Source organism: Osmerus mordax, chromosome 4, assembly GCF_038355195.1.
Source record: "Osmerus mordax isolate fOsmMor3 chromosome 4, fOsmMor3.pri, whole genome shotgun sequence".
NCBI lineage: Eukaryota > Metazoa > Chordata > Actinopteri > Osmeriformes > Osmeridae > Osmerus > Osmerus mordax.
The window spans coordinates 4075717-4142573 of NC_090053.1; the positions used below are offsets into that span (position 1 = coordinate 4075717).

Below are 66857 nucleotides of genomic sequence, written 5' to 3' on the forward strand. Positions count from 1 at the left end.
GTCTCTATCATATTAATAACAAACCCTGTTTATGTACAAAAAAAGGCAGACATCATTTGCTTATAAATAATTGACTTCTCCCATGTTAAGATCTCTTGAGAGCCTTTCAGTTTATTCATGAGAGGCCTGTGCAGCATGCTCTGCAAATTGGCCTTTCAGCATCCCCTCGTCAGCCTTGCCACTGAACAATACAGCGAGAGGCTCTTCTCCTCGCCTGTCCTCTCCAGTAATAACCTTCAACTAACCTTTAAACCTCAGCGAATCATTTAAATCCCATTTTCATATCAATGGAGGAGTCAAGCCAGGCAATTATCTTTTATCCGTATATTTTGGTGTTAGAGCAGAGAATAATAAGTTCTCCCTGGCGAGGAGATGAGGCAGGAGGAATAGAGAGTGGGAGAGGACTGCGCAAGCTAGATACTGGAGATGCTATCTAAAGACATTAATGCTGCGATGAATTATTCAGTAATGACTACGAGATCTGTCATAAAAAACGCTGCTAACATCTGCACTGTGTTCTGAGGGGGCTGAGCAGAGTAGGGCACTGACGCCAGGAAGAGCTGAAGATAAACATGACAAATTGGCAGATCATCTGTTCAATTAGGACAGCAGAGCAGGTGTGCCGGTGAGGCGCCGATGCCACAGGATGACACAGTTATCAGCCAAACCAGAGGCATGATGGGAAAAACATCCTTTGTGTGACAGTGATTTAGAGCGATGCACCATAAGGCTCCTGAGAGCGAAGGAGAAAAAAAAAAAAAAGGAAGAGAAAAAAAAATAGGGAAAAAATGGATATTCCCCTTGGTACTCATTAAAATTCGACTGCAGAAGGCATCGTCTCTCTCTCTCTCTTCCCTTCTCTCATTCCATCATTCTGATCTCGGCTCCTCAACTGCCTTGTTGGACCGTCCAGGATCATTCCTTATTAATTCATAAAACATACGGCACCAGCGAATAGACTGAGGGAGCACTGAAGCAGCAAAACATGAGATATGGTAAAATATCACACATCTCTGCTAGCAGGCTGGGAGAGAGCAGAGGAGAACAGAGTAAGTGGTGAACAGGGAACGAAGTGTGTGTTTGTGTGTGTGTGTGTGTGTGTAAGAAGGTGTTGGGGCAGAGGAGGGAGGTGTGTATGTGTCTGCGTATGTGTGTTTGCGCACGTGTGTGTGCGGAGGGGTCGGGTGGGGGTGGGCGGGTGGGGAGCGGGGTGGGTGGGGGGGGCGAGTGGGGGGCGGGTGGTGCGAGTGGGAAAGAAACATGTTGTGAAATATTAATCCATAGTTCTGGCCGTGGGCAGATGCACAAAGATGAAATAAGCCTTTGAAGCGAGGGAATGTTCTCTGCTGTCCTCTCATACAGGCAAAGTCAGCCATGTTGGGGGAGAACAACGGGGACAGGCTGGGCAGAGACATTTCCTTACAGGTGTTCGGTGTTTCCTTCCCTGGGCCCCCCGTCTTCACAGGAGTCTCCACAGGACTCTACACCTCACTGTTGGCAGTTATTTTGAGTGTTACGTTTTTCTTCTGTGATGAGTGCAGTATCCTAATCCCCAGGGCCTTGTAAAGTCTCTGAAACGCATACTTAATGCGGGATAAACTATCCCTCACTGTCTCCAAGCATCTCCCTGGCACTCTGGATAGATAACTTCCTGTGCACAGCGTACACGATAGTCTGTATCAGCGGATTTCACTCAAGAGGGAGAGTGGACAACAGGATATCATGGAATGATATTGAACCCTAATGACCTGCAAAACTAGCAAGGGTCTAATGGACTCCTAATCCATTCAGCTCTGCTGCTATGACGATCTTGTCTGGCCAATGTAAATACAAAAGGTCTGCCTCCTCACAGCTCTATGTCGGTAAGTGGTTCTATAAAAGCATCCACATCACCTCTCAGCCATCTCTCACTGGCCCTACACACTCAACTCAATAAAATACACCTAACACTAGAGCTCCAGCGTCTCTGAACCCTCCTCTGCACAATAATCATCGCCATATGAAAGCTGAACCACACAGCAGGACGAGCCGGACAAAAGCAACAATGAAACCTACAACACATAATTTATCTCCGTACATAAGACGCAACACACTCCACGGCAGATCGTCTGAGAGAAATAGTGCTTTAAAACACTTTCAGAAATGTAATGATCATTACAGCCGGGTACTCGAGCAAAGTATCCGAGCAAATGAGTAGCTAAGTTCCTAGCATCAAAAGCCAGGAAACAGCACTGAGAGGGCGTCCTTCCTCGACATTCTCTGACAGACCCCTGCTGGGAAACTCAGAATTACCCTCTGTCTGACTACTCTCCACTAATAATAATGATAACATTTTTTTTCTTCTAATTATGCAAATAACTCTCAATTAGCATAACTTGTCCTCTGTGTCATGACAAACAGTAGAACACCCAGCGGGCCCGTGATGTTTCATTCCGAGGCTGTTGTGGGTTCTTTTCGTTCCACCCTCCCTATGTGCTGATAAAGATGTGTGTTAATGAAGACATGCCTGCGGTGGCGCGGCTGTGCAGGTGGATGGGACTGGGAGGCAACGCTCTCATCGTCACGCTGCCCCCTGCAGGCCCTCCAGGGGCAGGACTTGTGACAGACCTGGATAATTCCGTCGCGGTTGAAGCTCTGTGACCCACTCTCAGAGCCTGCAGCTAAGATTAAAGATGTATGTTTAGGGCAGATCAAATGGAATGGCGAAGCACACAGCCATGCAGAGAAAACAACACGTTCAAGAATTCAAATAAAACCATGTGAATCCCTCCAGGCTCTGTCTGTGGCACTTGTCTGTTAACAAACGTACCCACCGAGTACACTGGCATCAAAAGAGACAGACAACACACACACACACACGTGTTCACATGTGCACTTATGCACGCACACACACACACACACACACAGACACATCCTAGTGTGCTAACTTTATTCAACTAGGCTAGGGTGCTTAAAGGACAAAGATCTCCTGAGGGGTTAGCCATGCTCGTGGCTGTGGCCAGACCAAGTCACATAGCTAACAGAAGACACATTGCATGGCGCTGGACTGTTCCCCAGCAAGGGTTTGTACTGAAGGGGAAGGAGAGCAGAAAGCAGCAGAGAACAAAGTGGGAGTGGTGCCGCCTGTAGCTCTGTAGGCCTTCTCAGAGCTGATGAAAGAGCTGCCAGGCCTTGAGGGTTCTCGCAGTAAACACTACAAACAGACAACCCGCAGAGTCGCACATGCACCTCCTCCCTCTACACCTCCCTCCTTCTGAAGCGCTGCACTCTGGGAGCGAGGAGGAGCACTTCGAAGGCCAGGCATCCCCAATGAGTTTCCCTCTGCGTTTAATTACAGACAGACTGCTTTCGCTGATGCCTGCACTCCTCCCTCCAGTGTCCCCAACAGCCTTTGCCAAAAATAAGTCGCAGCTAGGCAGTGTGAAGTGGACACCTCGCCACCACGTGACCCGCCCATATCAATCACCGAACAACGTTTTGACACATCAGCAGCACTCCAGAGAGCCCGTCTACTCAAGTGTCTGCATTCCTGGCTCAGACACACATATGTATACACACACACACACACAAATGCAGTGGGGCACTTCCTGTGAGGAGATGAAAGGTCACATTACAGTGCTGGATAAGACAGGGCTTTGAGTCCATCCTATCAGAGCCCGGCTCCACACATTAGAGAGGCATGTTTTTTCCCTCTTTGCCTCATTTGAGGTGAGCTTGTGAGCATCCTGAAACCTTCCTCTCCTCCCTCTACTAACATTCCATTTCCACCGCCCCAGGCAGTCACATACAGAATAAGAGAGAGAGAGAGAGAGAGAGAGAGAGAGAGAGAGCGTGGGGGTTGGTGGGTGAACAGAGTAAAAGAGGAAGGTGGTGGGGGGGGGGGGGGGGTGAAGAGAAAACCAGAAAGACAGAAAGAGAGAGGAAGGGGGGTGGAGGATTCATGAATGCCTTCATCATTTAAACGGAGCCGCTGTCGCTGGAACACAGCATGAATTATTCAGTGAGACCGCTCCTTCTTCAAACAGACAAATAGAACAGGATTAAGCCTCCACAAAGCTAACGGTAAACACGACAATCAAAACAACAGAATTAATTAGGTAATTAGAGAGACAAAATAAATGTGAATGATAAACTCTACTGAGACTGCAGCTGCAGCCCCGTTACTGTATGCAAATATGCAGATTCAGGAGTTCATAACCGGCCTACATTATGTACTCCATCCATGCACTGTTTGGAATGGTTGATATCTTCCATTGTTTAAATGGCGGGATTTATAAAGTAATCCAAATCGTAGCAGGCTGTTGAAGGGAATAATTGTGCGTACGTGTGTTTACATTTTACCCTACAAGTGATATAGGTCAACGACCCAACAGTTCCCTCATCCACACGAGCAAGCAAACAAACATCAACAACACATTTAAAACACGCCAATAGGGTGTCGTCGGCCCTTCATTGAAACACAAGCAAGATGGATTTAATGCTTTAATCGTTCAGGTTTGAACAGCAGATTACAAACTTCACACTAAAAGCCGGTTCGAGCCCTTCCCTCGTTAAAATTGGCCAATTAAAAGTGCCTACCCATGAAAGCTTTTTTTCATCTCGGACAACCCACTCAGACATGACGTAGCTATCTCTGACAAAAAACGTCGAACAGCCCAAGCAGGCAAGCACTACTACATCTAAATGTGTTTGCTTCCGTGACGATGGAAAGGTCAGGGTAAAGCCACGCGCCGCAAGCAATTAACGTCTGCTCGGGCTGTGGGCAACTAGAAGTACAGTGATCATCCTGCCTGTCACGGCTTAGGTGAATATGAACCATCCGTTTAAGGCAATGTTTAAATCACATTTCCAATTTGCAACCCTTGAACGGCAGTTTAGTGTGTGTCGGGAAAGCCATGACTGCTTCTATAGGGCTTATTGAAAGTGGTGGTGGGGGGGGGGGGGGGGGGGGGGGGACATATTCTTCGATAATGGTTTCATCCCAGACTGTTGTTTTATCAGCCCTTTCATAACTAGCGGACTATGAGAAAACTATTTTCTTCAGACACGGTGTAATCCATCTGCTCTCTGGCCCCTCTTAAATATCACGGTGAATGGAACAGAGCAACAACCTCCACCAAGGCAGCAGGGGTCACTAAGCGAGGATTGATCAGTACAGATAGGTGAGCTAAACTTCAAAGCTTGACTCTTCAGATTCCCCACCACCCCACCACCCCATTAGACGCAAAGGGAAGAATACGAGAAGAAGAAAAGAAAAGAAAAAAGTATCACTAATAATTGAACACTAGATGTAAAACAGATGAGAAAATCTGAAAAGAATAGCAACGGCTGGGTTGTGCGAATCTTTGACTCAAATGGAATAAAAAATGAAGTGTGAGGGTGTGTGTGTGTGTGTGTGTGTGAGGGGGTACTGTCCTACAGGAACACGGCTGTTTTTCCACCACGAGCTGCACATCGCCCCAACCTCCGCCGGCGCTCATTTAGAGATCTCATTAATATCCCTGCTCTCAGGACGATCAAGGAAGCAGCCATGAAACACTACCTCCCTCATCTCCTCCCATCCCCTCCTCTCCTCCTCTCACTCTCTTCATCCGTGGTGCACTGGGTCCCCCCTCGCTCTCCTCTCATCTCCGCCTCTCTGTAGTTCAGTAATTGGGCTCGGCTCATTGTTATTCAAAACCCTGTAGAACCAATTAGCTACAGACCTCCTGACCCTGGGTTGCTATGTAATGGTGGTAGCTAAAGACTCTAAGTGAGGAAGCCGAGAGCAAAGGTTTTGAAATTCCTTTAGTTCCTGATTAATAATCCTGTCAGGGCGATCACAGACATTAAAGAGAGACTCTGTTTCTGCTCCTGCTTTTACGGCTTCTCCCTCATTTCTGTGCTCTCCATTAAAGCTTAATGATGCCGGGGTCGCTCGCTCTCCTCTGCCTTGTCAGATAAATGTACAGTTAACAGGATAATGAGGATTCCTGATCCTCCGGCAATATGGGACCGAGCAGACCTGTGACCCGGATGGGGGAGGGTGGCTGAGGTGGAGGAGGTGTGCACTGATAGGAAAGGACAGGGGCCAGCCAGAAGGGTGGAAGCAGGAGAGGAGCAGTTGTCCAGGAGCTGGGGAGGAGGGGGGTGGAAGAGAAGAGATGGATAGACTCGAGGGAGGACTAAGATGAGAGATGTGCAAAGAGATAGTACAGTACATCACGTAGGACTGATAAGGTTGTGTAGTCAGTGAGGTGAGAAGAGTAAGGCTGGTGGCTGAACAAGTACAGTTGAACCGATAAGAAAGTCAAAAATGTACAGTTTATAGACAGCCTCTGTTCATCTTCCTGGGAAACAGGTCCTTTCTGTTTGCATTAAGCGTAGGTTCATAAATTCCACTTATACCCAGGTCTGCTCAATCAACCTAACAAAATGTGTTGCAGCTACATTTCCTAGACAAATAGCATTGCTCTTCCAGCTCCCCACAGCTGGTCTACCTTCATAGTAAATCGGTTCGTAGATACTCCTTTTCAGAACAACGTTGCATCTATCCCTTACAAGCAGTTCAACCCTCTTCCTGGCTGTCAATTGCAGTTTATAGAGCACATAATTGTATGCTCATGACGTGTAACAACAAAGACTACATACTCTGTCCATATTTGGTTCCAAAGTTGTCTTGTTTGCAAATCTTCTCTGCAAGCAATTATGATTTGATCTGGGAAGGTTGAGAGATTTGACACACACCTGTTTTCTGAAACCTGTTTGGAATGGTGGATGATGTTTGCGTTCCTCACATTGAAGTGCTTATTTGGTTCATTTTCCCTGCTTGGCCCAGGGATGTGGGAGGATACAGCAGTCTGCGATGTACTAAACATTGCTCCAAGCCCTCTGACATTGCTGGATGGCCTCGGAGTCCACTATAAATCCTTTTACAACAAACTCCATAAACCTCTTTGGTGCCTAAATATTTATGGGTGCTTGTGGTTCCCTGAGGGCTGTTTTCTGTCAGAGACTCAACTCGGCACTAAGTCATCTGGAGCGGCTCCAGACCTCTTATCTCTGATTCTCTCCTCGGAGGCCTGGTGGTCTGATTCTCTCAGCCACACCATCTCCAGGACAGGAGGAACACACACAGGGAAGACAACATAAAGAGTGGGCTTCTTCCTTCGTTCTCCTCCCTCCTTCTTTACCAGAGCTCCCAGACCTCCTAATGTGCTGAACTAGCTAAAAAAAAAAAAAAACTAGGCCGGAACTCCACAGACCAAACACACACACAAACAAACAAAAGATATTCCTTATGACAAATGTAACGGTGGCCAGTCGTATACTCTCAGGAGAAGAAAGGACCTCATTACCAGGAGAGGGAAATGTCAATACCCAGAGGATGATATTGGTTTTCACATTTTTTCAAAGTAACCTGCTCACCGAGAGTTCAAAGTTGAGCCAGAGTGAACAGCCCTCTTATTTAAAAAAACATGCTGCGGTAGCCGGTCAATCCTCATGTGGATCTCACTGCTGTCCGGAGGTGATAAAGATACTACCAGGATGAATCTGACAACAGGCCCACAGTCTCCCTACTCTGCCCTGTCACAGGAGGGCTGTCAGCTGCTAAACGAGGTGGCTCCTTCAAATGAGCATCTCTAAAAGCAGAGGCAGCGAGCCTGATGAGTCCTTGAGCATCCTCCCAGTGCTGTGATTACTGACGTTTACCCTCTTTAATATGTGTAATTCACATTTTCTGTGATTCATGAGTGAGAGCCCTCAGGGGAAACACACTCAGTGGCAGGCTGCCAAGGCCCTCCTGTAGAAGAGCCTTTAAGCCTAAGTCATTCTCCCTCGGCAGTTAGAGAGAGCGTGACAGGTACAGGTTGTCTGCCTCTGCGATTGTTATAATTGCATCTTAGAGACACAGTGACGGCTTGATTATATGACACTCGTTGCTAGGAGTTTCAATATATCCATCATGGTGCCATTTTCCGAGAACGAAGGCTGTTGTGACAGGCGACGTTGTCTCGTTAGCGCACTGCCTAATGTCATCATTCACACTGAACGCATTATAAAGTCTACGAAGTGGGTTTCAAATTCCAGGAACAGATTGTTTGGCTCTGCTTTTATTGACTGGATACCCTTCGATCACAAATGGTAATGCAATGCCAGTGTATTCTAGGTAGTATACTAGTTCCGTGTGGATGTGGCATAAAGCCTTCACAGTGAAGAGAGCTTGATCCTTGTTGGGCGGGGGCTACTGCTCTTCATGGCTGGGGGTCCGATGGCTGAGCGGTTAGGGAGTCGGGCTATTAATCAGAAGGTTGCTGGTTCGACTCCTGGCCATGCAAAATGACGTTTTGTCCTTGGGCAAGGCACTTCACCCTACTTGTCTCGGGGGGGAATGTCCCTGTACTTACTGTAAGTTGCTCTGGATAAGAGCGTCTGCTAAATGACTACATGTAAATGATTGGTTGACAGACAATGATGGAGAGTCCGGGTACAGTAAGATATCAGAACATCCAGATAATAATACTTAACCCTACACTATTTATTCATCCAACTCTTTGGATTATCGTAACAGTAAACATGATGGCACTAGTGGTGTTGTGAGATTTTTTTGTCATGTGTAGACTTGTTGTGTATCAAATGGATAAACCAAATATACATAGAACTTGCAAACAACCAACCAAAAAAAATAAAAATAAGTGTAAATAAACAAATTTTCTCACTGTCATTTTGCCATAAAATGTACATAACTGTCAGATATCATCATAATCTCTTCATCTCTGTTATACAGCACAGTACCCAGTCGAGACATACACAATGCCTACTGCTGGAGACCAACTACATGATGACAGACCCACCAAGAATGTTGCCTTTACCGCCATATGTAATACACACCGGAGTTCCTTATTAAGGAGTGAAATAATTTCCACCAAAGCGGTCGGAGGTGATGACAGCTCAGATTAATGTTCTCTGTAAAACAGCCAGAATAACAACTGCTCCTGCACGCATCATGAAAACCAGTGCGTTTGGCTGAGGGAAGTGTGCCAGATCCACAAATTCATGCATATTTGGGTCTGTGAACATCTGCCAGCGCAAATAATTCATGCTGTTCTCTCTGCTAAGGGGCAATGAATCCCTACTGAAAAGTTAGTTCCAAGTTCTATGGGTGAGCCTGTGCCCCTCCCTCTCCTCTCCTTCTCCCCCCCCCCCACCCCCCCTCCCTCCTCGGCTTGGAGCGGTGCAGAGACACGCTCCAGCAGCAGACCACAGTGAGAGGGGAAGATCCTTAAGCATGTGGGAAAGTCCCAGGCACCACTTCACCCCTTCGAGGGCCAACTGTTTCCTGTCCTGCTACTGCCTGCCGACTCCAGGGTTAGCAGAGCCTTTGTAGGTCAGATCCATAGAGCAGAGGGAGGAAACGGAGCGCTGCCCACAGGGATCCACCCAGCCACAGCCCTAGCCACAGCTCCAGTCCTAGCCCTATCCCCCCAGTCCTAGCCCCAGGCACAGTCCCAGTCCTATGCCCAACCATAACCCCAGTCCTAGCCCCAGCCAAAGCCCTTGTCTCAGCCTTAGCGCCAACCCATGTCCCTGACGTGTAGCAGATCTAGCAGCTGAGCTCCACAGAGGTGAATCATAACACATGAGCTTTATAAGCAACCCTTTTGCTCCCTTTTCCAAAACAAGGGTATCAGGTGATTAAACATCCGGCGGGAAAGGTATTGATATTCAAAACACCATCCCCAGCAGATGGTCTATGAATCATTAATTTCGTCTCAGACATTTTTGTTTGATCTGGAGTTCTATATGTGAGGGTAAATGAGTTCCTCTGTGCTGTTGGGCGCTGTTAGCTGAATGTGAAGCTAGACAGGAGAACCTCCTCAGTCTGTTCCTTCTGTTCTCTCAAACGGACTAATGTCAAAGTTGAACCACAGTTCTTAGATAGTGTGTTGGGTTAGAGGTTAAACTGCATGCCAGTGGCCCTAAAAGCTATCCTCATAATTAACATAATCAACCAGAGACTGAGCTAACGCCCGTTATTGAAAACATCTGGATCACTAATAACATGGGAGATTTCAAAGCAATGAATAATGCACATACCACAAGAGTAATGGAGGCTAACCGCTGGGAAGATATTTTTTACTGTCTACTCCATGTCACTCCAGATTTAAGACTCATGTTAAATACAGCACCAGAAGCAATTATAATCCTTGTTATCATAACAGATCAGAAACAATTTACAGCAGTAAGTGTATCATCTTATGACACAATAAATTAAGATTAAACATCAGTTAGAAAATATAAAATCAAGATATATGTAGACATAATTTATTCTTGATATTGATTAGATATCACCGGTAGGCCTTCTGTTACATTAATTTGAGTTGTCATGACACAGATTTAGGCATTTCCTTCATACCATGAATGTGTTTTATGTTAATTGTTATTAATGTCATCATCAAATCCCAGCTGTAACCTTTGACTCTTAGTGGAAATCTGTGGGGGTAACCCAAAACCTCAAACATCTTTTGCCAAATGTTTTGTGTAGGTGTGTATGTGTGTGTGTGCGTATGTGCGTATGTGTGTGTGTGTGTGCCCCTAAAGTCACTCCTAAACTCCTCATCTCTCTTAGGACCCACTGGCAAGTGGTCAACATCATGTTACTCACCAACACCAAACCCTGGGGGAAGCAGGATGTCAGAATAGATCCCAACAACACTGGACAAGCAGGAAACACTGGGGTGCAAGACAAGGTCGTGTGGATCGGAGAATCATTCAACCTTCTGCAGACCAAAAGTGCTGGTTCATTTCTCAGTCAAGTCTGCCCTCTGCTGGTTTAAAACATGAATGGGTGATGTTAATTTCATTTAAAACACAGTATCAAACAATGTCTATTATTAATGTCTGGCCAGATACACTTAAATCCAAATGTTTCTTTTTATTCATGAAATTATTAAATGAATAATTGTATTCATTTATACTGTTTGTAGTTTTTTTATTATCCGTGTGCAATAATTAGCAGAGGAAAGGATTCTCCAATGCACTCAACTCGGAACAAAGGATATGTGTCTTCGTTGAGAGGTGTGAATGGTTACATGATACTGCCACCCACCATTGATTTGTGTGAGAGTTTCAGGCGAGATACTTATCAGGGCTATCTACATTTCCATTGAAAGACAAATCTGGAACACAAAGGGGCAATCATTCCCTGGTCGGATCAAAGCTGTGAAAAACCTCACGACAAGACCGAGATGAAAGATGTTTTTGAAGGCGACGTTAGAAGGTCTCTTAGCTCCGTATTCAGACAGATGAAGGAGGGAGAGTGAAGCGGGGTTAGCTCAACAAATATTCAGTCACCAGTTCACAGACTCCCATACCTCCTGCACATCAAAAGAGATAATCTCCAGAGAACTGACTATTTATTACCTGGGCTGATCATTCGAATATTTACCTCTTGTTTGTCCATGGTATTTGATGATGACCATGGCACCTCTCATTTTTTTGGTGAGTGCGCAGATGCATGAACAGACCACGCTGACCCTGGAATTCTCTATGGCACATTGGACAGGTCAGGGAGAAAGTGAAGCTCTGAGATGCAACCTCAAGTCCTTCCTTGGCAGATTTGCACTTCTATCTCTTCAACAGAACACAGGCGCTTCTTCTGGTGTCATAGTGGACTGCACCTTCCTGGACTTTACTTTTCCGTCCAGATTGGACCTAAGCTGAAGGTTCCCTGCTTTTCAGGTCAAAAACCACAGCTCTTCAAGGAGGATGTTCTTTCTGAGTATCCTTGAAGCGTCTTTAGGAGCCACCTTGCGCTAGCAGTCTTGTGGCGCGGCATTCTCATATAGCCTCTGCAGAGTGGGGCATGCTAGACGTCGAAAGGTTCCACTGACCTTGACAATCCTGAAGTTATCTTCATCCTCTATGTCCACGGCAAGAGACAGAGCACTTCCAGGGTAAGTCAACTTGTCAACGGTTGAAAGCTTTACGATGGTGTTCAGTTTAGGGTTACATTTATATAGCCTGGGTCATGGTCAACTGAACAGGGCTTTGATAAATACTTGTATAGTGATAAATAATATACACACTGCAGTCGAGAGCATGACAGTATTGTGGTAGGTTAATAGAGCCTTCATGCCCATAGTGAGATGTTGTAGTACATTCACATTTACATTTAGTCATTTAGCAGACGCTCTTATCCAGAGCGACTTACAGTAAGTACAGGGACATTCCCCCGAGGCAAGTAGGGTGAAGTGCCTTGCCCAAGGACACAACGTCAGTTGGCACGGCCGGGAATAGAACTGGCAACCTTCGGATTACTAGCCCGATTCCCTCACCGCTCAGCCACCTGACTCCCTGAGGCCTGAGGCTGATGGTGTTGCTGATGGACACAAGTGTGTTGACAGGGGCCCCATGCTGCTTTGATCCATCATGCTCAGATCAACACTAAACAAGGACACAAATACAGCGCCACAGTTTCGAGCTTGAGAAAAACCGTCCACAGGGAAAATAAGCCAATACTTGTAAATTAAGTCAAGACCTCAAAATACTCTGAAGCCTCCGCAAGTTCTCACTCTCCCACTGTGCAGACATCCTCTGCTCCAAACCACTACTGCATTACATTGAAAACAGATGGATGAAACAGGCCTTTTTTCTTTTTTTCAACGATACTCCGTTATTGGAAAGAATTTCAGTAAGGATTACCAAATGTGGCCGTCTTTCAGGAAAACAAATGGACACAGATGTAGTTTTCCATTTTACAGGCTGTTTATGTCTCGCGAATTCCTTCTCCAGAAGAGCGGGGTATGTTCTTTCATGTTTTAATGGGTTAGAATGACCGCAGTCCTTTTGTGGTGAACGCATTTTCCAATACTAATGATCAACAGACACACACTGCTCTGGCATCAGTGCAGAGCTAGGGCTCTGAGCCCACTATGTAATTAGTACACCACTAACTTCTACTCTGGGGAAACATTCACAACCACATTAAACCCTAACGTTTTTCACCCCAGAGAGACCAAACAGCTGGCTTTCTTCCGTAGGAATCATAAAGAGGAAGTACAAACGGCCTCTATCAGCGAACGTGTTCAACAGTTGGACTCAAATGTAAAATCTTTCTTTTCTAAGAATAGTGGTGTCTCAAATGACCCTCACGTGAGTTTGGTTTGGATAACTGTGATTATCTGGTAAATCCGGGGGGAGACAAACAGGGATAGGATGTCTGCTCTTTTACTGGCAATAACGTCCTTGTTCCCTGGGGAAGTGTGAAATCGGCTGCTGCACAAAATATATACTTTCTAGAAGTGTCTGGAGGTTGAAATAACAGTCATTAAAAGCTTTGGTAAAACCGGTTTGTCAAATAATGTAAGTCTAATAGTTTACAACATAATGCCAAGCATGGTATAGTACTGGTTGTACTTTATTAAGCAGTATGTGTATTCTCTGGTCAGCATGAAAAACAGCTATATCAAAGTATACTAGACTTTCCGAAATAGTGTTGTCATCATACCCACAACAGAGACCACGTATGAGATCATCAGCACGTAGCTTCTCTGTTCACTTGCAGTCACACACCATGCTGGATCCACATGGAAAACTGACCAGGCAAGAGATATAACTGATGTATAGGTACTGTTCTGACATGAACTCCAATTCTGTCATTCTAAGGTCCATGCAGGCCACCCTGATGAAAAACACGAGAAGAGGCCTCTGGCTGACCCAGCTGCTAATGCTGTGTGTAATGTGTTTCTAATTTTCGAGGAGGTGGGGTCAGCCTTGTAAAACCAGGATCTGAGTAGAGCGGTGGGGAGAGGCGGGGCCAGAGGTCTCAGTGAGGTAACTGGTCAGATGGCTGAGCGGTTAGGGAGTCGGGCTATTAATCAGAAGGTTGTTGGTTCGATTCCCGGCCATGCAAAATGACGTTGTGTCCTTGGGCAAGGCACTTCACCCTACTTGCCTCGGGGAGAATGTCCCTGTACTTACTGTAAGTCGCTCTGGATAAGAGCGTCTGCTAAATGTAACAAATGTAATGATTCTCCAGGGAGGACGCGTAGCCTTTGACCGTCACTTTCTGGTGTGCCATTAAAACAGCCCCAGATCACTGTGATCTTTAAGCTCGCTGAGGAAAACAAGACTACCCCTCGAACAGACAGATGGTCCTGGTTAGGGCTCTGGAAATGGGATTAAAAGACATTCTACTAAACAAAACAGTGAATTTGCCGTAACCACTGAGAACAGTTGACATTGATCAAACCCCAAATTAACCGAATGTGAAACTGTTAAGATTCCTCTTGTTTCAAGTGAGTCACAATGATGGTCAAGACTAGGAAGTTAAACAAATGGAAAGTGGAAAAGATGACAGTTGCGAAATGGATGGCAGCCAGGCATCAAAGTAAACGGTCTATTAAGTTTCTGGCCTGTCCAAAATACCATGGGCACACTGGGTTTCATAAGTAAAATATATAAAATGGAACCACCAATGGGATGACACTTTCACAACCACATTCTTTTGTGGAACCATGGGAAGAAAAACAGACCCAAATCATCCTGGCGATCAGAAGTCCATCAAATAGAAAACATGGGGGGGGGGGGGGGGGGATTACACAGGTGTCTATGTAATCCAAGGACCTGGCCCCATCCAGTACTTGGCTGAAAATAAATCTTATTAGCTTGCATTAATAAACGCTTTGAGGTGAAACTCTGGTACCGGGCCCACATTCCTCCAACGACAGTGTTTAAATTAAAACCATATGTTCCATTTATGTGTGAGCAATAACTCAAGTGTGTTTGAATAACACAAGCATAACTGAAGAGAACTATTCTTAATAAACCTTTTAGAGTGATGGCACTCCAAACCAAACATGGCTTTCCACCCAACACAGCCCATCTTTCTCCTCTTGCTGGGATTTGAAAAGAGTGTGCCTGTTCTAATAAACCCATCACACATACCCTCTCATCTCCCTGCCATCCTATCCTTACTCATTGTTTGGAACAGGCCCATTCTAACATAATCTGTCAGTAACTAACATTGCAGCATTAGTCAAACACAAAGGACATAAAATGAGAATGTAAACCAAACATTACTACTAACTCGAGAAAACTTTTATTAAAAAAAAGAAAAAAAAAGAAAAGAAAAAAGCTAATTCGGTCAGCATTGGAAGCATATTGTATGATTAAACTTCCTTAAAAAGGCCATTGTAAACACAGAACAAGTATTATATAAACTAAAGTGGTACTCAAGAACATACCAATACAGGAAAAGTTCCTTCGCAGCTTTCAAAAAGAAAGTAAATAACTTTGTCCAAGGAAATCTCACTGATGCTTAAATATACACCATTTTGATCCGTTGCCACAAACAATCTGTCCTCCACAAGTGACAAAGGTCACCTCCTTATAACGGGAACTTCATATGCCGACTAAAGAGACAACACCTGGTCTTGTTGGATGACCCCCATCAAACAGCTTTGCGGTGATACTCGGGTGGTGCTACTTCATAGTCAGTCGAGCTGAAGAGAGTGGTGGAATTCTTCACAAGGTACCTGACAGCCAAACACCAGGGAACAGATTTCTATTAATCAAGATTTGATGACACAATACAACCTTTACAGATGGGTGAGGTTGGTGAGAGCTTACTTGAGGAAGTCTTGTAGGTAGCTGAGCAGCAACGCCAAGCTCTTCTCATCCAGGGGAGTGTAGGCCAGCATTGCTCCAATCCTCACTGCCAAATACAAACACAGGGAGAATGTATTTATCCAAGCCTCCACTACTGTCACTATCTCCAGACAGGGGAGAGATGGCACACAGACAGACACAAAAACAAAGTACCAAAGAGCCGGAGCAGGTGTGGCGCCCCGTAGATCTGAGACATGGAGGAGTCGGGATAGTTGGCCAGGATATCTGCGTACTGCGGCCTTTCAAACTTGTAGAGAAGTTGTGTTCCCAGCATGACATTAAAGTACTCGCGGACACCGGCAACCACCTCGTTCACAGCATATTCCCTGAAAAGACACAGGTAATGTCATCTACATAGATCTTGACTTTGACACAATGCGAAGAGGGTTTACTATAGGCTTTCACAGGGACTTAAGATGACAAATCGCTTGTATTGGGTATCATTCTGATGTTTTTACTTGTTGTCAGAGTTTCCTCTTGATTTTTTGTAGCTTGCATAATCTTCTAGGACAGCCTCTACATTCTTCTTGGCTGGCAGGTGATAAAGCTGAAAACAAATCAATAATTATTATGAAGTGTGTCGATTTTCTAAGTTTGAAGAAATACCCTTAATTTGTTCCCTCTCTCTTGTCATGTCAGACTAAATGTGTTCCACATGAAGCCCACTGACCTGTTTCTGCCTGGTGATCAGGTCCCAGTCATCTACCAGCCATGGTTTTAACTCCTCTGGGATCTTTACTTTTACCTCCACTCGGTTTATAAAAGTCTCATCCTGAAACATGACAGTTGCAGATTCAGCACCGATTCAAAATAAGCAAAACAAACTTATACAAATGAACTAACTCCGTTTTGCTAATACCCTGACTACAGAAAATCAAATGGACATACACTTTCCACAGTTGGGTCAACGCGTGCCCTCTTCTTTCGGGGGGGATAAGGTAATTCACCACCTGCACTGGTCCCCTCTCCTGCCCCTGGGGCTACATCAATAGAGATGAACAGAGACACACATGAGGAGAACCACAATCATTATCAAGACCATTACTGTGGTGCAGGATTTGGTGCACTTGTTGTCTGAAAGACATGCGCCCCCTGGAGTAATTTCAATAGTGTTGCAGTGTTAGCAATGCAAACTGCTGCTGCTGCTATGGCAACTCAACAGAATGTGCCATTTGAATTGTACTTACTCTTCTGTTTGTTCTTTTTTGCTTTCCTGGAGTGAAAAAACAAAAACATTACACTGGAGATCACCGACAGGTAGAATTTGTAACTATTAAAATAGGAATAATTCAGATTTTAAAGTAAAAACTACACTCTTGTAAAACTAGGGTCTTGTGAGTGGAGACTGTTGAAGCTGAAAGTTCTCAACTCACACATCAATGCCTTTTGGCGGAGGAGGAGGAGGAATCTTCTTGCTTGGTGCTACTCCCCTCATCCTTCCCTCTACATAATGGTCTCTGAAGAACAATGGAGAAAAAACCACAATAAAAACATCAGGATAAAGATGGTTCTTCAAAACCATGACGACCAGTCAGACCAACCACAAGGCACTCACTGATTAGCCTTCTGAAGCTCCTTCTGTTTCTGCAGGTTGCTGTCCACATACTTCAGTACTCTGCTTTCAGGAACCCATTCATCCCAGCTAAAAAATAAAAAGATTTAGTTAGACTAACCGAATTACAAGTTGAATTTGTGAATACCAAAAGTATACATTGCCAGAACACCATCTCAAATCGATGTGCAGGGAATAAACAATGAATACAATCTAATGTGCAATCTATGTCTTGTTACTTACTTCTTATTCCATCCACTGTAATGAATAAAGTACTTGATTTGCTTCTCCTTGATGTTTGTCCTAACACACTGAAACAAATCATATCATCTTCCAATACACTCAACATACAGATATCAACCCAGAAGTAACATTAACTAAACAGCATACCTTTGCTTCGTAAAGTAATGGCCCATGAAAACACAGCACCCGTTCACCTGAATAGGCAGACAAGTTCACCAAACATAAGTCAGATAATCATTTTACATCGTTTAGAGTCTGCACATTGATGTAGAGCTAAAACAGTGTTACATTTTGACATAGGATGGCGTCCAAATACCTCTGAATTGGTTTAGTTTAACTAGGCCGCCGTGCGGTGTAGCAAGTCAACACTTGCCTAGCTACTTAATACGTGGGATGTTTGCTCATGTGACGAGCCACAGTTTGGTTGATCACAATATGAACATACCTTCATAGAGCCTTACTAAGCTATGGAACTGGCTGAGTTAGCAGTCGCCTGTGTGTGCATATTCTTCGGCTACAGTCAGAGCATGTGTCAGCAAAATGCATTTCATGTTGTGGGTTTACATAGTTTTATCATGATTGTTTAATTGTAAATTCATGGCGGCTCCTCCTTATACAGCGACAATCAGTGAACGCGCCAAAGCTTAGCTAACTAGCGAGCTAGCTACGAGCAGCAGACTCAAAGTCCTACCCTGGCAGCACCAACAATGCACAATGATCAGTAATACTCGAAGGTGTTCCTTACCTTCTTGAAATTTAGGTTTAGGGTCCTGTTTTGGCGCCATTCACAGATTAAACAATAAAAATATCTGAAAAATCAAATGCAGGCATTGCCAGTTCCCCTTCCATTCAGAAACAGTGAAGGCGCTGCACAATTACGTCACGTCCGTGGTGTACGTTCACAATTTCAAATCTAGAAAAAGAAGTGTTGCAAAATTGCATTTAGGAAAGCTGTCATACATTTACTGTATGTTTTATCTTCTGTATTTTATTGACGTAACCCTAGCATAACCATTTGTTGTCTACTTTTATGAAATATTGTAACAAATACGCAAGGTTTTGTTTTTCTTATTACATTGAATTAAACGTTGTACATTCCATTGTTTTCGGTTAAAGTTCTGCCAACAGTCCATCATTTAATAACATGTTTCAAATAATAATTATTACAGGTTTAGACTATTTATTAGATGTTAAGATAAGGTGCTAGGTATTGTCAAGAGAAGCAGGGCCAAAAAAAACATGTACCTGAACTGTACAAATCACAATAACCTTAAAACTTGAAAGATGGTCATTGTCTTATATCTGTTTATTCATACAATTATCAAACAGCACAGTAGACCCTAGAGACGGTCACAATGCTCAAAGCCTCTATTGTGTTACTGACATCATTTGATAGTAAAACAGACAAAGAAAATGAAACAAAAATGTTTGTTACAATGCATCTCAAGCAACAATGATCTCTTTAAATAGCATTAATCATATAATTACAAAAGAAATATCATATACAATGACAGCAATGCATAATTAAGAATCAACCAAATGCAAAAAATATATATATAGATGAAATAAATAATACTAATTGTACGCACAAGAATATGAGGGGCCATCAGAACTTGAACAGCAACAAACTTTGGGGCGAAGCACATTGTGATGCACTCATGAGCTCATCGGTCACAATTATAAACCAGAAAATCATTGAGCTTTAGCAGACACTGAGCAAAATCAACAGCCCGTATGACACTATGATGGAACAGTAGGGTAGTTGTAGATCCACTGAACTATGAGGTGAATCACCAAGAGACAAACAGCAACAAAGAACAGGCATGCAAAGTTAAGCATTCTATGCCTCCATTGTGAATACCTTCTTGGTTAAAGTTACCTCTGCATCAAACAATAAGCACTGAAATCAAATATAAAGGCACCATATTACTCCCTAAATCAAACTGCATCTTGTTTAGAAATAGGTGGACTAAAGCCTGAAATAAATGCAATCTGAGAACAACTAACTTCTCAGTGGCATTTAGATTAGGTGAATAAACCATTTAGTAAAGTCAAATATGTCCTGCAGTATTTATCTTGTTTATCTACAGACAAATGGACAATCTGGATGACAAACCTATAAAGAAATAATGTCTAGGCTATCCACCCCCCAACAAAAAATCATTTGGTTTGTGGAAAAAAATTGACCACAATGCAAAAGGAAAGTGGTATCAAACTATTCTGAAAAACACAATTGAATAAAATGCTTTATTTCATATGAAAGGAAAAGTCTAAATTGGTAATCTGATATCAGCTTGTAAAAGAAATACAATTCTGTTTTGAAATTAGTCCTAGTCCTACAACAATGACTGTAATGACTATTTGATTTCACTGAATACAATCTTATTAGATTATATTTGAGATAATCTTATAGAAAGTGCTTTGATGTAACTAAAACTGGATTTGATGAACAATGAGAAATTCTGCAGAAAAATATGGGAGAGCGCAGTATAGAGAAACAGAACCTTGGGCATTCCTAGTGGCAACAGTTTAGGGACACAGGGAATGCTTTTAAACAGCATACATACAACATAACATACAAGCATCATAAATAATACCTTGAAAATAATTAAATACAATATTGACCACAGCATGAATGTTTGAAACAGTGATGATAAAAAATGGACAGATCTCTCTGCAGGTGACATCTTTTGACAGAAATAATGCCATTGAACAAAATGGAGTAAAAACGAAGTACAAAAAGTACAATATAATCAAGGGACCACATGAAGGTGTGGAAAAATCTTCAGTATCCACAGAAAAATATCAACTGAAGTTACTCACTGGACAGGCAGCGTCCTAAGTTTATATACATAAGTAAAATTGAAAATAGATTTTCCTCTCTGTACATAGCATTGTTTTCTCTATTCTTCTTCCTCTTCTTTTCTATTTACAAATACCTCCGTTTAAATGTTCTTCCTCAAGCTGATCTCTCAGTTCCACGTGTGTGTCGTCCGTCCCCCGTCCCCGTCCCCCGTGTTCAGTCGAGCGAGATGACGTCCGAGATGGAACCGTAAATGGCCGCCGCCGCTGCGGCATCCTCCCTGGACCTGGAAGCACCCGAGTGAGAGTGGCTGTCCCTGTCTCTGTCTCGGTCCCTGTCTCTGTCACGCAGGCTGCTGGAGGACACCAGGCTGCTGCTGCTGCCGCTGTTGCTGCCTCCGTTGGCGGCTGCTAGGTTGCTGCTGCCCGGCGTGCCCGGCTGCTCCAGGAATATCTGGGAGGAGCTGTAGGGCAGGAAGCGGTTGAGCAGCAGGTCGTGGTCGTCTGTGGCCGAGGCCGAGGCGGCGGCCGCCGCAGCCATCATCATGTTGTAATGCTGGAAGAGAGGGGACAGTCACATCAAAGATTAAAAACGCTTGTTCGTTTCCCTACATTACGTTTTTTTTAAACCCCTAACTTGTAGTGTCAGATGGGGGTCAGATGGCTGAGCGGTTAGGGAGTCGGGCTATTAATCAGAAGGTTTCTGGTTCGATTCCCGGCCGTGCCAAATGACATTGTGTCCTTGGGCAAGGCACTTCACCCTACTTGCCTCGGGGGGAATGTCCCTGTACTTACTGTAAGTCGCTCTGGATAAGAGCGTCTGCTAAATGACTAAATGTAAATGTAGTGGGTGGAGTTCCATTTACCTGATGATTGTCACCCTGGAGGAAGGAGAAGAAATTTAAATCTGAAAGAAAAGGAAAAAAAAGGTTCTGTTAGTTTGCTTTGGGCAATGAAGACCAGATCATCCTGGAGTAGCCATGTGTAGAGCTGCAGCAGCCGAGGCCAGACCGTACCTGGCAGGTCACTGGGTGTGTGGTAGTAGTGGCGGTAGTCCTGGATAAGGGGCGGAGGAGGGGGAATGTAGCTTGTCTCCACAGGAGGCATGCTGGGAGCCCTGGTTAACGGTGACGCCTGGCTGTGTAGATTCAGCACCCTGTATGGGAAGAACACTGCGTCAGGGAGAGGAAGTGACAATGACAAGCTGGGAGTCCAACCCAGAACGTGACAATGACATGACCTGTCCGTGACGGCCTTACCCCTTGTTCATCGGTGGAGAGGCAGGAGACAACGAGGGACACATCCTTTTTGGTGGAGGCTCGTCATCCAAGTCGTCATCTGAGGAGCTATCCAGTGTCAGGTCGATCACTTCCACCTTCTTGCTGTTGTCGCTCGAGTGGTTCCTTAGTTCCGGCATCACAGTTCGACAGGAATCTAGAAGGACAGAGTTTCAATAAATCTACAGTGTACTCTGTACTCTAGGACAGAAAGGCATGCTGTGACAGCCTGGTGAGACTGGACGGGCCGTACCGTCCACACCATTGTATGAGGCCGACACCTCCTGGACCTCCTTCTTTGATCTCATAGGGGACCAGTTTCCATCCTCCTTGAACTGGATCTCATCACAGTCCAAACAGCTGTTCAGGATCTCCATGAACAATCTGCAGAGTTGGGAAGAGACTTAGCTACGCACACTCACCCAGACAGACTACACTGCATTCTCGGTTTGGTTAGCCAGATATGAAACAATATTTTGTCTTATTAAATCCATGTTTGTAGCAGACATATATCAATCTCCTAATTCTTTCTGAAGAGGGGCAGGGGGGTACCGACCCGTCGATGATGAGGTGCTCGTAAGGGGCCTTCTTGTCGCAGACAGGACACACCCAGGTGGGCTTCTTCTCGTTCATCTGGATGTAGAGCGTGGCATCAAAGCACTGGAGGTGGGAACACGTCAACGCTCGGCACGGGATCATCAGACGCATTTTCCCAAGCTGAAAACACACACACACAGAATGAGCTTTGCACAACTTGAAAGTTGATCACGATGATTTATGAGCATTGATCACACGACTGATGAAGTATATCTTGTGAACAATTAAAAGACTATTGGGAGAAATGTGTGTACCGGGCAAAGCAGAGAGACTCTTAGACTGGTGGTGGCGATCTCGCTGTCAGGGTCAGCTGTCAACTTCTCTTTGACTGTTGAAAAGAACAAGCAGACAAAGAGAATAATGAGCTCGGTGAAACACACACAGACCTTCTCCATCACACCCTGTATCAATCCATCAGTACGTACTGAGGGCTCTGGAGTGGTCTGGGTTCCTGATGCCTTTGGCCCGTAGTCTCTGCAACAACACCGTGGACGACTGCTGTCTCACCAAATACACGGCCATGGAAAAGCTCTGAGGAGATGGCAACAAAACACAAATATAAAGTTCAGGCAAATGCTACCCATGCCTCAAAAAAAGCAGAAATGAAATAGGTCACAGCTCAAAAAGGCTTGACTATCGTCAGCAAATTCGTTAGGTTTATTCCATACCCTGCCGATTTCCGAGGTCCATGACACCACAATTGTGTTGGGGACTGTGGTGGACAATCTGACCAGGGATGTGATGTTGATAGGACGACTGGGCCTTTTTGGTTCAACTCCGTTTTTGGTTGGAGGAAGATACCCCTTCGATTGAAGAACAGCAGACATTGTACAAATCATTCCCATGCTGTTGATGAGCTCTGAGGCCCACTGTAAAGGTACTGAATTTGTGTGGGTATTTGTGTATGTCACTTAGTTTTGAGCTGCATGGTCAGTATGCAGGCAGGTTGTATAGACTTACTGGAAGAGTACACGGCTTGCCGTTCACTTTCACACACAGATTTGGAGGGAAATGATCCTCTTGGGGACAGCTCGTCTCAGAGAGACAAAATCTGCAAAATGATCATTAGGTTCAAAATGGTCCAAGGGGGAACCAGTCACCAGGCAAAGATATTATACTTCTGTATTGATGGATAAATTTGAAACTTGAACCCACTGAACGGGATCAACCATATAAGGTGACATTACCTTAGCTGAACTTGGACTGCAAAGTCACACTTGGTCCCCGAAATATCCCTGAGAAAAGATGAAAGACACATACTGAAATTGTTCACATCCTGTTTCAGAAAATCTCACCCACTGTGGTAGCAACTGTGATGATGGTTTTGCGGTTAACCAATAAGGAACAGAATACATTCTTCTCCTACTTACATCGAGCTGCTGATTTGTTGAACTTGTTGTGGTGTCAAAGCAAAAGCATAACACGTTTCCTGGAACCGCTGACTACTGTCTGAGGCTGTGTGAAGAGACAACGCACAAGACACAAACATCACAAGTCATGCACGACGAGCCACTCCAAAAGAAGGGTTTCAAATGTGATGAATTACACATACTTCCAACTACTCAGAGGTAGAACACTACATTTCCCAGGGGTGGCAAACCTAGAGTCATCTCAGACTTGGAATCGCTAAACACTGGCACCATTTTTTAGGAGACCAAGACCATAAATTCAGGTCTTAGAATATATGGTCACGTGACTCCACGATGGCATAGTTGTTGGCCAAACAGATGGCCAAGCAGCATGCTCTTACCCAGACTTGTGGGCTTGATAAGCTCATCCAACATGTCGTAGAAAGGCAGTCTCTGGAGCTTGACGTCAGGGTGCACAGGATGCAGGGCAGAGGGCAGGTGAGGCAGCCCCAGCTCATGCTTGGGACCCAGTAAGGAGACAGGTAGAAGGGGTGAGGGGGCACCGTGACTGTCAAAGCCCAGCTGAGTCAGGCCTGCAGGCAGGCTGGAGGTGGAATGAACACTTGGCAGTGCTAGGTCTACCGGCGACACCATTTTGGTGGGGAAGCGTCGCCGATAGAGTTCCTTGATCTTCATTTGCACTGCAGGGCTGCAGCCAGCCTTCAGTAGATGGAGAGCTTTGGTTAAGAGTTCGTGCTTCCTTCCGTGCTTATTCCGTCCAGCGTACCCCAGTAATACTTGGAGCTCCGAAACACGAAGGCTCATCACCATTTGCTGTAGTAAAATTCAAGCATGAGGTTGACTTTTTGTCATTTTCAACTTAAATGTATGACAAGCTCTGGCACTGAACAGGTGCATTACAGGTTGGTATATCATTATAAGAGCTGTCAAGTTGTAATCCCCCAATCTGAGTGATAAAGAAATGGATTAATGATAGGTGCAATTATGCACAGTAGGGGCCAAAATAATTTCTGATTGGACAATTCAGCTAACCATATTAATGTGTATCAAGCAACTGTACAGCTTTGACTAAGATTGTTTCCATTGCCAAAAAACGTACGATGATTGTACTGTCACACACAACTGTACAAATATAACATGTATCAATGGTAGAACAAAATAGGGCATTAGAGTAAACCCCAGTATTTTAGTTAGCAATGCATCGCTGTTTCACATGGCGGGTAGGTAGCTAGCTAGCTAAGGTTGGCTATTTCAGGCCAAAGACAGCATTATGTTGTACGAGGGTTAGCTAGTTAGCTGCTAAGGCAGACTAGCTAATCGAAAAAACTAGTACTAGTATGGATTGTGAGCATAATCTATTAATTTGTCCACTCACTGGTAGCCAGCCTAGTAGTCTAACTGAAAGCCTGATCCAGTTTTGAGATATCCAACATTACACGTAAGCGTAGCAGCCAAGGGAGCTAATAGCAAGATAGCTTACCGATGGCAGACAAGCAAGCCCCCCTAACCAAGCCCAACATCGGCAACAAAAACAATGCTAGCTCTTGATAGCATTGGTAGCTAGCTACCACACTGTTTCGAGGTACATCAAATATATATAAAGCTTGTATCGTGTAAGTACTAAAAGGCACCACATATCAACATAAGCAATCCACATATTTCGTTTATTGCGTAAAATGCAAATTTTGTCAAATGTAATAAGCTATGGGCTAGCGAAGCTTTTACCTTCAGTTCCGCACTCTCCGCCATCTTGTAATTTTGAGCGCAGGCGTGAATGAGAGGAAAAGTCTCGGACTACAATTTCCGAAAAACACGGATCTGGGATCTGCTTAAATTTGAACATTTCGAGAAAATAACTTAAGGTTTAGAGTGCTAACAGATCCCAGACCAGTGTTCCACCCTGCAACTCGAAAAAAATGTACACTCAAACCTGTTAATTGTATCCCCACTATAGGAATAATACCATATATTCTTTGACTATTTTTTCATTGCCTTGTTGGCTTTGTTGCGAAGTTGTAAAGTGGACAACTAGGCTACATAAACAAGATACGCAAGGTGAATCAACCCAACTAAATAAATCCAGTAGATGGCAGTCTCATCGCAGTCTACACCACAAAGTATAGACACTCGGTTTGTGAGATAACAGCCCCACCAAAAGGTCAACCATTAAATCCATTCCCTTATGAGACAAGCATACTTGATAATGAGGCTAAGAAAGTATTGATAAGCAATTGTTGGAATGCATCCAAATAAAATGGCACCACGTTTTCCTTTTTAACCTCACATCATAATCAATGCTAGTAATTGAAGAAACCTATAGACTATGCTACAGTTTTAAATGCTGTGAAACTATCATTTGACGAATTGACAGTAGTTTAGGGACTGGAAACTGCATCCATACCCAGTCAGGTAGAGTATTTATTAAAGAATATAATGTAGTTTTACAAATGGGTCTTGATTTGAACACTAGAGGACACTCATGTTTGCGTTGGGGAAAGCACTGCAGCCCCTGTGGATCCCAAATATATAATTTCTAAATGCAGGTGGATATTCCAAAACTAATCTAAAAGTTAAATTATGATCAAATGTGTTCTTCAAATGGAGTGTCAATGTATCATTCCAGGCATATGCCTGATGGTATAAGGCTACAGCAGACAGATATATTTCTTTGATAATTTTCTTTTTTATTGAATAATATTATCAAACCAAATGTACATTTAGCTATTAAAGTCTGACACCATGTCCATCAAATAAAACTACTATTAATTACAAATGAATGGATGTTCTTATTATTGTCTGATAGTAAATACAGTTTGGAGAATTGTCTGGATCTAATTATTACTCAGAAGTAAATCACCCCACTCGATGCCCTTGATCTTGTCTTTCTTATTGTCACTTGCTTTACAGTGCATTCATTCATTGTATTAAATATTTTGTGAAACCTTCATAAATTACAACAAATTTATTTCAAACCACATATTTTAATACACATAAGCTATATAAGTTATCCCAGGTGCTAGTTTAAAGTGCATAACATCAAAAGTATATACAACGTTGCAGATGAAGACGGCGAAACAGCGATAATTCACAACACAGTTGATAAAACTGTAAACTATGTACTGTAACATTCTGAACATAATAACATAATATTCAAATAACTACATCCAACTATCACAGGGTACATATATCTAGTCATTGCACTTTGCCACTAAATAAATATTGAGTATTTCTAAAGATGATGGTCATATTTCCATTTTGAAACAAAAAAGCATGGTTTCCACAGACTATGTTAGAACTTTATAAATTATATATTGAGCCTTAAGATTTTTGGCTCTGACTGAAAAGTACATACAGTTATCTTACAGAGGCCGATGACAACAAAAGCACATGTTTTTCAGCACCAAAGTATCATTCCTAATGTGGCCATTCAGTGGGGTGGGGTGGTTAGTGGTGTGTGTGTGTTGGGGGATGGGGGGGGGGGGGGTAGGGGACTTTAAGGGGGTAAGAGAGGAGATTTGAAGGAGCAGGTTCCATTGCAGTGACGGGGGGTCAACATCTTGCATGAAAAATGATGTAGTGCGTCGTGAGCTTCTAGGAAGAAAGATAATTATTATAAATGATAAATAGACAAATAAAATGGTGTCTCTTTGTGTGTGTGTGTGTGTGTGTGTGTGTGTGTGTGTTTCTGTGTGCGTGTGTGTGTGTGTGCGTGCGTGCGTGCATGTGTCTGTACCAGCGCAGTGCATTTTGTGGAAAACTTCATTTTTTATAAGCATGTGCTTAAACACTGCCTATTGCAATGCACCTCAGAACAAGATTTTTCCAGAAGGACACATCCAAGAACAGAGATAATTTGGGGTTTATTGAATCAAGGCCATGCTCTAAAATGTAATACAATGCACAACGAACTACAGAATCAGGATTACAAATACACTATTAACTAACCTATTCATCCAGCAAGTCAACCTCTCAAGATTAACAGCATTCTGTGTATAATGCCCTTGAACATAAATCTGCATTTATGCATGTGGATTCTATTCTAACTGACTACATATAAATTACCTTTCAACTTCAGTTGAATATCATAACGAGCTTTTCTCTCTTGGTCCAGCTCGCTGCATAATGTGTCTATGCAAGAGAGAGAGGATAACCAAGATGCATGAGCTATTTAGTTATAGTTAATATTAAACATTATTTATAATGATCATTATTATCTTTGCCCCAATTTCAAGACAACGCATTGTGTTTCTCTTAATCATAGAAGTGTTGAATACAAAACACCTTTATTTAAGTCGCTCAAAGTGATTTCTTAATTTCTATACATTTTGAGCATAGACTATCATCAATCAAAAGGGACACGTGCGTCTAAATGTACCCCATTGGAATCGAAAGGCGTTCGATATGCGCTCCAGTTTCTCTTGCTTCGCCTCGGTGTTTCGTATTCTCACCTCTGACAATATGAAGCTGTTGAACCATCTCCTCTCTGTACGATAGCTCTCTTTTCATTTGATCTTGAAAATTGTCTGAGGAGCAATTAATATAGTTGAAATTAGCCTGTATTTTAGTATTTGTTATTATATTATATTTTTTGTAGACTATTGTCTATGGTAAAACCATGACAAAATAGCTTATGAAAAGGAATTGTAAGCCACCCAACAACTATGGTGATAAATACATTTTAATCATATTAAATGTGCTTTGTTTGTGGGCTAAAAGGGAAGACAAAAATGGTGCAGGCCGACGTCAAGCACTCATAAAATGCTTTTCTCCCTCGATTTAGGCTAGATTTCGTCACCATAAAAGTATAGGTTGTAACTTACGGTAGCCTATATTACAATAAAAGTCCCATAACCGGAATATAATAGAATACCTTTCAAGCTTTGGAATTCTCGTTCCAACTTCTTCCTTATCTCAACTTGCTCCAGCAGTTGTTTCTGCAATTCTTCTATTAAAACGAAACAAATGAAGAACATTTGTTAAAATGTAAGTTGTTTATCAATGTTTATTAACGTAGCCATTTAAATCAATTCAAAAATCAAAGACACACTACATTTGTTGTAGCCTATGCTTAATGATTTTTATGACATCCTATCAGCAAAATTGAAGTAGGCTGATTTTTGAAATAAGAATTTATTAGATTTCATCGATTTGAGCATAGGATACATGACCTCACAGAGGAACGCTTAATCCAATAACTGAGAATTAATTTGGGCTATTACTAGTGACTATTCTAGGCACTGTGACATATTGGAAAGTCGGATGATCTCAGTGTCTCAATTAATTAGGCTAGGTGAGCCGTGGCGGACATAAGAAACCACACTGGAAAAGGTTATATAGCCTATATGCTACAAGATCTCATATATTCTGCAACGTTGTTTTCGAGGCTTACATTGAAAACCTATCTATCGGTAGAGCTACTAGCCTAACTGACAGAAAAAAGGTTAGCCGTATTGAATATTAAAGGAGTAGCCGTTGAAACCTCAACAAGGGCTGTTAGCTTACATTTATTATCACAATGAAGATAAGGTCTACTGAAACTGGCATATTACAGGCAACATGATTCAGTAGCATATTAGGCCTATGCCTGAATAGAATGAAATTACACACAATGAAAAAAACTAAAACGTAGTAAAATAACACAATTATGGACTAATAGGCTAATATGAAATTACCATTTTAACCTAAGCCTAATAGGCTAATCAGAATTAAATAATAGTCCAAATTAGGCAAATAATAACACAGCCTATAATACAAAATAATAGGCCCAATGTTGACAAAAATACCTGAAAAATAACCTACTAAGATAAGCCTAATGAACAGCCTACAGCTGGCACTAATTTACTTCTTTACTGTTATAGCTAAAGCTAGGAAGCTTCTAGCTACTAGCCTAGGCTTACTAGGTCAAATTGGCTACTACTAATAATAATAATAGCCTATTAACTAGGTCCAATAAAAACAGGCTACACTTATATTCTCACCTTTTGCCAGGGTTTCCATGTCCTTCTCTGCTGGATCTCCGGAAATGTTGACTGTCGCTTCCTCGCCTGAATATACAGAGCAACATTACAGCTTCTTAATTACGTATTATTAAGTATTGCCCGGTTACAAATCCGTTATTGTAGTGTAGCCTACTCACCGTCATCCGTTTCCCTTTGGCTTTCTTCGGATGCATTGCTTTGTTCGTTTAAAGATTTCGTTTCAGTCTCATCTACCGTCGAGGATGGTTCTTCTTTATTAGCACTATCATCTTAAATAACAAAAACATATTTTAGATACGATCATATCACCATAGAGGATATCTGAAAAGAAATAGGGCCTGGACCCCTACCATTCGATTTGAGCAGTCCTGGCAGGTAATTAGAAGACCTAAAATAGGGACTGCTTTTGTGCTGCAGATCACTCCTCTCCGATGTGTACATCTACAAATAAAAAACTTACAATCAATAGTCCTTGCAATAATCGTGCAGCTAGATTGAAGCCACAGTCATCGGTTGAAAAGAAAGTTAGAAGGAAGTTTTCATGACATTCCATCACAGATAGCGTACATAATACACCATGATAGTTATGCTAAACAGTAGGGCCTTAAATGTCTGTATTCTATCAAATGTGACAGCCATTTTAAATCATTGGCATTATGCGGATAACTTACGTCAACAAAGGATGCAGCTGCCCTCTCCGGCCGTGCCTTGTCTTGTGTCTCTCTTTCTGACGACTGTGCTAAATGTAAGTTCATTCTTTGTGGGTCAACAAGAGTGGCCTCTGGCACGGATCTGGATTCTGGGTCATTCGATGAAACACCCGGTGCCATGTTCAGACTAGGAGAACTCCGACTGCCTTCAGTGGCAACTGAAAGGCATTCCTCGTCCTCTTGTGATTTGTTTGTTTCTACATCCACGTCTGGCTCACCTTCACTGTCCACGCCGGGAGATACGGACCGGTAACTTGAGCTTTCACTTAAAAAATCAGGTGACAGGTAGCCATGATGAGCACCTTTGTAATTTCCCCTGTTGCCGTAAAGTTTGGCTATGCTCTCTGTGTCTTTGATAACCGGTCTGAAAGCAGAGACATAGCTCATTTTCCGGGGAATAATGGCCAACCCCTCCATTGGCCTCGCTTCGTCCCCAGTTACTTCTTCGTTTCGAATGGACTGTGTGCTGGAGCATCGCTCACTGTCAATCATACTGTCCTTAGGAGTGTTGGTGTCACTGTTGTCAGACATGTCCAAATCATTTTTCCTAGGGCACAGGAGCTCCGGTGGAGGTTTGGGATGGGACTGTGGGTATGGTGGTATAGGAAGGCCGCCTGTTGGCCAAAACATGGGAAAGGAATAGGTACTGTCCTTGGTACCTGGCCAAAACACGCCTGAAAGGTTGGGTTTATTTTGCTCTCCCATGTCGTCTTTCTTCTGACACAACCCAAAAGCTGGAAATCCATATGGATGTGGAAAGAGCGGAGGTGGGATCTTTTGCAGCATTCCAAAACCTTTGCTGGGAACTGGAATTACTGGGTAACTGCGAGAGCTTGTCATACTCATACCTCGGTTGTCCTCGCAGCGTAGGATTTTTGGTGCAATCTCAGGCGAGTCTCCGCGGGATAGATTGGAAGGTCCATGCGATTTTAATGGAGAAGAACGCTCTGGTCCGCTCATTGGCAACGTCCTCTTGCGACTACCCCCATTGAACATGGCCTTCACATCCTCCCATGCATGAGCAACATCATCAGGTGAGTTTTTATCTGTTAGTTTGAGGTGCCGCCTCCAGGAGTTAAAGTTTGCAGCGTCCGGCTGAGTGTATTTTGACTCTGGTGTGCGATGAGAATGAAAGATAAACTTATTTGGAGAAAAATACATACTACAATAGGAGCACTTGATACATTTAGCCCTTGAGCTATTGTATCTTGCCGGTATAAAATTACCTCGACTTCCCCAAGCGCATTCATGGGACACGTCAAACGCAAAATTCTCTGGAAGTTTTGGGGGATTGTGCGCGCCTAGGAATGATTTGCAAAGTCTCTCGGCCTCACGCTTCGTAATCATCCCACAGCGCCTAGAGGAAATGGGCATGGCCCCTGCCCGCCTCAGGATCTCGAGCTGGACAGGGGTGCACTGCACACAGGTGATTCCAAGTGCAACTCGCCGGTTGTGTATCTCGTTGTAACTGTAGTTCTTCAACAAGGTATTAGAAATTTGTGCGAGGCAAAGTCTCTCCTGGCCATCTATCACCAATGATACGATGGGTATTCCATACAAAATGGTCTCACTAACTTGGTTTGGCTTAAGGTTGCTCGTGCTAGAGTATGGCAGTTCTTGTTTTGAGCTTGGTGAGTCTCGTCCCGCAGGTATTTGAGTAGGAATCGACTCCATTCCTGGAACCCTGTTTTCAGCAAAGAGAAAGCAGTCACATAATAGACCTGTCAAATCATGCAATTTGCAATTGAAATGTTAAATGTTGTCTGACACCTTTGACTATAGCTAAGCTATAAACATTTAGCCAACTAATTGCAGATACATACACGATAAGTGTTTAAGCCTAAATGCAAATAGCAAGGTACAATTACAACATATGTTAATTAACTGGATGAAAGCTGACATCGGAATTCCAACATAGAGTTAAAACAAAGAGGTTAACGCTTTAAGGAGCAGAAGGAAAATGCCCATTTAGCCATGCAAGAAGCTTAACAGAGAGGAAAGAACCTATAATCCCCTTCCATTGTAATTACCAAGATGTACAATTGTGCCTTTATTCATAAAGCCTTTCATGGCATAACTAGACCAGAAAAACGTTTAGCCTACATAAACCTATATTGAATGGTGAATCACCATACTGTATTCGAGATTTCGCATTTATCAAACTATTATTCGGTACAAAATCTCCTTGACTATTCTGTTCAAGAACGGAATGAAGTAAAACAATTCAAAACGACTGCTCCTATTTTAGAGTGTTTGTCCTTGAAAGACAATTAAACAATGCCGAAACTGACCTTTTTTGGATCGTGGAAACCACTCCGTTGTACCAACAGCAAAACTGTGATTAACTATGACAACAAAGCTGTAATTGTGAAGTCCAATGGTTAGAAGAAAATTGTGATTGCCATGCAATTCGTCCGCAATGTTTGTCAAATAAAACCTGCCTTAGCTAGTCTATCTCTTAGTAGATTGCACTTGCATCCTTTGCTAGACAGTATCGCTCTGTGTGCCTGCGCGTGGTGCGGTGAGTAAATAGTGTGTCCACATGCAGCGCAGCCCCTTCCATGACATTCCCCATGATGCTTTGGAGACCGATCGAGTGACAGTAGAAATAACAGCAAGGCACTCCCACTCACCGATATCATTTACATTAACTATTTGCCTTCGGGTATCAGAAATGTTGACAAACATATATAGGCTACGTGCTTGTTGGAATTGTTTAGAAGAAAAACCACATCTTTCACAAAAATAAACATTTGTCTATTTTGATTTGAGAGCAGATAGTCAACACAATCAGACAACTAGGCCTATGCAGCCAGATTTCTATTTTGTTGTTATATCAGTGAACACCTAGGATACCTTAATGTAGTCCTAGGCTACGAATGTGTTCTGAATGACTTTGTGAGCAGGCTGTTATCTAACAAAACCCTTATTTAATAGGAGTCGCTGTGATTTAACCCCGGGACAGGCCTAAAAGAATATAACCTAACAACATCAAAATATTGATTTGATAGAACAACAAAAGTCAAACGAAAACGTAATGATTAAATCTAATTAAATCGTTAATTAACAGTTAGCCTAATTTGATTGCCTATATATATTAAATAGACTGTTGCCTCTCTTGTCTATCTCGGTAGCCTATACTAACAACGATCACAAACTTACACGGTGAACAGTAATTAATATCACTACGAAAATAAAAGATCAATGCGCTCAGCAATCAAAAGCTGATAATGAAAACAACCTGCCTTAAGCTATATTAGACAACTGTTATGCCATACAATTTACTCAATAAAACATGTATTGTTATTGAAATGTAGGCTAAATATGTGCAGTGGGATTTGGCACTTCTAACAATATTGGCCGCCAAGATCCAAAGATAGTGAATGAAAGTTCAGATGAATATGGGGTGAAGGGCAGGACAGGATGATCAGATGTTAGATTCCCACGGAGTAGGCTATGTTATTCAGCAGCCTGCAATCAACCCACAAGCGTTTGACAACGACCAGCTGCTCAAAAACAGCACTGAATTTAGGCCTACAGAATGCCGAAATTTTAATTACACACTTTTGTTGGTTTGTTATAGGCCGACCTTTAATCATTAGGCCCTATGTTAAGATGCATCCGTGTTTTTATCTGTTAAAGTTGGCATGCAAAACAAACTGTGGCTCCTTGCAATATTGATGAAATGCAACCCAATAGTCCCCATGCGGTACTTGACTATCGCGATGATCTGTCCTCCTGTTAAATAATAGTTATAATTCTCTGCATGCATTTTTGATGATTTCGATATATAGAAATCTTTTGACCCATCGAATCCATGGTTAGGAGTAGGAAAGAGCTTTAGGTGTCTAAAATCTTAGAAAGTAATCTGTCAATTTGAGCCGAGGGATAAATACCGAGCCATCTCTCCGGGCTTTGACCGTTGCTGAAGAAGAGGCTTTTAATGTATTTCCAGTTGCTTTTCTGAATTCTTCAGGAATTCAGATGTAGGACTTTCAAATAATCAAATAAATGTGATGAAATAGACTAGAATAAATAAGTATAAGCATTTTATTTTACTAGTAAAATATGTTTTTATTGTACGGGCACAATTGTTCCCAAAATACATGTATGCCTGGGTTATTTTTGCATATCGAGCACTATTTGAAAAATTAAAAAAGGGATCACGTAAAAATGGTGCGAATAAAAATAGCCAAGTAAATGCTGTAATCCTAGGGGAAGAGATAACATCTTACTGAAATGGTGCAGAGTGAACTCGTGGACCCATCTGTCAGCACGAGGAGTCATTCATGTTGGGTGAATGGAGAACGCCGTGTATAGGCTATTGAAAAGTTCCCATCACAGGAGATGAAAGCGTCAAGTGGTCTTGCCTAGCTGTCCATATAAGAGCCCAGTTATTACATTATAAAAATGTTATAACCATCAATTTGTTATTCAAATATGTTGAAGACATTAGAGTTATTTTGTTCAAAGTACAGCTTTATTAAACCTATAGGCTAAGTAATTAAATCAAAAGTTAAATTCAGATCCAAATGTATTTATACATATCAGTGATGGCCCATGATCTATACTATTCTTGCAATGTTATTTTTCAGGATCACTGTTTTTAATGAAAGGTATAGTGGTGATATTAGATCATTTGCAGACAAAATACAAATTCACTTAGTAACCTTCTCAATAGGCAGATCAAAATATCACCGGATAATTAGTGCTTGTCCTTGAACAGTAGATTCTTGCACAGTGTACAAACTGCTGTGGACTTGGCACACCCTGTCCACAGAGCTGAGACCTGCCAGAGTCAGTGTAATCTGTGTGATAGGATCAAACACTCTCAATTTGTGCCCAGCCTGCCATTAGCTCCACCCACGTGCCCTACAACAGCAAGAAGACATGCACAGGTCAAATATACACACAAGTTGCTCAATTAGTGCTCATTTTTACCATTCAGTTATCGTGACAAACTCCAGCATGGTAAGATTTCACCCACCAGAAGCCATGGATATTACAGGGTATTGTAAGAGGAGTCAGGGAAATACATGAGGTCATTACTTGGTTCCTGATTGTGCTTCCTTTTGGTAGAAGAAAGGAAAGCTCATTTAAAAGTGTGTCTGCATTAATCACAGCACTGCATCAAAGTATGATAATCACCTGAACACTCTATTAAAATAAAAGTGTCAACCCAGGGGAAATCTTACCTACTCTTTAATTGTTTTGAGGCTTTGATAGGCTTTTTTAATCTAAGATTAATTTATGCATTCTTAAATAACTCTACATATGATTAATAAGCTTGAAAATTAAAAGGAGACTAAAGCAATTATAACAAGTGGTTGGTCATCACCTCATTAGAGGGTTTTTGGAAAGATGCAGTCTGAGTGTACTTGTATGTGTGTGTTAGTGTGTGTGATGATGTCTGCCTGGATGTGTGTATGAATATAGACAAACAAGTTTAATTCAAAGATAAACATAAATGTGACTCCTCCCAACCACTCCACCATTTCCAAACAGGATATGATTTAGGATTAGAATGAAAGTCGGTTGTTCTGTGCCAGGACCGAGCTGTAAACCAAACCACAGAAGAAGTCCATTTCTTTAGGTGATCTCTTGAGCTCTACAGTAAAAGCACAGAGACTCACTCACCATGAAATACTCCAGCTTGCTAATGTGTAAACAAGACATCACTCCTCTCTTGCCCTGATGTTTATTTGTCTCCTGAAAGCTCTCCCCTGGGTACTGACCCCCCGTACAGATCCTCCACCGCTAAACGGAACATTTCACCTCACAGGAGGAGGTGTGTGCGGCTGTGACTGTGCGCCGGGTCTGTAGGTAGAAGCGCAGAGAAATTCACGGGGATATGTGAGTTTGTGTCAAATGCAGTGCGTTGTCGTGCACGCGCGTGTTTGCACGCGTGTGGGAGGGGGTGGGGGTCGTTACTGCTTGAAATGAGGAAGGGCACTGGGACCCTTTTGTCACAGACAGGGACTCATCTGCCAGCACTGAGCAGTAAGGTCCAGAGGGACGAGCCAAACAAAGGTGCTAAAAGGCTGTGTGACAATGAGGTGCTCTGAGGAGAGACCCTAGAAGAGGGATGCACCGTGCACAGGCCATGCCGTGTCAATCACTCCACAATTACCATGACGCACACACACACACACACACACATCTGAGGCCTCGCTTAGGCACACTCACATCGACACAAGAACAGCTGCAGAGTTTCGCTTCTCTGAGACAGTCTGGTCAAAACAAGAGTGATGGAAAGTCAGTGGGAGTCAGATGGCTGAGCGGTGAGGGAGTCGGGCTAGTAATCTGAAGGTTGCCAGTTCGATTCCCGGTCATGCCAACTGACATTGTGTCCTTCACCCTACTTGCCTTGGGGGAATGTCCCTGTACTTACTGTAAGTCGCTCTGGATAAGAGCGTCTGCTAAATGACTAAATGGAAATGGAAAGGGATGGAGCAGCGTTCAGTTGTTTCCACTGCCAACAGTTTTACAATGATACTGTACATCTCTGTCATTCTCTGTAAATGAGCACAATGTATTACATCATTACTTGTACACACATGACAGGAAACATTAACACGGCCATGCTCAATTAGGCACCTGGATTTCCCAGGACCAGGTCCTGCTTAATGATCATTTATCATGACGACGTAGCTCAGGAAAGAGCCCTCTTCCCAACCCTCTTCTTCTCCTGTCCGTGAGGCGCTCTCAGACGCTGTCACCGTGTTCAGATGAAGTCAGTGGAGTCTGCACCGAGGGGTATGGTGGGAGATACGGCTGGTTCACAGAGGTTCCCCGCATCCAACCAGCCGTCAGCTCTAATAGCAGAACAAGAGTAGCCTATCGAAGTGAAAATGGGAATTATCGTAATGATAACCAAGGTCTAGGCTGTGTTCTCTAGCCTTGGGGCGGTATTGGAGGGCATTATCATAAAGATGCAATGTGCTTGTTTTTCAGGCTATGCTAGGGGAGCAGGCCAAAAAGATAATAACTATTAATAGATGACAGCGCTTTGTGGGATTCCAGCTGTGGAGCCTGAATTTCCATACAGATAGAATGGCTCTGGGTGGATAATATGTATGCAGGCCAGGGGGAGGGGCTGGGTGACATCATGGACCGTCTGAACAGAGACGCGTGGCCATGGCCTCACGGCAAGTCACAGTGTTCACTCTATCCTCCAATAAGAGCCTCCAGCGACCACATCGTGGTCTCTGTGGAGGTGCTGTCCAAGGTCCTTAAACTGCACAGTGCTACTCTGATAACAGCTTTCAAAGCCTGGAAGTGCAAATAGCTGTGGCTGTGCTCGTGAACAGATGACCAGAGATTTCCATCAAGCCCACTTGCAAGTAAGAGGATAGACTACAGGCTTGTCAACACCAGGGACCGGTGTGTGTGTGTGTGTGTGGCGGTGAAAACAATCCACAAACACGAGACAGTAGTTTAGAAGATTAAGGAATGTCAGAAAGTTTTTGGCATTTGTTCAATAGTATTCTACACCAGACAGGACCAGAAAGATATTCACTGGTTACCTGCGTTCATAAACATACATTCAGATAGCCATTGCTACTCCTAAGAATGTGTGTTTTGCTGACCTAAAAAAAAGTGAATAGGGGAGATTTAGGTTGAAGGAATGAGAGATTAGGAGGAAACTGGGATGAGTTATGCATGTGAGCTTTAGCTAATAATAGCCAGGGGAGTGACATTGCATCAATGGACTCCTCATGTGTTTCATCCAATCTGTTGATGTAAATAAGTCAGAGAACATCTGTGAACATAGGGGCTCATGGTAACTAGCACAAACACACACACACACACACACAGCTGGGTAAAAGGGAGCCCTGGAGATCCGTCAGGACAGGTTCTGGGACTAGAGAGTTGGGAGCCCATCTTTAGCACCTGGTTGTGTGTTTTTGGAAGGGCATGAGGCTAACAGAACGGAGACAATAACAAGGAAAAGAGCATTTAGTGAGAGGACACAAATCACCCTGTAATTATTCCCCTGGTGTCTGAGCTGGCTCACCGTCTGTCCTTGATAGATTCACCTGACCCAATAACACGGCAGACAGGCACACTGGAGGCGGGACAGAGACAACGCTATACATCAGCGAGGGGTTCAGCAATGAGACAGAAACCTAGTGTCTGGGAGTTGTAGTGCAATTAAAGTCCACAGATTACAGGACTACAACCAGGGCTAACCATACGCATACATTGCGTGGATGCTGCTTGAGAAACTGTAGAGGTGTAGTCAAACAGGATTACATTCAATTTGACATTAAGTAAAAACAACTTGGAGGCGGCATCTCTTTTGCCCCCCCCCCCCCTCCTTCTAGCACCGTGCTATACCTGGAATGACTCATTCTAATCCAGAGAATCAGGATAGTCTAAGCTGCTAAATTGAGTGATCTGTGATCATCACACATTCCCCCAGATACACCCACAGTGTGTGTGTGTGTGTGTGTCTCTGTTCCTGTGAGCCGAACAGCCTGGCTAACGTTCCGTCCTGTGGAACATCTCATTCTTCTGGAAGCATGGTACGGGCAGACGGAAGGGGACTGATGAGCCTTATTAGTTTCAGACCCAGACACAACAACAACCACACCAGCATTTTGACTTGTGAATATGTTTCTTCTCATGGTCCAATTAACAAGGACAAAGGGAGTTGATCGTCTATCACACCTGAGCAAACCAAGGAGTGTGCAGAATAGTCGTCTTTTTTGAACAGCTGAATGTGACTGAATGAAGAAGCCAGCATTCATATTGATACTCTCCAGTATTCATCAGAACCCATGTCACTCAATTTGTTTACAAATCTCTCTCTCTCTCTCTCTCTCTCTCTCTCTCTCTCTCTCTCTCTCTCTCTCTCTCTCTCTCTCTCTCTCTCTCTCTCTCTCTGCCCCCCCCCCCCCCTCCTCTCTCTAGCTCTCAAACCGTTTGAAGTGAAGCGTATTAAGGCTTTGGTCATCTGAATGCAGATGAGCAGATACGGTTGGGTGCTTTGTCCCTGAGGGGACGTGCAGCATCAGAGTGGATAAAAAAATCTAGCGAGATTGATGCCGCTACCTTCTGAGTAATGATCAGTTCAAAGGTCAGCACGTTACAACTGCAAGCATTTTACCATTAATTACAGACGTCCATAAACAATGGGATCACTTCCGTATGTTTCGTGTGTGACCCCACCCCCACCCTGCCTCTATCATTTTGCAATTAGTAAAATGCCAAGTAGTGACTTTAAATACATACTTAATTGTACCCATCAGAAGTGAATGGTGTCAGAGAAGAGATGTACCTATGTGAGTATTACATCAGGTCTAGGAGTATGGCGTAGTAATTACACGTGGCGAGAGAACCACTCTTGGATCACACAGTTACATATGCAATTAAAATATTATTCATTACCTCTTAAATAAAACACTGGCTCTGAAATCCCATTAAATTTGGGATAATTGGGTGTGTTTAATTAGAAACTGGAGGCAGGAAGTTTGAGAGAAAGTAGCAGAGTGTTCTTTGACCTAGATTGTAGCGGAGACTTTTTGTTTTAAAAAATGACCTTGCTGTGAAACCTCAGCTCAAAATAGCTTAAACAGTTTTCTGTAGACTCTATGGGCACAGGCCCAGAACTAAAGGTTCTGTTTAAACAGTATGTTAAACATTAAATGGTGTCATTGTAACCTTTATCCTCTCACAGCTGGGCTGGTGTAATATTTATAATGTTAATAGATTAGTCAAATGCTGTCACACACACTACAGACACTTAGATTAAATTGCTTTCGTAGAACTGGGATGCACAGTGGGAACAAACAATGTAAATTGCATTAACATGACAGTTTGACTTAATGTTATCTGTCCATTAGTCCATGATCCTCCCTGTCCCCCCAAACCCCTGGGCAGCTCAGTGGGGTGCTCCAGCCCTCGAGCCAACCACCCCAGCCCTCGATCCAACCACCCCAACCCTCTACCCTACCCCTCCAGCCCTCGATCCAACCAACCCAGCCCTCTACCCTACCCCTCCAGCCCTCGATCCAACCACCCCAGCCCTCTACCCTACCCCTTCAGCCCTCGAGCCAACCACCCCAACCCTCTAACCTACCCCTTCAGCCCTCGAGCCAACCAACCCAGCCCTCTACCCTACCCCTCCAGCCCTCGATCCAACCACCCCAACCCTCTAACCTACCCCTTCAGCCCTCGAGCCAACCAACCCAGCCCTCTACCCTACCCCTCCAGCCCTCGATCCAACCACCCCAACCCTCTAACCTACCCCTCCAGCCCTCGATCCAACCACCCCAACCCTCTAACCTACCCCTTCAGCCCTCGAGCCAACCAACCCAGCCCTCTACCCTACCCCTCCAGCCCTCGATCCAACCACCCCAACCCTCTACCCTACCCCTTCAGCCCTCGAGCCAACCAACCCAACCCTCTACCCCACCCCCTTCAGCCCAATATTCCAGCCGTCTTCCCCAACCCTCTACCCTACCCTTCCTGCCCTCTGCTCCAGCCCTCTCCCGCTTATTCTGTCCTGCACCCCTCAGCTCTGCCTGTCTCAGGGCAGGGGGCACCAGGGAGCCCAGGCAGAGCTTGCTGCTACTCCTGTGCTTCATTAAGAAACAAAATAGAAGGTTTCCAGTCCATTAGGAATGACTTTAGGAGTGAAAGCACATAAGACGCCGACTCACCTCATCAACAATGCATTGCAATAACCGCGGAGGATGAATGTTGTCGGAGAAGGGGGGGAGAGAGAGAAAACAGCATTAGCCTGTATACAATGTCTTTACAGCAGAGTGGAAAGGAAAATCATTAATGCAATAAAATGTGGCCAGATTAATCAAATGCTCCAACTCTATGAAAATATTGCAGGGGTAGAATGTTCTATTACATCTAATGGTATCTAATCTAATACAGACAGTTAAAGGCCTGGGCATCTCTTCATTGTGAAACACAATTTGGGAAGTTTAAAGGGAGGCACTGAAGCATGAGTGCGACATAGCCGTCAGGAACACAGGCAGAAATCCCCCCCCCCCCTCCCCTTTCCTTTCTTCAAACTCATAAAAGCTTACCGTTAAAGATTCTGGGTCGCTCTGAGTCAAAGAAGCAGAATAAAGAGAGGAAAGGCAATATGTAATTAGCGTGTCATAATCAAAATGACCCACTCGGACACTTTATGATCACAGAGAGAAAATTACTGCACGGCTGGTGGCAATCTGTGGGCATGTGTTAACACCATTAACATAATGAAAACACACCCATGTTAATAGCCTGCATCTTGATTCGGACGAGGGGAGAAAGCAGAATGTTAATTTCACAGTGAATTTTCAACAGCCCCCAGGTTGTGGGGAAATACAGGGTTGAGAAAGCACATATCCACAATATTCTATATCAAAATGGCTTGGGAAAAGAGTACGACTACTTCCCTCTTAAAACAATATGTGAGAAGTGACGTTCCCATGCCACACATTTCCTGTGAGAGACTCCATGGAAAAAATATTTTTTCAATTAAAATCTCATTTACTTGGATGTTGAAATGAAATCACATGTTGTGAATTAGCACATGGATTAGCATATTGGGACGCTTGCCAAGGAGCATGTAGAACAATTTACTACCTTAAAGACAGATTTTTCATGTTGCATTCATGGCACAAGACCAATGATGCATGAGTCAAATCTATGAAAACATTCAGCAACATTCATTTAGAAGACATGATTATCTGAAATGTATAGACGCCCTCTTACCAACAACTTGGAGAACTGGAATGAAAAATGTACAATGTACATGAACAGCTCAAAGTCAAACAACACACTCTAGAGGTGCACTGGCTACAGTTTATTCCAGTCATTGCCAATATTTCAGGCTCAACTGAGTAAAGTTTTTTTAAATTTTAAGCGATACAAGGACAGATAATGCCCACAGCTACCCAAGGAGCCCGTTAGCCTCGTGATGAAAGGTTCTGGCCTGACGGGCTCTCTAGCACAGCTACCTGAAACTATCAGTCCTTGACCGGCATACGCCTCGGATATCCTCATTCAATCAGCTTTCCCTCCATCTTGGGATTGTCCACAGTAAATTACTTGCTCATTTCACAGAATTCTTTCTGACAAAGCCACACCACCATTATTGATTCATTCTCTCAATTAAATAAAGCTTGGTTCTCCCCACTCCTTGTAAACACCTAGAGACCCCCTGTCCAGCACAATATCCATTCCTCTTACACTGGAAACATTATCAGTCTGCATGGAAAATTAATTCCCCTGGCATTGTTGAAATAACTATAATTGCAAACTACACAGAAGAAGAAATTGGAAAGTGATTCTAATACACATTTGCCAGGTGAATTTTCCATTTGTTCAAGTCAATAACATTTGTCATTAAAATTGTAATAAAAAAGTGCATTATCTTCCCTGCTCATTTCCTTTTTAATTCAACCATGAATTCAACACACTTTACAAACTGATCACCTGCAACAACTCATTTAATTTCGTCCAAAAGATACAAATAAGATTACTTTATTAACTCTCAAACCTTTTAATTTACATGGCATTGCATTGCCAATGGAATAAGCGTTGATCCACAATAGGCAAGAAACATTGTATGTGGATACAACACTCCAGCAAACATGATCTGAATGGAGATGGATCAAATTATAGACAATAGATTTGTTCTGATCTTCCAGTTCATCATCTTATGTCTTCATGGATGCCATCAGCACCTTGATAGCCTATCCATCTAGCTATTATGCAAACGCTATACAGACCATCCATAACACACAACAGATGACAGACAGATAATTGCAAGGACTGCTTCCCCGGGTGTCCTCCACAATGGAAGAAGAAAGTCCTGCTCTTGTAGGACAGAAATCCTGCTCCCGCCCTCTCCGAACCCCAGACAGGAAGAGGAGAGGGCTGAGAATCCTCTCCAGCTCTTCCCCCTCCTTCATTGTTAGCCCCAATGACAATCCTGCAGGTGAGATGAAATCTGTGTGCGTTGGCCTTAGCTGCACTGAGGTCAACTCTCTGCTCGTCTGCGCTGGAATTATGGGATGGCCTTCTGCCTGCGGCACACAGATTTATCCGTGACCCTGGACACGGCCTCCCCCAGCGGTTGACAAATTTTATCACCACATTTTCCCAGTTTTCCTCAGGACCCCCCCCCCCCCTCCCCTCTCCACCCCCCCGGGTCCAGTAGTCTCCCTGTGCCTTCACATCTCATCTAAGACTTAACGAGAAAATCAGACCCTCCGTGTGCAGATATCTTTTAAGATTCATGGAAAACAGGAGCGTGTGGGAGAATGTTAAGAGACAGCCTGCTAACGCACACTCTCTATGCCTGAAGATAAGACAGGGTAGGACTGAACAGGGGGAGATTCAAACTGTTACAAACTGGGACTTCAGCCTAGCAAGCTGTCTTAGTCACTGAAACACTACAGATCCACAGGTCTTCTCCATTCCACCCTCCCCTATGCATAGTATCTATGGCTATGTAAACTGTAGTAGTAAATATAAGCATGACAGATGTGACTGCATCTCTCCGGCATCTCTCTTTAGATTGCTCTTCAAACCGACTCAAAAATGAGGAGGCTGAAAATAGGAGAACAAACACAAGCGACACGATAAATCAGAGAGCTTTTCGCTGGCGGCTGCATGCACATTAGATCACGCCTTCAAGGATTTCCAGAGCGAACCGTAAAGCAAAACTCCATTACCTCCTGACACAGAATGCAAATGAATCACAACATGGGGTGAGATGGAATTAAAGACCCTTCTCTAATCAATGACAAGTCAGGATGAAACCCTCTCTTCCATGTCTCTGCCACCGGGCAGCAGAACAACGTCCTCCCACTCCTCTCAACCACACACCCTCTGGATCTGTCCCAACTTGACCCCGCCAACCCCTTTCACACACACACACACACACACACACACACACACACACACACACACACACACACACACACACACACACACACACAACTCCTGTGACACGTACTCTCGTTCCATCCTCCAACCCCTCTCTTCAGGTTTGAGTGTTTCTCAGGTGGCGGGGGTGTTGGTTCTAGGCTGTGTGTGTGAGGCTGTGTGTGTGAGGCGAGGTGGAGGGGATGGGCTTCCTCCTTCCTCCTTCCCTCTGCTCTGTTCTGCTCAGACAGATGCACCGGCCTGTGTAAATGACAGCTCGGGCCCGAGGACGTCTGCTGGCTGCCGCGCGGAGGCTGCAACAGCCTGCAGGTGAAGTGTCTGTGGCGCCATATGGAGCAGGGAAAATTAACAACGAGAGGAAATTCTCCAGTACAGCAGGGGGTCTGGCTGCTCTCTCCTCCAAACAAAATTTAAAGACGTTGAGGAACGAGAGAGGGGGGGAGGCGATAAAATTAATGGGGTTCAACACTTTGAAACAACACCGACGGCAATGTTTGCAGAAGGAAAACAAGAGATCCCTTTACAGTTTAGTCATATTGTGTCATTGAATTATAAATCAGAGAGGCCTGGCTTAAGTAGTTTGACCTGCTCTATAAATGTACATTAACCCTGCTGCTGCTTCCTCCCATGTGCTCCACAGAAACCCAGCGCCGTGGCTCTTAATGCAGGTGAGCTGCCGTCCTCCCTGGTGGCTCCTCCTGTTTGGTACCATCATAGCAGAGGGCTCCCCCATGGAGTCCCCCCTCAGTCTGGGTCATTGATTACAAAGAGCCTTCTGGTTTTGTCTGACAGATGTGAATCCATGCTATTTAATTTGGAGAGTTACCCTCAAAGGGACACCCTTAGCCATTCCAATTGGACCACAAATAGCGTTCCATTAAACCGAGAGTTTCTACGGCACTGATGTGTTTCCACACAGAATGGAGGAAGCTGTGGCGTAATAGTCTGAATGTTAAGCGCTGGGTTGTTTAAACAAAGGGCGACTTAAGAGATCTTACTTTAGAGAATGGCTTTGTTTTCTACCAATACATAAAGTCGCTTCCTCCACAGTGGGATTCCTTAGGCATATTAGTGCTGAAACTGTCCTTGTTTAGTGTCTAAAGAGGGTGGGGTTGGTAGTTAAAATGTTAATAAGTGCAATTCAGTTTTAATTTAACAGCCCTCTGCATTCCTAATTACTCCACTAGCTGTGAATAAATGAGAAAAAAGAGCTCATCTTCCTCTGCTCTAAAACACCACCAACCTTCTCTCCCTTGTATTCCATTTATTGGTATTTCCAGGAGTAACAGAGAGAAATAAAAAAAACCTGACTGGAATTCAAAGGATAATCTAAAAATGAACAAAGGCAGATCGAAGCTATGTACATTTTTTCATCTGAAGCACTGAAGATTGTGTCCTTGACAGTCCGTTGTAACACAAAACCTGCAGTTCACTCTGTCGGGCTCCAGAGAAAAGGATGGAAGTGGATGGAAGCCAGAACATTGCGGATGGACCTGGATGTGTTCAAACATGGGCTTACAGAAGAGGGAATAATATCCCAAAAACAGGAGTCAGAGAGATTGTGAAGAGATGTTATTTATTCTCCAATCCTTCATCAACAGCAGTTGACGAAGTGCGATGGAAGTATGCATAAATTACTTTATGTAATCATACAATGTAGATTAGCATGATAATGGCGGGTGTTAATGGATGCCGGGAAGCAGAGAGCGACAGCGTGGTGAAATGAGACATGCTTGGGGCAGTGGGCTCAAAGACACATACGCAGCATTGGGGAATAGCCACTAAGGCTCTTGTGCCATTACCGCAGATCTGAGTGACGGGGAGGAAAGCCACCTTCACCCGCCTGCCTGAAGCCTGCTCTGGTATTATTACTAGTCTATAGGCTCCCACTCTCAAGGGGAACTCTGTTAATTGTAAGAATAAATGTTCACCAGCACTGGCAATGCATTTGGAGACTAATGGGAGATCTTCTCCTCACCACTAGGGTTGGATCCATAAGAGTCACCTGAAACGACATGAGGCAGGCTCAACGGTGAAGAAGATGTTGAATGTGCTGGAGATTATGTTTCTGGAGTACCTTTTAAAGGTGGCATCATATTTAAGAAGATTCATCGATGAATCGAAAACAGATGCAAAAACAGAGTGGAATTGCCACCAAAGGTAAGGTTGGAAGTGGGGGGGGGGGGGTAACCATAATGTTTGATGAACAGGAGTTGGACACATTAAACCACCAGGTTGTGCTGAGCTCTCTGCGGGCTTTAAGCCGACTGACTGGTCACTGTGGTCAGACTGAAGTTGTAAGATGGGGTCCTGATCTAATCTCCCGATAGGAAACCTGCAGAGGAGGAGACCTGCTGTATTAACAGAGGGCTTTGAAGGCGGCTCTCCACCCACTCGTTCTGATCCCTAACCAGTACTTTGGCCATTAGTTAATCAGTCCAAATCTCCCCCCTGCAGAGCCCAAGGTTGAGGGGGGGGGGGGGGGGGGGCGCTGGCAGGGATAAGCACGAGCACACGTCAGTAGCCCCTTGAACATGGGCACCCCCGAGCTAAGACCCAGGTCTCGCGTCCTTTCATCCCTCCAAAGCCCCAGCAGGCCCCAGGGCCCAGTGGGGTACCAGCAGGAAGGAGGCACGGAGGACAGCAAGGAGGATCTGCCTCCGTGGCCGTGGATTAATCCCCATCGGAACAGCTTTAAGACAACAGCAATTTGATCAACTCTGATCAGGCTTATCCACAGCCTCGACTGATCCATGAAGTTGAGCTTCGCAGGGAGAGGGGCCGCTAACATGAGGAAGACGACACACACAGGCTACTGAGAGCTAAAGGACAAATTCACTGAAACAATTCAAGTCAAGAAAAAGTATCATGTGGTGAGGAAGATCTTTACCATTAGCGATGGGCAATATGAGGGACATTGGTTGCGAATGCAAGATTGCCTCCTGTTAGAAAAATCTGAATCAATAACACTATTCTGAGGAACATGTCCTCATACAAGTCTGAAATGTACATACCGACCCCTAACACACCACGCACGCACACACCCACACACACTTGAGTGGGACAATAGACTTGCTCTCCTGAGTCTAGTGGTTTGTTATAGGTGAGCCTGCACCACTGACCTCCTGACAGGCAGAGCTGGTGAGAGTGGGGTATTCATGGGCTGATCTGGGGTCACCACCACACAAGCACTCTGAGGAGAGCCGAGTGAAAATTAATTAAAACGTCTGTACGTGGTGAATGGCGGGCAGCTTTTGTTGGCCCACTGTTCTAGAGGCGGAGGCAGGATGGTCTGCGGTCTCCGGAGCAGGGGAGGAGAAGCCCCCGGTGGCCCGGTCCTTTGTCTCCATGGCGGGCTCTCCACTGATCCTCAGCAGCATATCAATGAAGTCGCCATCTTTTCTCTGCAAATGGTAATTACAACATCCACATTTTTTTGGGGTGCAGTGTCACAATGAGATCGGAGGCAAATGTGAGTAAGTGTTTGGGCAGAGCTGTGGATTGTCCTAGATGGGTGTGAACTGTATGTACTCTTGTAGATATGCCTGATTTCCAGATATGTTCATTCTGGTATAATTCCTGCTCCCTATGGGACATTCATTGCTATCTATGAAAGAAGTGAGTAGTAAGAAGAGCAGGCAGAGAGAGAAAGGGAATAGAGTGCTTGGTCTACCAAAGCAGTTCCACAGAGACTGCTGGAGTTATCTATGTCTTGTGAGAACCTTGTGCAGTTTAGTGGTGTGTCGCCGAGTTAAAGTGCAACTGTAAAGTCTCTTAGGGTGGGGACCGTCTCACACGCTGTCAGTTGTAACTACCTGGTGTCCCTAGGCCCACACTCATTAAAAGCAGAGTGCATCTGTCCTTTTTAGCTTTTAGCACAAAAACATTCACTCACTCGCTCACATACTCAGTGTCTCTCCCTCTGTTTCTCTCACACACACACACACACACACACACACACACACACACACACACACACACACACACACACACACACAAAACCTTGTTCACAACTCATCACATTCACACAGGGTGTAAATGGATGTTCATAGACTAGTGTTTTCTCAGGTCCCCGCTGACCTCATCCCCGAAGCACGGGCGACCACAGTATATCCTTGAGCATCAGGAAACGCACACACGGATCCAAAAAAGGTGGAAGCAGATAAAGCCTTCACTCCGAGAGAAAATGCACAGGATCAATCAGAAACTGAAACAAAGAGAAGCAAGTTGAGACACATGGAATACGGTATCTGAGTCGTCCGCATCAAACAGTGTTACTCTGTGTGCCCTCCTCACCTGTTTGCCCGCGTCCCAGACAGAAAGAAATGTAAGGGAGCTGCCGGGGTAAATTATTTAACACGACACTAAATAGGGCCATCAAGCTCCAGTCGCAAGGCCTGTTAACCCAAGGAGAACTGAGACACATTAAGACAGTTGCATACCAAGCATCCCTCTCCAGGCACCACATAACATATACCTAACAGATATACAGCATGTCACCGCACCACAGCCGAGGTGTGAGAAACACACCCAGAGATCTGATTCATAATAAGCGACATTGGAACACACATACCAAGACTTTGAAAAGGCTTCAACAACTAAATATCCAGCCTTCAATGTCTAGACACTGCATCACATACACCAACCCTGGAGGAGTTTCTACAAAAGACAACCACAGGCATGTGCAAACAGCAAGACTGCTCAAAAGTAGGTACTTGGAAGAGAGCAATCATGAAATTAAATGAGCAAGGAGACTGTGAAAAGCAGAGCGTTGTGTGAGAGAGTGGAGGAGTGTTCTAACCTCCAGGGATGACCCGGGTCAGAAGACCTCTGTAAAGCTTCATGGCCACAGTCAAGTGGCTCCATTACTCCATTCGACCCCTTGTGCTGACCTCTCAATTAGTGTGGAACTGTAACAATCTTCCCACCAAATACAGTCATTCATCACCACCTGCCCAGGCTAGCTAGTCTGCTTCTAGGACCCACATCTCAAGAGTGGAGGGTAACCAGGGGTCAAATTTAAGCCTCAACAAAGTAACTACCCTCCTTAATATCCTCCACTGACCGGATAAGCTCACAGAGGTCCACCACACCAAGAACAGTGAGCCACAAGGTATTAAGGTGACTTATAATCTGAGACAGGAAACATCTGCATGCTTCAGCTACTGTAGGTCACGCTTAAATATGACTTCACCTGGGTACTTTGCCAATAATTTTTTTTACCTCCTATACAGAGAGATGTCTGCCGATGCGAGGTCTCTAAGAAGCATGTGTGAGAGCCTGCGGTAAATAAAGGTAGAGCAACAGTAACTAAGTGGCCAAGGCCACAGATATCCAGATAAGGTCTGGGCGGGTGTTAGGTGGGCAGCCCCAGATCCAGCAGCCTCCACCACTCTGGACCATTCAGAGCACCTCTCGGTGTTTTAGTCATGCTGTCAGCTCAAACCTGCTCCTGTTACCCTTCTCCAGCCGTGGTTAGGGTTGCAGCCGGCACAGTAAAAGCGAAGCTGTGTGATGATTTAATTATGATACTGGTTAATTCAGCCAGGCAGTTTAGGTTTCCTGCCCAGGGTAGGGAGATGTGCGGAGCGCGGTTTACGCTTACAAGACCTCCCAGAGACTCCCAGCTCACATTTAATCTCCCCGTAAGGCCAGACGGACGACGAACTCCCCAGGGCATGGCCTACTCTACTGCTGCGCTCCCTGCAGCGCTCTCTCTCTCTCTATGTCTCTCTCTCTGTCTGTCTCTCTCTCTGTCTCTCTCTCTCTCTCTGTCTCTTTCTGTCTCTCTCTCTTTCTCTGTCTCTCTCTCTCTGTCTCTCTCTCTTTCTCTCTCTCTCTCTGTCTCTCTCTGTCTCTCTCCAGTGTGCGAATTATGGGGGGGTTTGGGCGGGTCTGACCCCCCTAATTAAGACTTGGACCCCCCCAAAAGAGGTAAAAACAACTGGTAGGGGGGGGGGGGGGGTAAATTAGCTAGCTAATACCCCCCAAAATTACTAATATAATTTAGATCTATAATATTTTTGTCATGATTGTATTTGTAATGGCAATTAGCTATAGAATATTCACAAGAATGTTAATGATAGAAGCACGCGCCTGCGCTGTACTGGGTTCCCTTTACGCCCCGGACCCCCCGAGGCGTAAAGGGAGTGGACCCCCCCCGATTGTCATTGTATAATTCGCACACTGTTTCTCTCTCTCTCTCTCTCTCTCTCTCTCTCTCTCTCTCTCTCTCTCTCTCTCTCTCTCTCTCTCTCTCTCTCTCTCTCTCTCTCTCTCTCTCAGAGGCCTAGTTTATTTGTAACAGATAACCATGGTCTCTCCACTCTCCCTTTACCTACACCAACTAATCAGTCGCTCAGCAAAGTGAGTACCTCACTCGGGGGAGTCCGGTTACCACGGCCGCACGGTTACCACGACCGCACGCTTGCGTCAGACATGTCTGGCTGCTTTGATTAATGGCCACCACCTTCTCATCAGGTAACCCATATTATAATAATGAACACCCGTGTGTGACCCGTCGCCCTCTCACCCCGCGCCGGTTCATCTCTGTGTTGCGGACGCGGGGGAGGCTGAGCGTACCTGACTGCTGTCGTTCCCCGCTCCTCTCCACGGAGCTCATTGCATTGCGACGCTCTCCACTTTATAGTTTGATGTCTTACTCTCCCTTTGAGCTGCAATCAATACCTGTTAAGCAAGAAGGGCCTGTTAATTAAGCAAAGGAGGGATATTCATTTTGAGCCATTAGTGGCCCGGGCCTTATGGTGTCTGACATTTAATAGTGATTACACCCGTCTCTGTATACTGGCAGACAAGTCATTAGACTGCTGTCATCCCAACATGTTTTCCATAACTGATGAACACAGTCTGTATCAACACACCCTGCACAGGGACTGCTCTACTCCTGGGAAGGTTTCTCAAATAGGGCCCCACTCATCTGCTTCCATTGGAGTCCCCTTTAATAATATGGTTTTCTGAACTACAATCAAATTGATAGGCTTACATACAGAGATGCTACAAGATAGACGAGCGAGGCCTAAATCTGCCCTCTCACAGTCAGCTTGAACCTTGTATCTGCCCCAGTCACCAACATCTTATTTACTCTCAAGTTTGGGCTGCAGTGGACGTTTTGACATCAACTATTCATGGGGCTTTCTAAAGGGCCCATCAGATGACAATCATGGCCCCACTGGGAGCAGAGGGTTACAGTTACCCACCTCACGAGGCCCCTGCTCGGGTGGAGCGACTCCAGGCACCTCCACAAGCTGGGCGTCCATGGGAACACCTTATCTTTGAAAAACTGCAGTATGGATCGAGCAAGTACCCGTAGCAAGTTCTCCATAGAGGCTGAAAAAAGTGCTACGCAAATGTAATCATCAATTGCTGACATTGTCCCAAGCTTTACCTTTCATTCAATAGTTTTATTTTCTTTTAATTAAAAAGGCCTTTGGGTGATTAAATAAACGATTGTGTGTGTTTGTGGGTGGAAAAAAGACCAACACCAAATTTAGGTAAAGAAATGCAAGGGGTGTGTGAGTGTGTGTGAGAAGCTGTGTGTGTGTGTGTGTGTTGGGGGGAGGGGTTGGGGGGGGCAGCCGAACACCCAGTAGGCCACCTGGCTGAATTATTGTCTGGGAAAGCAATCTAATGTAATATCCCCAATGACCTGCTCAACACAAATAACTGCACACAGGCGTGGAGGTCAGACAAGCTAGGTGTTTTACATTACAGGAGGTGTGCATACAAGCAGCGAAGCACAAAACAAATTATAGACCAGATAGGCCCACAGTAATGGCGACAAGGGTAAACTGTGTTCCCAATTCAGGACATCCACAACACACCCCAAACATAATGGAAGCAGGCTGTGGTACTGTAGTTAAATGATATGGCTCATGTCCTTAATCAATTCCAAGGGATTACTTAAAAGTGGACAAAGCATTAACAAATCAGCCAGCCCCTGACTAAAGCAGGGTTCACTCTGTGCCATAAAGAGATAGACCAGCAGAGTGTATGGATTTTCTGCAGGGCTCAATTGTGTGAGAAGTTGTTTGGCTTGCATTATTGACTTTCTCAGTATGGCGGAACTTGGGTAGTCAGGTGCTTTTCCTCAACTCTAATTATGTTGTCATAAATACGGGAGGCCATTAATGAAGCCCACTCACTGCTCTAAACCCACATAAGGGATTTAGACAGAAAAAGGGAAGAGATTACAACGGAGGTGTTAGAGCCGTCTTGATATCAATCACTACAAACTGCTTCTCTGTTGAGCAATAAGCATGAGAAATGGTCAATAGGTCTACCTCAATCGAGGCCCTTCGGTCGGCGACAGTAATGGACGTGACATGGATGGGGGAGAGGGATGCGATCTGGGACTCTCTGTCATGTTAGCAGGGAAGCAGTGATGCATCATCCCGGTGATAAAAACAGTCTGCCCTGAGCTAGTCCGCAGAGAAAGCAGTCTTCCTTCACTTTCAGGATCAATATCGTGTAGGCCTTTGTCATCTGGTTTATGTCCCACAACCTTTTGTTCACTCAAAAATCATGCTCCTGTCTAAATGATTTCAGATGTCACAAACAAGCTCTCTTAGTTTTATAATCTAGGTACTTTTACAGTAACCCCTCCATGCACACATGTAGTCAGGTGGCTGAGTGGTTAGGGAGTCGGGCTAGTAATCAGAAGGTTGCCAGTTCGATTCCCGGTCATGCCAACTGACGTTGTGTCCTTGGGAAAGGCACTTCACCCTACTTGCTTCGGGGGGAATGTCCCTGTACTTACTGTAAGTCGCTCTGGATAAGAGCGTCTGCTAAATGACTAAATGTAAATGTAAATCAGAGCCAAAGGAACAGTTACAAAGGTAAGTGAATGTTCTGAGGGTCAAATGTCAAGGACACACCACCCCATTTATAATCAATGGAGCAGATAATCCAAGTCACTAAAAGTTCAACCAAAGAGGAAGGCGAGAGATCAATACAACATTCGCTCTACAATAAAAGCATAAGACCAGACAAAAAGTGATGGAGGGTTTAATCACAATATGGGATTGTTTCATTTGATTTTGATAAAAGCTGTCAGAACACAATGGAAAAATAAGATCCCTCTTGGCGTGGAGCAAGTTTGAAATAGTGATTGGGTCTTCATTCCCCATATCTCAGCATCACTATTGTTGTGACACCCTTCAGATGGGTCAAATACACAGCGGGCTCCCAGGTGTGGGCGATGATGACGTGGCATTATGAAGTGAGTTCAGGAGCTACACTCTGAAGAAGATGGATATTATAGGTTGTTACTTAATGTCAGACACGTTTATCTACCAGAGAGGCCACAAAGTTAAAGCATTTGATGTTGCAAGGCAAAAAGAGTCATAAAATGTAATTACAACAGTTACACAGTCAACATTTTGACAAAAACACCACCTCCCTATGATAGGAACACCAAAGTCATTTCATCCAGCCTCCGAAGACAGAAATATCCAGAGAGGGAAACACTCATGGTTGAGTGGAGAGGCTGTTGATGTACAGCACTGAGTACCTGATATACAGTCTAAGTCAGAAACTGTCCACAGACAGACAATCCACATCTCCACTAAAAACGCAAGGAATACATTTCAGACGGATTCGAGGCAGAATAAGAAATATTTATACCATATAAACTGTATCAATAAATCCTGTGGGGAGGTGTGGGCTAGTCTGCTGCCTGTCAATAGTTGATTTTCCCAGCAGATAATCATTTTTCTCACCATGGTGCGGCTTGATATGAAGTCGATACATGCTGTCAGAGTTCATTTCAGCCAAGGCAGCTAGACAGAACGTGGCTTGGAGGAGATGGCGCCCTGTCTATTCAGGCTCATTGATTAGTTGCTAGTGCGTTGGTGGGGGGGGTGGAGGGTCTCGCTGTCATGTCTTGAATGTGTGTGCGAGGAGGCAGGGTGTATGGTGTGTAGAAGGGCTGCAGCTCCATTAGTCCACAGTGTTACAGGTGACACAAGGGATTCGGGCCTCTTAATTGTCTCTTTGACACGCAGCAGCATGCTAGCGGGCCCCTGATGCACAGGGGTGTTGGAGGAGGGGTGCTGGGGTGAAGGGGCCTTAGATGGCAATCGGGCAACAGGACTCCGAGACAATGAACATATACAATCAGTCAAGATAAAGATCTCACCCTTGGCGACATAAAAGGGGAAGTGAGCAGCGCTCAGGAAAAATCAATAAGTAACCACTCATTTTGGAGGGACATGTGTGTCACAGTCAATAGGAGTTAATAGGCTGGGCTGTACAGAGGAGACGGCCGGCTGGGGAGAACAGCCCACCCTGACAGTTTAATACATACTGAGAGGCCGACCGGTAACGTGTAACAGTCACTATAGACACATCAGGTCTGGAATGGAAGTGAAGAAGGCAGGCAAAAGTTAATTATAGAATGGAGTTGAAGGGCATCTTTGGCGTCCTTACCCATCCAGTGATCAGAAGAGACAAAGAAAAAAAAACACCCACAGTATACAGCAATAGAGAAAGAAAACTGTTAACTAACAGTATCAGTCTAAACATTGTTTTAATTATTAGGAAACTTGTTTTTTTCTTCTGGCATACACCTCGGGTAGGTAATTCTATTTACTTGGAGTGACTGGCTATGTTGCCTCAATGGGATATTGTTTACAAAACCTTATAATTAACAAAACCTGTTTGTGGTTGACCCTGGTTCCAGACCTCCTGTTTTGAGGCTGTCCATGGGGGGCAGGGAGACTGATAATGGCCAAGCACTAACATGTGCTCACCTGAGGGCTTCTCCACACTGTCATGTGTAACCCTCTCTACTTCCCCTGCTCTAATTAATCAGAGATGGACTAGCGGCTCTCTCACACCAGCTCACAGGTTAATTGGCTGGGAGAGAAGAGGGAGACTTTGTAGAGCAACAAACAGTTTTGCCATTTAGGATTCTGAGCATGTATCTAATACCCTCAATCAAATAATACTCCCAGATTCACCAAACACGGGGAGGTGACTATTATTAACTTCAATAATTGGGGTCTGCAGGTCATTCTGGTTCAGTAAAGATGGATTTCCTCTCTTAATTAGTGCCCATTAAGACCTAATTTTTGTGGTTATCATCTCTTAATTGTCTCCAAGCTAATTGATAATTAAAGAAAAATGACAGATAAAGTTATCAGCAATTGTAAAATACATTTAAGAAGAGTGTAGGATAAAACACTTTGAAGTTGTTATTTAACTTAAAAATAGCAGCACAAGTTTAAACAAGTTTAAACTTAAAGCTTTGTTTAACTCACACATGGCTCTATTCACATGGTTGATTCCCTTTCATTATCAAATTCAGGTTTGTTGATTCTAGATATTATACTGTATGTTATGAGAACAAATGGAGGGGCATATTACACAGACATATTCCACTGTGTGGGGTTCTATCCTACATCTGCAGTAGGTAGGACAGAGACCTTTATGAAGGTGTGAAATAGCCATCCAGAAGGTGGGCTAGAGGAGAGCAGCAAGCGGTAAAAAAGGTCCCGGCTCCAATTGACATTTCAATAAGTGGAACACACAGTGCTAGATACCCGTTCTCAACTTTTCTGAAACAATTATTGAGATGGTACCTCTAGGCCATGTATGTTCCTGCTCCCTGGAGTCCTGCTGGCTGAAACAGTAATTGACTAAATTGTAGAACACATCAGGGCCATTTACAAATTTGCCGAAAATGAATCGTTTAAAAAGAAATGAGGGTGCCTCAAATTAGCAGGGAAAATGATTGAGATGTGGCTCTGGGAATTAGCTAGCATGATCTAGAGCTCTGCAGGAGACATCATCTGTGACTGGGCCAGTGTTACACATCACACCGCTCTGAGTCGTATTTAAACACCAGCACAGTTTAACTGTTGCCCAATAAAATAACCCATATTCAAACACCATCACGACTTACATATACATGCAGAATACTGGAGGTTAGGTTACATATATGTTATGCAATATAATATGCAATACCGCGCTTCTGTTTGCATCGCAGCTCGGCCCAGTTGGTGATTCATTTTGAGCTCAGGAATAGGGCTTGTTGGCCCGCAAGATAGAGAAATGAAAGAGCATTGTGACAAACCATGGGTTACAGGCCTAGATTGGCTTAAAATATTGTGCTGAGAACAATTCGAGAGAGTGATCTTAGCTACATTTTACAGTGTGTACTCATTTCTGAAGAACACCAACAAATTACTCAGACTGTTTGAACCTGACAGTTGTGATTGATTGTTGTGCAGACACTGTGTTGATTGTTGCCTGTTGTGCCATTCCTGTGGCTCCCAGCAGCCACGCTTTCACTCTCTACCAGCTAAGCTTTTCCAACCAATAAAGAGTAATTACTGAGTTCATTAACTGCGCTGGTGGGCAACAGTTTTATCAAAACAAGATTTGACATCAACACTGTTTCGGAATTTTGCAACTGTTTACTTGCTTCATTTATCTGTTTACTACTGGTCTCCACCACAACAAAGACACGTAGGTAGGTACACTATCACGATAAACTGCCAAGGAATCTCCCAGTCCTCTCCCAGTCTGTCAGTAAATGAGGGAGCCACAAGCTATCTTAGTGCAATGTCCAAGTCATTCTCCTTTAATGGGAAATTTGCTACTTATTGATCCGCACCTTGTAAAGCCTGCCAGCCAAACTCCAATCACTACAGCTGTCCACAGCATGAAAATGCTCTCCATGTTGGCACTGCTTCCCGCTACAGACACATTTCCCATGTTAATTGTCATCTAGGCTACATGACATCATCCCTCCAGGACTCTCTCATGGGCCCACCAGAGAGGACAGTGGGGGGCATATAGGGGCTGATATGGCGGGGAGGGAGATGCTTTGTCTGTCTTGGCAGAGAGCCGAGGCTGGAGCAGTGATCTACCATCCCTGGCCATTAGGAACCATGATGGGCTTTTCTTCAGACCATTTCCCATGGTCAAAATAGCATAAAAACACAATTTTGGCTCAACAGTAAAGACTTCAACTGAATAATCACAAGGGTGAAACTGTAACTATTAGAAAGGCACCTCTGGGATATCCAGACATAGTAGGGGTGTCAAAAACACTGTAAGTTTTCTGGAGGGCAAAGTGTTTAAAGTGTACGCTGTTAGCTCTTGCTCCAACATCTGCTTTTAATTACTCAATTAGCACCATCATTTAGTCTCCTTGACATTTTTCCAAATGGCAAATCATAGCCGGAAGTTGTTCTGAGCGCTGAACAGAATCATGAAAAATGCATAGATGATAATGTATACGGATACTTAACTAATTGAACCAATTAAAAGGAGGGGAATTGGTTTGAATGAGAACAGCACAGACATAGCCCTGGAGAAAGGGGCTTTGACACCCCTGATCTACAGCCTCCTCTCTCCCCATTCACTTGCTCAGGCCTGGGGTGTTTCAGCAGACAAAAGGACCTTTCCCTCAGTCATACAGTGGCAATGAAGCCAAGTGCATCATAACTGCATGCACGTCCAAGCAGCAGCATGGAGCCAGTTGACGTGGGGTTTTAGCTAAAAATAAATATATATATCTTTCACAGAAACAATTTACTTTTAATAATCGGTTAATAAGCTGTTTTTGTCATCTTTACTAGCACAGGCTTATTTTTTATAATTTGATTAACATACATATATTATATAGGAGTCTGTGTGTTGAACATCAGCATTTAGCACAAATAAACAACCTCAGATTTCCAAGCATAGGTGAAGATAAAAAATATCTGTGATTTTGCGGGCCACCTCCACCCAAAGTTAAACCTACGCAATCCCCCCCCTCCCCAAAAAGAATGATTGTACCCCTGAGGTGGTGATTTCCTGCTTCTATGGATGCATAAATAAACATAGGCATAAATACACAGAGGACACTGACTGGGACTAGCTGGCCAAGTGGGGCAGCTGTTATTAAAAGGGCTATTTATCACTGTCACCCCTCTCAGGTTCCATCCCTCTTTGCCCTCCAGCCATGTCACTAGGCGGTACAGGAACAATGTGGTACATCCAACACACACACGCACAAACATGCAAACACACCCTCAGAGACACACACACACACATGCATGCACAGCAAAGTGCACACACACAGACATACAGAGGCGCACACACACACACTCAACTAACATGCAGATATCATAACACAACCATAAACTGGTTAACCGGAAGCATTAGCTGGAACGACCAAGAAAAACAAAAAAGGATTCCAAACACTCATTTTCTGCTCTGCTACTTTATTGATTGTGGCAACAATTACCCACTAATCTGCAGCTCTGTATTAAGTGAATTCCCCCTTTGTTGGACAATAAGTACAGAGGGCCAGAGAACGTCAGGCTATCCCTCAGCCTAGGGGGACAGTCTCCTCCTTCTGCTCCCTCATCATCATTAGCAGGCCCAGATAAGAACACTCCTCAATTAGTCCACCTCTGCTGGGTAGGGACAGCCGACCTGGTCACATGTTTCCAGCTGAACCTGGTCACATGTTTCCAGCTGAACCTGGTCATCCTTCCGTCTCCAGCAGGCCACTCCTGAGTGCGGACTCACACCCTCAGAGGATCGTGTTCTCCTCATCTCGAACTGCAAACTTCCCATCGTAATTTGTTTTACGGCTCATCTACTCTACGGTCTTCCTTTAACAGGACTACTGTGGTCTCTGAAAACAAAAGCAAACAAGAGTGTGGATCCCTCAACATCTAGTTTTTTTCATTATGAGAAACTAGAGAGGAATAGTGAGAGGAAAGCTCTGGTCCTGTACCTTTCCTTTGTGGGCTATGCAGGCCAGTTAACCAGTCTTCTCTCCTCTCCCCCCCCTCGCGGCCTGTAACTCAAGTGCTCAACTCACACACATCCTCTACCCAGCAAACCTCTCACTATTAATGAAGTGCTTACTTAACCAATTTGGCCCCCTTAATTCCTATTAATCTAACATAATAGCTATCCTCCCGTCTGGAATTAACGACACCCCAGCAGAACCCCTTGAGTCTCTGCGGGTTGGGGAAAAAAAGTCAACCAAGCACATTCCATTTCCTTTGATATATGCAACATTATGTACATAATAACGGTTAAAATTCATAACCCTCACATAAGACCCCCATCAAGTCTGCTTTACACCTGTATTACATTTTCGCCTTCAATCAGCAGCTTTTTGCAGACACAGGCCTCCCACGAGGAGCAGAAAACCATTACAGGGGCTGCAGCTCATTTGCAGAAAAATTGGAGATCACACTGCATCAAAAAAAAGTATGTGAAGCATTTCGGGGGAATAGAATTGATTTATTCCAACTCCACCGTTTGCATGCAGCAAGAGTCAGTGTATTTAATGTAAATGTCCATTTCTCTGCAGAGTTGCTGTTTGGGGGAGGTAGTAACTGGTTATGACACTGATGTGAGGAGGGAATCAAACAAGCTGAGAAGCCCATCTTGGTGTAAAATGAAGGTAGTGACCTCTGTACAACTTTGGGTGAGAGCCTCTGACATAAAAAACACCCTGGGCCCCCACGTCAGAAGCACTGATCTGCATTCCTCCTGAATTACAAAAAGATACAAGTAATCCACGGAGGTCAATGTCTCAATGGCATTGTGTTGTTGTTTAATGGAGGGAAAAAGAACAAATAAATAAAAATGTCTATTTTAATTTTACAAAAATAGTTCACGAGGAGCCTGTGTCTAGAGGAGTCTCACTGCAGGCTGGTGGGGGGTAAAACATGGCCCGGGGAGGGGGGGGGGGGGGGGGGGGGGGGCGCGCGTTTGTTTTTTAATGAGCCGAAACTTTAAATACTGCATAATATATAATAAAAATGGCAAGTTAATTTAACTCCCTTGATAAGTCATGATAAAACCATTAAAACCCATTACTCTTAATGTCAACAGCGTAATCAGTAAGTACGGATGAAGTGAACACGATGTGACATACTACCAACAACAATCAACTTGAGAGCAAAGACAAATTAAGCCTCAGGTTCAAATATGTTAAACTGCCCCATGAGATAAACAGAGTTCATTTTCACGACAATAAATAATGACAGCGCAAGGTGCAACTAAACTAGCATATTGCTGGAATATTTTCACGTTCAAACCACTGACTTCAAACACACGGAACAAAATTGCAATTAATTGAATTCAATGCAATTGTCATATGCGTGGTCACCTCGAAAGTGGGGCCTGTAAATGATTGACAAGTCACTTCAACCACCCACTGGCTGTAGCTGTGACAACACTGATTGGCACAGCAGGCATACAGTCCCTCAGTTGGCCTTTCCAAAAAAAAAAGAACAGACAAAAGATGGAAAGAAGAAAATAAAACAGAATTATGGTGCCACTTGTCATCCCTTCCAATCTGCTTAGTAATGAGAATGTTTTCCCTCTGGGTGAAAAGATCCACTATAATAGATTTTTAATGGCTTTCCCCCAACAAAACACTTCCACACCCAGTGGCACATGAAAAAGGTAGTAATTCCAGTCTCAATGGTATGAGGTCAGCAATTATTATCCATTGAAATTGCTAAAGCCTTTAAGTATGATCGTAAATCAATTGTTTGGATGTTAATGTTACGCTCAATCAACATATTACAGTACTGCTACATAAAAAATCTCAAGACTGTGGATCAACATTAGACTGCAACCAAAGTTATTATCTAGCTGCAAAGTAATATGATTGATGTTTTAGTTGGGCTGAAACTAATCATATGTAGCACTCTGGCAGTTGTGTAACTGTAACAGTTGCCATGCCTGTACATTGAAGAGACCTCATTTCCGGGTTCTCTGTCCTTGCTGCCATCACAGTGTTGTCTGGGCTGTCCCCCCGCTGCTACGGGCGGGCTGGAAGATAGGTGTGCTGCTGGAGAGGCTGAAGGCTCAATGATAACCTCCCCAGTTGCAGCTGCAGGGGTTGTTCATACAATAATTGTTTCTGCCAACCCATACATCTCTATGTCTGGGCAAAATTAATGTGTTTTTCTTTCTTTAAATAATTGATTGTAAGTCAGGATGGGACAGATATAGTCTGAATATAAACCACCACGATGGGACTTTACTTCTGTGGATGTAGAGTTCATAAGGCTGACTCTATTGAATGTCTTTTTACAATTAAAATCAAAACACAGTTCTACAGAACACAGACCTAGCTAATGATGAGACACTAACAAGACCTAAAAATGTTAACCTAACTTCCAACAAACTCCACTCAATTCCAGACCCATTTTTCTTTACTTACCTAAAATGTAAATAGCATTGGTATTTAAAGATTTCACCTTGGAACAATGTATTAGCATGCAATTAAACTGGCTAAAACAAGCATTTAATCCTTAGTTGATTACTGCATTATATGTGAGGTAATCTAGTCACTCAATTAGAGAAAGAGGACGAGCCAGTGTAGTCTCAATAAGGCGCTGATCTCTCTTATTATGCTTTCCTTTAATTTACAGTCACTCATTTGTGGCAAAGATATCCTAGCTCTGAGCTGGGACTGACCACAGATCTACTGTAAACGTAACGCTAAGCTTATGCTAGGATGGATGGGTTGCCCGGATGCCCTCCCCCACAGCTTTGAGAGGCCCAAAGGTGCAGTCGTGAAAACAAATACAGTGTGCTCACTACCTCCACAGCTTGGGTTTCACTGGCTCACCTCTTCCTTTAATAGGCCCGATACAAAGCTGCAGTCTGTTTCTACCCCCTGCTATTATCTGTCTTGGGCTGTACAGCAGTATCAATGCAGGGCAGGGGTCAAAGGGTCAATGAGTAATTAAGACATGGTTGCCTGAGCATTCCCCATGCTCACTTTCAGCCCCATCAAAGGTTGGAGATGAAAGGACGACAGATCTCGGTGCAGAATGTCCTGGCGATCAGATTTCCTTAAGTGTGTCTAAATGTTCTTTGTTACAGGCAATTCATCTAATTGAGAGATAGTGTAAGTATCGGTATGCCTGAATGCCAGAAGATCTACTTGTTAAGTATTGCACATGGAACTAAAACCCTTATCACACTTCAATATCACAGCTAAACACTCACGATTATCTAGAGCAATTGGGGGCAAAAGGTACATTGATTTGCATGTAGAACATGAAATTATTGCAACCGCTTAATTGTTGCTAAAGACTAAGGGCCAAGGCCAGGAAATTAAGGTTGCTGATAAATGTAAGAGGTGTTGCGGAAATCAATATGGCAGTTTGTCAAACTGCCATATCGGTATGGAGCGGGAGAGAGCCTCTGCTGCGAAGACAAGACTGTGCCAAGTCAGCAAAGCCCATTATCAGAAATCAAAGCCCTGAACAGGCCCTTAGGAGGGCCAACGGAGGGCCTTAAACAAAGGACGCACTTTTGTAATTAAAAACCATTTTATCAGACCTGTTTTTTTCACCAGCGCTCCTCTCTCACTATTGACAATCTGTTGCATGGAGAAGGATCCCTAATTTGACTTTAAATAAATGAGCTTTACAAATCCCTGCATGTGCAAACGAGGTAAAACAAAACGTGGGTGACAGGTTGAAGTACAATTTAAACTTTGTAACCAGTCTAAAAGCCCTGTGCTCAGCACACATCAAATAATACGATTTCTTACTGATGGTGAGTTTGTACTGTGGATAAATGATGCGCCTCTTTTTGTTCAGCAATACACTGGAATAAACAAACAATATAACATTGAGCAAGTTCAAGACAATGATGATCTGAAAGACACTTTAATGATATTCATTGACACATTACCTCAGAGTGAGGTTTGATAAATTACTTCGTTAAGGACCAAACTGAACTACAGTAAATATTTTAGGGCATTTCTGCTATTAATGGGACAGATAGAGACAGGAAATTGTTTGTGTTTGGTCTGTTCAGAATTGTGCTCCTTCATCTTCTTTGTATGCAAAATAAACAGTGACAGGTCCCGTGCTAGTCTGTACGGTTTCTGTAACTCCTGCCACCATCCAGCAGCCTAAGCCATAGGCTAAGCATGGGATACCTGAAAGAATTGAAAAGGTATTGTGTTTCACTGTAAGATTCAGGACATTAACACTTGACATAACCAATTCCATGAGTGTATTTTTCCTACCACATACCTAGATTGATCACTTTCAACATGGTGAAGAACCTATCCTCAAAGTCCAGGTTCTCTAGAGGTGCTTTAGTGCAGTGATACTTGATAAAAGGAAAACATCCAGTTCTCAGTATTTGGTAGTTGGTTCCATGAACGGGCCAGTTGAAGTTGGACAGTCCGAACTGGTCATTAGAGACGGAACTGTAGCGCACACAGAAGGAGGTCCAGGGAGGCAGTTTGCGTTGCGCAAGGTGACATGTTAAAACTTCCGAAGCTGAAGGGCGTCGTACATGTTTTCTAATAGTACTCGGAAACAATATAACTTTGAGAAATGTTGTATGTATCCGACGTAAAATGTCTTTCATACTTAATCAGCAATGAAGTGACGTTAATTATCCACCACGACTGTCCATCTGTGTAGACTGAAAAACAACCGAGGGCTAACGTTTTCTTGCTAAATGTAACGGGCTACATTATACCTAACATTTATTGTAAACCCTTTACTTTTGTCAATAAGAATAGTAGCAGTAGGTAATTGTACTTCTTTTGATATTCATTGAGCTGCAGCGTCTATTACAAGCTAGACGTTGTTGTACCGACACTCTATAGATTCCGGGCAAAACGTTAACATGCGAATTTGCGTTCCCGATTCTTGGCATGGTGGCAGGCAGCACTGCTGCAACTTCAAAGCTGATCACTGCATTTAGGATTTTATTGTGGAACAGTACATTTTTTCTTTAAGCAGATGAAGATTTGTGCCAAAAAAGATGAACCAGACTACATTTCCTAGTAATATATAGAATGCATTTCTAAATTGAAGTTGTGAGGTATAAATTACTAAATGACTAAAATGAATAATTGTAGCATCATTTTCCTTGTTAGTCATTTAATGTTGTTAAATATACAGTGCTTAAACTGCCTAATATTGAAGCATGTTCTCAACATGTTGATTTGAATTGATTGAATTACGGAATGTCAGTGATCCAGTTTAGATTGAACAACAGTTGTGTCTTCTTCCTTCGTTGCATGGGATTTGTTCTGAACAGTCACCCCCAACACGTTTTCTATGTCCTTGATCAGATCCTTCCAAAGAAAAGGAAAATAAACAGTATCTGAAGTTGCTCAGTTTAAGTGCATGTTAAAAGAGCAATCATCATTTGATTCCTCTGTGTGTCCTTCTTAACCCAGAGAAATGTAGCAGGCACAGGCCTGAGTCAACTAACATTAACATGTACAATAAGTAGTCAAGCACGATGCAGTTGAATAGAACAATCGTTAGCTCATTAACAGCGTACCTTAAAATTGGTCTCTCCCTGCATGTTAGGGGATGATATTTCCTGATGAATGACTGACAGATTCCGAGCAAAGGTCAGTAGGGCTCCCTGGAGATCCTCTGAAATTGTTCTATTATCCACACCCCAAACAAACGAGTTTACTAATGATCCCCTTGCTGCCAGCTAAGAAACAATCACCTTGTTTGTCTGGTGGCGCTGGAGGTAGTTAAATGAATACTTTCAGCTGAAAAGCTCACCAGTCTTTGGGGGAAAGATGTGAGCACAGACTGTGTTAACCATGGAGGCATTGTGTAAGTCAAAGGATTTGTGTGAGATATATCTTAAGTAAGCCATTCGCTACAACCTACTGCAATAGGCGTGTTACAAAACTAGAGATGACATCTCAATCCTCCAAAGAAAATCATGGCCACACCCTCAGTGTTTCTATAGCAACATTCTAAATCCAAGCTACCACATTCAGACTGAACAAAGTAATGTAAATGTAAACTCAACAGCCATTAAGTAGTTTTGCAAGATGGGTTACATAGAGGCATGTTAGAATTTCACTCTGAAATGTCATTATTTGTATGAGTGTGTGAAATTACATAGTATTACTCACATCATCCCAAGGCTGTATCTTTCATTGCTGTCATGAAGAGCAAAGGCAGTGCCCTGCTTTTCCTGTGAATAATGTACCAAGTTTAAATGGGGACCATTAAAAGATGTTTTTGCAATCTTTCCGCTTAGCAATCTGTAAAGAGACATATGTAAATCACAGACACTATTTTACTCAAAAGAAGGTTCTACCTTTATGTCAAAGCCGATTCCATGAGCCTTGCACATCTGGAAGAACACACTGTAATGCACCATGGAGAGGTTTGTGTGAAGCAACCTGCTCCCAATAACAGCATAGCGGCTGCTCAGTGATGGAGCCTGAAAACAGCAGGTCAGACGGACAGTGAGTAGACGAAGCGTGTACCTTTGAGTGCTAGCTTTGTTCCAGTGGGGTTCCTGTTTGATTTTAGCCATAACTCAGAAATGATTTCAATGGCATGATTTTGAATAACATGGCGATAACGTTCTTAGTTAGAATGGCAGCAGCATCACCAAGGCAACATTCAGTTGTCTGCTGGCTGTGCGTATGTCCTTAGGGTCAGTCTACAGTTTGGGGAGTATGTGTGATTAGAGAACATGATGAGCATGGGCGCATGTGCTAAACTGTTGGGCCTTTCTTAATTAACTTAGGGGGGGAAACAATGAATGTTTGACAGACATGCCAATACAAGACACAGTTGCTTTACTCCAGTTGTAAAACCTCCTCAGTCCTTTTGGGATAGAGACTGTCTTTAGTAGTGAGACAAAATCCTGACTATCACAGACATACAGATCATTCAGGACAAGTATATATAAAAGAATAGAAAGTGCGCATAGCACTAGAGAGTTTGATCACTTCAAGGTGTTAGGGGGCACAGGGATGAGATGGACTTGGGCTGCAGGGAGAGGAGGAGGGCTAGTAAGACCCCAGGAGTGGGCTCGTAATTCGTAGTGATGGCGATGTGTTTCCAGTTGTCAAACGCTGTGTCCTCTGACAACAATAAAAGTGTCAGGCAGGGATTTAATTGCGTTTGCAATATGCAGGCCCCTAATGATGGCCACTGCTGAAGCCATTAAGCACCGAAGTGGCTGAAATGCTGTGCTGTTGCACTGGGTCCCAAACTAAATGAATGTTTGATAAAATAATACAAGTCGCGGATTAACAAGCGTAAACACAGGCACGGCTCTAATAAAGGAACTCCATTGTTTAAGGTCTGGCATCAGGTTGATGAGGTGCTTAGGCATGCATACACATGCATAATGAATACTCTATGAATTATTAATGTGTTGATTATTTAGGCTCATCTATCAAAATGATAATGAATTCAGCACCTTAACACCAATTGGGCTTAAGAGTGCATAATTACAGTATTTACTTGTATTTAACCAAAATAAATACCAGTGCATGGATAGCGATTACTGTGATGCACAGAAATATCATTTCTAAAGAGTCCGCTTAGGTACGAGCATTCACAGCACATTTTCACAGCTTCTAAATGGTATCTACTGTGAGAAAAATATACCCCAAAAAAACGCCTACAGTGTGTTGTTTAGCTCCTTTCTGGTGTGAGGAAGTCTTCTCGTTGACTGGTACAGGCACTTCCAAGCGGCTTGTGCGGCAATTCAGTGTTCCACCAGTGATGCTGAGTATCAGCTGGGTCATGGCCAGTTGGTTACTGTAGGTCAGGTCCAAGTCAATGGCCCACACCTGTATAACATACATAAACACACAAAAGTCTGCCACACCATGTCAAATTATATCAAATATCAACCCTATGTTATCACAGAGAGATCATTAAAAACATTTACATTTACATTTAGTCATTTAGCAGACGCTCTTATCCAGAGCGACTTACAGTAAGTACAGGGACATTCCCCCG

At 43.7% G+C, this 66857-nt stretch overlaps 5 protein-coding genes across 6 annotated transcripts in view; all 5 read right to left on the reverse strand.

Moving 5' to 3' along the window:
- Nucleotides 1-15062: 15062 nt before the first annotated feature.
- morf4l1 (mortality factor 4 like 1) lies at nt 15063-18281 on the reverse strand. Its single transcript, XM_067234916.1, has 12 exons — nt 18192-18281; nt 17594-17640; nt 17447-17514; nt 17207-17293; nt 17025-17108; nt 16839-16864; nt 16540-16631; nt 16322-16423; nt 16110-16198; nt 15805-15977; nt 15613-15697; nt 15063-15518 (listed from the first exon to the last, which is right to left on the reverse strand). Exons 1-12 carry the CDS (start codon nt 18229-18231, stop codon nt 15434-15436), a joined length of 978 nt encoding a protein of 325 aa, XP_067091017.1. The 5' UTR covers nt 18232-18281; the 3' UTR covers nt 15063-15433.
- A 2132-nt stretch (nt 18282-20413) lies between these two features.
- Nucleotides 20414-25241, reverse strand: pias1b (protein inhibitor of activated STAT, 1b). 2 transcript variants are annotated; one of them, XM_067235108.1, is made up of 14 exons: nt 25218-25241; nt 23873-24305; nt 23493-23577; nt 23310-23357; nt 23083-23173; nt 22791-22925; nt 22548-22653; nt 22377-22450; nt 22082-22242; nt 21788-21909; nt 21508-21682; nt 21265-21404; nt 21115-21155; nt 20414-20804 (listed from the first exon to the last, which is right to left on the reverse strand). In XM_067235108.1, the coding sequence occupies exons 1-14, from the start codon at nt 25239-25241 to the stop codon at nt 20466-20468; spliced, it is 1974 nt and encodes a 657-aa protein (XP_067091209.1). In that variant the 3' UTR covers nt 20414-20465. The 2 variants fall into 2 exon arrangements, with proteins under 2 accessions (XP_067091209.1, XP_067091208.1); XM_067235107.1 differs by having other exon boundaries at nt 21779-21909.
- A 1744-nt stretch (nt 25242-26985) lies between these two features.
- On the reverse strand, nt 26986-31857 carry skor1b (SKI family transcriptional corepressor 1b). The gene is made up of 7 exons (XM_067235330.1): nt 30142-31857; nt 29821-29911; nt 29629-29739; nt 29471-29536; nt 28363-28437; nt 27941-28015; nt 26986-27083 (listed from the first exon to the last, which is right to left on the reverse strand). Exons 1-7 carry the CDS (start codon nt 31852-31854, stop codon nt 26986-26988), a joined length of 2229 nt encoding a protein of 742 aa, XP_067091431.1. The 5' UTR covers nt 31855-31857.
- Nucleotides 31858-62743: 30886 nt separating this feature from the next.
- On the reverse strand, nt 62744-63483 carry c4h15orf61 (chromosome 4 C15orf61 homolog). Its single transcript, XM_067234450.1, has 2 exons — nt 63132-63483; nt 62744-63034 (listed from the first exon to the last, which is right to left on the reverse strand). Exons 1-2 carry the CDS (start codon nt 63472-63474, stop codon nt 62907-62909), a joined length of 471 nt encoding a protein of 156 aa, XP_067090551.1. The 5' UTR covers nt 63475-63483; the 3' UTR covers nt 62744-62906.
- A 355-nt stretch (nt 63484-63838) lies between these two features.
- iqch (IQ motif containing H) overlaps nt 63839-66857 on the reverse strand; it is a 19519-nt gene continuing 16500 nt past the window's right edge. The window contains exons 17-21 of the mRNA XM_067234449.1: nt 66518-66685; nt 65191-65316; nt 65003-65064; nt 64405-64513; nt 63839-64192 (exon numbers count right to left, since the gene is read on the reverse strand). Of these exons, the coding sequence (XP_067090550.1) occupies nt 64085-64192; nt 64405-64513; nt 65003-65064; nt 65191-65316; nt 66518-66685 (573 nt within the window). The 3' untranslated portion in view covers nt 63839-64084. The remainder of the gene's footprint in view (nt 64193-64404; nt 64514-65002; nt 65065-65190; nt 65317-66517; nt 66686-66857) is intronic.

What these genes read in the sequence shown, in the direction of transcription:
- skor1b (XM_067235330.1), bottom strand. Translation starts at nt 31,854, where the DNA reads ATGGAGTCGATTCCTACTCAAATACCTGCGGGACGAGACTCACCAAGC. An exon ending in AGGACTGCTCAAATCGAATG is followed by an intron (nt 29,740 to 29,820) that starts GTAGGGGTCCAG and finishes TTGTTATTTAAG; the next exon opens with ATGATAGTGCTAATAAAGAA. An exon ending in ACAGCTTCATATTGTCAGAG is followed by an intron (nt 27,084 to 27,940) that starts GTGAGAATACGA and finishes CTTTCTTCCTAG; the next exon opens with AAGCTCACGACGCACTACAT.
- morf4l1 (XM_067234916.1), bottom strand. Translation starts at nt 18,231, where the DNA reads ATGGCGCCAAAACAGGACCCTAAACCTAAATTTCAAGAAG. An exon ending in CATTACTTTACGAAGCAAAG is followed by an intron (nt 17,515 to 17,593) that starts GTATGCTGTTTA and finishes GATTTGTTTCAG; the next exon opens with TGTGTTAGGACAAACATCAA. An exon ending in ACACCTGCTCCGGCTCTTTG is followed by an intron (nt 15,698 to 15,804) that starts GTACTTTGTTTT and finishes TGTATTTGGCAG; the next exon opens with TGAGGATTGGAGCAATGCTG.
- pias1b (XM_067235107.1), bottom strand. Translation starts at nt 25,241, where the DNA reads ATGGCGGAGAGTGCGGAACTGAAG. An exon ending in GCAGTCCAAGTTCAGCTAAG is followed by an intron (nt 23,174 to 23,309) that starts GTAATGTCACCT and finishes ATCATTTTGCAG; the next exon opens with ATTTTGTCTCTCTGAGACGA. An exon ending in CACACCCAGTGACCTGCCAG is followed by an intron (nt 21,156 to 21,264) that starts GTACGGTCTGGC and finishes CTTTTCTTTCAG; the next exon opens with ATTTAAATTTCTTCTCCTTC.
- c4h15orf61 (XM_067234450.1), bottom strand. Translation starts at nt 63,474, where the DNA reads ATGAAAGACATTTTACGTCGGATACATACAACATTTCTCAAAGTTATA. An exon ending in GTTGAAAGTGATCAATCTAG is followed by an intron (nt 63,035 to 63,131) that starts GTATGTGGTAGG and finishes CAATTCTTTCAG; the next exon opens with GTATCCCATGCTTAGCCTAT.